This window comes from Lampris incognitus, chromosome 7 (genome assembly GCF_029633865.1).
Source record: "Lampris incognitus isolate fLamInc1 chromosome 7, fLamInc1.hap2, whole genome shotgun sequence".
Lineage (NCBI taxonomy): Eukaryota > Metazoa > Chordata > Actinopteri > Lampriformes > Lampridae > Lampris > Lampris incognitus.
The window spans coordinates 27,763,405-27,826,092 of NC_079217.1; the positions used below are offsets into that span (position 1 = coordinate 27,763,405).

At 42.9% G+C, this 62,688-nt stretch overlaps 4 protein-coding genes across 4 annotated transcripts in view; 2 read left to right on the top strand and 2 right to left on the bottom strand.

The window, feature by feature from the left end:
• Nucleotides 1–7,440, top strand: part of foxn1 (forkhead box N1) — a 23,959-nt gene extending 16,519 nt beyond the window's left edge. The window contains exons 6-10 of the mRNA XM_056282833.1: nucleotides 1,591–1,687; nucleotides 4,794–5,001; nucleotides 5,197–5,661; nucleotides 7,121–7,272; nucleotides 7,306–7,440. Of these exons, the coding sequence (XP_056138808.1) occupies nucleotides 1,591–1,687; nucleotides 4,794–5,001; nucleotides 5,197–5,661; nucleotides 7,121–7,272; nucleotides 7,306–7,440 (1,057 nt within the window). The remainder of the gene's footprint in view (nucleotides 1–1,590; nucleotides 1,688–4,793; nucleotides 5,002–5,196; nucleotides 5,662–7,120; nucleotides 7,273–7,305) is intronic.
• Nucleotides 7,441–11,071: 3,631 nt separating this feature from the next.
• On the bottom strand, nucleotides 11,072–49,478 carry unc119a (unc-119 homolog a (C. elegans)). Its single transcript, XM_056283982.1, has 5 exons — nucleotides 49,217–49,478; nucleotides 14,165–14,278; nucleotides 13,537–13,627; nucleotides 11,421–11,593; nucleotides 11,072–11,184 (listed from the first exon to the last, which is right to left on the bottom strand). Exons 1-5 carry the CDS (start codon nucleotides 49,338–49,340, stop codon nucleotides 11,072–11,074), a joined length of 615 nt encoding a protein of 204 aa, XP_056139957.1. The 5' UTR covers nucleotides 49,341–49,478.
• A 2,080-nt stretch (nucleotides 49,479–51,558) lies between these two features.
• On the bottom strand, nucleotides 51,559–53,312 carry crybb1l3 (crystallin, beta B1, like 3). Its single transcript, XM_056283310.1, has 5 exons — nucleotides 53,247–53,312; nucleotides 53,037–53,155; nucleotides 52,725–52,857; nucleotides 52,239–52,381; nucleotides 51,559–51,727 (listed from the first exon to the last, which is right to left on the bottom strand). Exons 1-5 carry the CDS (start codon nucleotides 53,310–53,312, stop codon nucleotides 51,559–51,561), a joined length of 630 nt encoding a protein of 209 aa, XP_056139285.1.
• A 5,099-nt stretch (nucleotides 53,313–58,411) lies between these two features.
• cryba1a (crystallin, beta A1a) lies at nucleotides 58,412–60,629 on the top strand. The gene is made up of 5 exons (XM_056283535.1): nucleotides 58,412–58,450; nucleotides 58,551–58,669; nucleotides 59,072–59,213; nucleotides 59,866–60,008; nucleotides 60,482–60,629. Exons 1-5 carry the CDS (start codon nucleotides 58,412–58,414, stop codon nucleotides 60,627–60,629), a joined length of 591 nt encoding a protein of 196 aa, XP_056139510.1.
• Nucleotides 60,630–62,688: the final 2,059 nt, after the last annotated feature.

The window sequence follows — 62,688 nt, forward strand, 5'->3', positions numbered from 1 at the left end:
TTCTCCTGCCCCATCTCCTCTTCCCTTTGCCCTTATTCCCCCTGGCAGGTGGAAGAAGTGGGCTCCTATTCTAACCTCAAATGTCAGTTTAAGGTTACCGGTATCCAACATGCCCAGGCCTGGCACCTTTTCTGTCCAGGGACGTTGGAAAACAAATCGATCCATAATTTACTACTAGTACTACTTTTGGCTGTTCCTGTTAGGAGTCGCCACAGCAGATCACCCGTTTCTATCGCTTCCTGTCCTCCTTCACCACATCCATAAACCTCCTCTTTGGCCTTCCTCTTGCCTGGCAGCTCCATATTCAGTATCCTTCTCCCAATATACCCAGCATCTCTTCTCCGCACATGTCCAAACCATCTCAGTCTTGCCTCTCTTGCTTTGTCTCCAAACCATCCAACCTGAGCTGTCCCTCGAATATACTTGTTCCTAATCCTGTCCTTCTTTGACACTCCCATCGAAAATCTTAGCATCTTCAACTCTGCCACTTCCAGCTTCACCTCCTGTCTTTTGGTCAGTACCACTGTCTCCATAACTATGGTTATTCAACAGAGCTGGTCTCACTACCATCTTTTAAACCTTCCCTTTAACTCTTGCTGGTACCCTTCTGTCGCAAATTACTCCTGACACTCTTCTCCACCCACTCCACACTGCCTGCACTCTCTTCTTCACCTCTCTTATGCACTCCCCATTACTTTGAACAATTGAACCCAAGTATTTAAACTCATCCACCTTCATCACATCTACTCCTTGCATCCTCACCATTCTGCTGTCCTCCCTCTCTTTCACGTGTATTCCGTCTTGCTCCTACTGACTTTCATTCCTCTTTTCTCCAGTGCATACCTCCATCTCTCCAGACTCTCCTCAACCTGCTCCCTACTCTCGCTACAGATCACAATGTCATCCACGAACATCATAGTCAACAAAGACTACTGCCTGATCTCATCCGTCAACCTGTCTATCACTATTGTAAACAAGAAAGGGCTTAGAGTCGATCCTTGATGATGTAATCCCACCTCCACCTTGAACCCATCCGTCACTTGTTCCGCACACCTCACCACTGTCACACTTCCCTCATACATATCCTGCACCACACTTACATACTTCTATGCCACTCCCGACTTCCTCATACAATACCACAACTCCTCTCTCGGCACCCTGTCATATGCTTTCTCTAAATCCACAAAGACACAATGTAACTCCTGGCCTTCTCTATACTGCTCCATCAACACTCTCAAAGCAAACGTCACATCTGTAGAGCTCGTTCAACGTTACAACTTCCGAATTTACTGAGTTAGATTTAACTTATTCAGGTAGTAATCTTAGTCTATAGAAAACAATGCATGTCGGCAACAGCTAGCATACTCGCAAGGTGTGCTCATGTGAGTGATGTAGTGATGTGATATGTGACGGAGTAAGGCTTCCCCACTGATCTCTGGACAGTGACAGCCTTACATTGAATACCAATGGGGATACTGAACTCATATCAGCGTACTGTGTCCCTGAAGCTGCCTATGTTCAAAAGACAACATTTGATTAAAGGAGTGTCAATATTTGTGTCTTTTCAATATTTATGAATCTTTTTTGTAGCATCCTGATCTTCATGGCTCTGAGGAACAGCAGGACAGGAAGTCTTCCAGTGAGTGAGATCTACCGCTTCATGACTGAACACTTCCCCTATTTCAAGGTATCATGAATCAATGGACTTGGTCGCTTGCAGTGATCATGGCCATAATTGATCTCATCTACACAAACAATGTAATTAAATGTGAGTTATCTGGAAGAATCTTAATTCACACAGCCTTTTTTTTTCTTCACAAGAAGAATTTAAGTACAAAATAAACAAAACAAACAGACAAAAAAAATAAATTTACCATACAGGTTGCTTGGATGTCTGACATATTAGAACTTTAAACTCTACAAATAAGCAATAACATATCATTAATCCCATTCAGCATTTCATGCTACTACTCAATTAGTCACTGTCTTCCAGCAGTTGCATGCCTCTTGAAAAGGCTTGGCCAATGTTGATCTTATACACACACTCTTGGCCACATCTTGTTTTTCTTACAAATGGAAAGAATGACTGTAGTAATCTGGCTACGGTGATTGATGACATGGTATAAATAGTTTCCAAAACAAAGTGGCACATCATCAGATGAAGTAGCAACAACTGGTTGGCTCAGGACCTACCAAGCTGGGTATCTGTTTAGACAGGTGTCTTGTGCATATTAACTCTGTAAGTAATGAGCCAATGAGGGAAGCTCCTGTGGCAATTAAAACGAAGCGACCCTTTTTTGCCATTCATACTTGTATATTATCATCATAATGGATGAAAGAAACAATGTGTGTGTGTGTGTGTGTGTGTGTGTGTGTTAATGTTTGTTTCAGTACTTGGGAAATTCAGTGTGATTGCTAAAAAACAAAATAGTGAACGGTTCATGTCAAGCTTGTTGTTCATTCATGCCAGCTGAGTAATATGGTTGTTTAAGACAGCTGCAGGTGGAAACCTCTCTTTGAACCCTGAAGACACAAATACTTATCTCCGGGATTCCAGGCATCTACATCAAATGAGTTCAGACCCCCTCTTGGAACCAGCTCAAAGACTTGCTGGAGTTTAAGAAGGCACCTTACACATGGCTGCCTTCCAGACAGCTGCCTGTAACCTTAAACATATAGGCTACAGGGCCAGAATATGCATGGAATAGATTGTGACAAATGATATGATAGATGATGAACAAAGTCAGGTTAGTCAGGTGTATATGCAAGTGTTGTAAAATCTAGGGGACAGAGGGTAAGGGTATTTTTGTTCACCGAGAACTTGATAAGGACACCTTCAAGAGTTTTTAAACACATCCATGGTATACTTTTAGACTTGGCCTCAGATTCTGATGCCGTAAAATTGGTTTCATGGAATATGTATTGAAACTAGATCAATTTGTCTCTAAACCCATCAACATATAAACCCATCAACCCTCTGGAAGACCAGAGGAGCCACTAGATTAATTTGTCTCTAAACCCATCAACATATAAACCCATCAACCCTCTGGAAGACCAGAGGAGCCAAAACAAAAATGCAGTCATTAAAGTTAAATACTTTATTAATAGTTACTGTCATCAGAATATGCCAGAGTAAACTGAAAATGTGTCAAATCATAAATCATTCAAATTTACTGTTCACAGCAGTGGTTAAACTGGGCTGGTATTTACAGGTACACAGCACTGAAACTTCTAGGCTTTGCTCTTAGGAGCACTTAGGTCCTGTGTTTAAACCCCAGGCCGTCCCAGGTCCTTTCTGTGTGGAGTTTGCATGTCCTTCCCCTGTCTTTGTGGGTTTACCCTGGTTGCTCCGGTTTCCTGCCAACATCAAAAGACATGCATGTTAGGTTAATACTCCTATCTGTGCCCCTGACTGAGGCATGGCAAGAAGAACTGGAGTTGGTCCCTGGGTGCTGCACAGTGGCTGCCCACTGCTCCTAGCTACATGGCTGACATGGCTGCCCACTGTTTCCAGTGTGTGTGTTTGGATGGGTTAAATGTGGAGGAGGAATTTTCCCACGGGGATTAATGAAGTACATCTTATCTTACCTTATCTTATCTCATCACTTGGACTCTTCCTTACATATCAGTGCTTCTCAGGCTGTTTTCGTACTTGGTCCGTTTTGCTGGTCCAAACTTGAATGCGTTTCTCCCCTCCCCCTGCCCCTGCTGGTCTCTTTTCATATTACATTGTTTGCCAGTTTTGGCCAATGACTACTGCCAGCCAAAGAAGCTGGTTCACCCTTTTCTGCCTGTTGCCCCTCTCTCTCTCTCCTCATCCTCTCTTCAATTTCTAGGAGCTCTTCATTCATATACTCTGGCTGAAATAAATACAAGTGGTCATCGAATTCAATTGCCTCATCCTCATTGTCAAAATCAGCTAAATATTCAGCCATGACTTTGGAAATAAATGATTGCTGGCAGTTCCTCTATGTCTCAGGCTATGCAACCTCAAATGAATGGTCAGCTCTGATAAGATTTGGCATGACTTCTTTTGTAAACATCTGAAACCATGCCTCCACACACAAATAGTAGTGGCTGTAAAGTGATATTAAAAAAGAGACCGGAAGAAGCGAAATGTAAAGAAAAGGCCTATCTCTGTAGGGATCCATTCCATAATGTTGTCAGACACTTATAGTAACAATCTGAGCCTGTCAGTGGCAAAAATCCTAATCCCGCCTAGGGCACCCAAATGGCTAGAGCTGTCTCTGGTCAGTCTATCCCATTTATTCCATTAAATAACAATGTTTAACTCCCTGATGACTTCCTCACACCCTCTTCACTCTCTCCTTTTTTTCTTCTCTTGAGTTGTTGTTTGGTTTTGGTTTGTTTGTGATGTTTCAGTTACAAAAATATGGTGATATGTGAATGATCATGTTGTACTTGTCCTGCTTTTACCAATAAAAAAGGTATAAAAGAAATGGAGTCCATTAAAAGGTTCATGAGTTGCTTCGTGTCTAGAAAATATTGGGAGCCACTGATTTAATATTGTCTAAAATTTCCAATAGTTCTGACAACGACTCCTAGAGGATAAATACTGAGTCTCATCACCAGCCAGTCAGACTAGCTTGGTCTAGTCAGAAAGGCACGAACTGAGGAAGCCTCTTGGATGAGAGGCGAAATGTCTTCACGGATATATACCAAGTCCAGTTGCACTTGATTCAACTCCTTTGGATAACCATGACCTGGATGAATGAGAACATTCACAGACAAAATTTCCACTGCTTCTTCCCCCTTCTGTTTTTTTTTTCCAGACAGCTCCTGATGGGTGGAAGAACTCAGTGCGTCACAACCTCTCTCTCAACAAGTGCTTTGAAAAGGTGGAGAATAAGAGTGGCAACTCATCTCGTAAAGGCTGTCTGTGGGCTCTCAACCCGGCCAAAGTGGAGAAGATGCAGGAAGAGTTGCACAAGTGGCGTCGAAAAGATCCTGTTTCTGTTCGCAAGAGCATGGCAAGACCAGGTGAATTAATCTACTCTGTTTGATGAATGGTGCAATTTACAAATGTAACTTTATAAAAGAAATATATCGGTATTAAAAGAAGTAAAAGAAATTAACATAATCGCCGAGTCTTTACCCAAGCCGACCTGTGAATCTGCCTGATTAAAACATTAGTTATTTTAGAATGTCTATTCTATTCCCTGCTAATTTCCACAGAAGACCTCGACCAGCTTCTGGGGGAGGGACCAGAGAAGCTAAGGTCTTTGCCAGTCAACCGCAACCCAGGCTCAGTTTCCAGGCTTGTCCGTCCCTGTAATACTGCCACTTTATCTTTCAATCCGACCCAGACCCAAGAATCCCCCCTCCCTATTCAGCATTCACACTATTCCCACATTGCAACACTGACACAGGAACCTTACTATCATCCCCCCACTGTTCATCATCCCAGCAACTCTTTTCCCTTCCACTTACCATGTAGACAACCACCATTATCTGATGTACCATCCACCATGGGAGACTTGAACTCCCCCATGGCCGAGAAAGCTCCACCAGCCTACAGGTCTGTTCAAGAGACAGAGTACAATGTTGGCCCCAAGAACATTCACGAGTTCCTGTTTGAAGGAGATGGCGGTTATGACGTTGACACTCTCAATCCTAGTCTGACGGATCTGCAGCTTCAAGGTATGTGTTGACAAGGGAGAAGTTCAAATCATAGTCATCTGTGGGGGCTTCGGTGTGGAAGTCTCAAGACAAATCGTGCTTTTTTGTACAAACACAAATGTAGCGAATTCAGGGGGCAGCTGGGAACCGCCGCAGCTGGGACACGAACCCAGGACTCCCGCACCACGGGCAACTACGTTAACCAATCGACTAAAGGGTCCAACCCATTAGCCAAGGGCTGACAAGTCTACTCATTCATTCTTGTTACACTACCCCCTCCTTTGGGAAGCGCGTCCCCGCGCTTCAGCATTCCAGCTCCCTCGTGCCTCTGGGCGCACGCGCTTCCGATGGCCTCACAGTCTCACCATCCCACTTCTGCCACCAAGGTAGCGAATTCGGGGGGCAGCCGGGACACGAATTCGGGTCTCCCGCACCACGGGCGACTACGTTAACCAGTCGACTAAAGGGTCCGACCCGTTAGCCAACTGGCCAGTGAGTCTACTCATTCATGATCATTACACTATCCCCCTCCTTCGGGAAGCGCTTTAGCATATCAGCTCCCTCACACCTCTAGGCACACGCGCTCCCGGTGGCCTCACGGTCTCACTATCCCACTTCTGACACCAATGTATCAAATTCGGGGGGCAGCCGGGAACTGCCGGAGCTGGGACACGAACGCGGGTCGCCCGTACCATGGGCAACTGCGCTAACCAGTCAACTAGTCGACTGATTAATGTAGTTGCCCGTGGTGTGGGAGACCTAGGTTCACATCCCAGCTGCGGCGGTTCTTGGCTGCCCCTTGAATTCACTACACAAAGATACTTAAGGGGCAGTCACAGCTATAGAAAAGTGTGCAGAGATTCGATTCACTATTCGATTTTGCAGTGATATAGGATGCAATGTCCTGTAGTTAGCGGTGGGGTGGCACCATTCTCAAAATTTAACAGCTCAGATATTGGTGAGGTGGAGAGACATGTTATCAATTAATACATAAATGTTACCAACAAGTCAATCAAGTCCTATTTTACTGCTGACAGAAAGCCAAGCCGCATCTGTTTTCATTTTGTTTCCATATCCAGGCAAAACCGTATTGTAGAGCTCTGGGTTGTGAAACTCAGACAAGATTAGGGACTCCTCCATTTTGAATTTTGTTGAAGTCATCCAAAAAGATTTCTATTAGTTTAGAGTGAATTCTTGGGTCAACGTTTACCATAATTGAACTTTGTACAAAGGCTACGGGGCAAAATTGCTTTGCAACCGGAAATAATGGGATTTCTTTACCTCACAGTTTTGAATTGCAGTGAATTGTAGGCAATGTGCCTCTTTACACTTTTTTTCCTGTAGATGTAAACTGATGAAATTGGATAAATCTAAAGAATATTTGAATGCTTTCTTTACTCTTATTTCCTGTTGTGCAATGGCAACACATGCTGTTTTAGAACTACCGTTTCAGTTTTACTTTTGTTTTATTTCACTTTAGGTAACTTGTGGGAGGAATTAAGAGAGGACAGCCTGGTGTCTGATTCATTAGCGGTTATCACCACCAACCCTTCCACCACCTCTCCTTTGTCCTCCCCACATATCCAGAGCAGCGGTCTGCAGGCCATGGCCTCATTCATTCAAACCTCAGAGGTGGTTGGCATTGGTTTGGGAAAAGGAGAGGAGGAAGGGGCCCAGAACATGTGCAGTGGAAGTCGCCCTGACCAGCGTCCAAATGGATTTTATCCCATGGTTTACTCAGGGGTGGAGAGCTTTGCTGGGTATTTAACTTCATGCACCACCACTGTTTCTTTACTTTGAAACCCTGTGAAAGTCTTTAAGCCTACTCTCCTGGATCCATCACAGATCTTTGTGCACCATATTGTCAGAATGGGGAAGAGTATGCTGCTCTGCTTCCATGCAGCTTGAAATTGTTGTTCATCCCCATGTACACCTAGACTGTTGTGTTTAATGAGAGGGCCACAAACAGCTGGAAGCTATCCCCTACTTAAGCACCTTACAAATGAATTGCTGCACCCTGAGATTACAGGTAAAATCTGTAATTTTGTTAAACGTCAGCCTCTAAGGTATTTTATGATGACCGCAAAAACATCTTTTGTCCTGTGGAACCATCAGGTGGCGCTCCCTCACAACAATGCTGTCCCCATCAGCAACTCTTCTAGCTATCGCAGCCAGGAGTTTGCAGAGGCAGAGATCTTCATGTTTGACAAGACAAGGGGAAAAATCAGGTTGTCACTTACTTGCACAGTAAAATTGCTGCAAATGCAACATCGCTTGGTTTTAACCTCTTAGTTTCAACGTATTTCCATTTCAGAAACGCGTATCCAACACTCGTACGATGACGAGAGAAGTCGTGAGTTCGTATGCTATCCAGGCAAGGACTCTTTCTTCTGTCTGCCATTGTGAAAAGTGTCCTGCAAGTTGCATAACCCCTCCCCTTATTGTCACTCAAACATACACCCCCTCAGACGCCAAACCAAAACCAGAACTTTTAAGCGGAGTGCAGTAACCGTCTCATTTGCCTGGAGGACGCTGTTTGACACTATTAGGTGCCGTTCACGTGTTGCGTCTAAAAACGCATGGAAAACGCCAGCGTTGCCGCGTTCAGTCTTTTATCGAAGGCGCTTAGGAGGTTGCGTTACTGTCGCGTCTGACGTTACTAAACTGCAACCAAAAGCTGCGCACTGCGATGACATAAATTATCACTACCCGAAATGCGACAACTGGTCCAAATTACAAGCGGTCTGCGGCAGTGTTGAGTTGGGCATTTCATGCGGAAAAGTTGCAGTAATTTAGCAGTAAGCCTCGCTGACTGAACTAACTTAACTAAGAAAATAGTCAAGACAAAGATAAATGTATTTCCAGCACCGGAAATTCCTCACAGTAGCTTTACTGCTAGTTGTGTCGTTGGACGGAAAGGGCGAAGCAAGTGCTTTGGGAGCTGATGGATTAATTCATGTTACATGGCGTTGCAGTGCGCTTGCTGCATTCGGAGATTCCCCATCTCGACGCGCTGCGGACGCGCCCGAGAAAACACGCACATCGCAGCGAATGCGCCCCGTGAGGGCGTCGCTGTCGCGTGCGTGAAAATGATGAATTTGCTCGCGGAAGACGCAGCATGTGAACGCCCCTTACGGAGTCTCCCTGTAGGGCTTGACTGGGATACCTTATTTTTATAAACTATAAATATTGAACTGAATGTTTTTGATGAGGCCAGCTTTCTTATCAGTTCTGTGGTGTATATAAAATGTGTATCACCTGTCAAATGAATAAGAGAGAATAGAAATTATTTAAAAACACCTTTTTCAATATTATTTATATTCACAAGTTATGGATATGAAACACTTATCCTTGGGATTTTTTATTGCATTGTGTTGACTTGTAAAAAGTATCATTGTCATCAAAGTTATTAACTTCTCATGTTGTGTGAGTTGGTTGATAATCTGTATTCTTCTAAATTCGTTGTTTACATTGATAACTATTATATCTCACACTCCCATTTGAGATGGATTGGGGAAAAACCGTATGTGCAAATGATTGTGTAGTGCAAACATTACCGGCAGCATAGATTACTAACAATTTACAGCTTTTGAAAATGGAGACAAATTAAACACACATTTATCCATAATTCTCATCTGATGATTACAAAAAGAGTCATTATCCACCTTGCTGCCGTTTTATGAATTAATATATGGCCCAAATGTTCCATAGTGATTGATTAATAGAGAAATATAACAGAGAAAAGAGATAATACAGACCATCATCATTCTCATTTGAAGCAAATGCAGGTCTACTTGTATTTATTGTGTTGAGTTGTTGAGTTATTGACCATATGATGACACGGGGCGAACCTATTTCTTAAGGCTAATCATTAAGTATGTGTTATTGCAGTATAACTCCCAATATATTTGGTTCCTTTCTTTTTCAATGTGTTGTTGTTTTATCTGTGAAAAAAAGACACAAAATGGTTTTCAGGACCTTCAAAAATTGCCATGTATTTATTGAATGATGAGTTGCAGCTGTCAAAACTTTACATATTTTTAATTTTTATTTAATATTTACCACATTTATTATAAATGATGTATACATATTGTATGTCTTCAGTACTAGCAGGGGTTCCCAAACTTGTTCATGCCGTGACCCAGTTCCGATACCTTCTGGCCCAGGACCCACCAGATATTTTATGCAGTATAAAAAGAGGAAAAATTCTTATTGCCTATCAAAAAGCGAGATAATTAAGCAAATTGCTCCTTATACTGTTCATCAGTGCAGTATTCCCCTTTTCTGGCTTCGGTCATGGCCTGCTAATGATCAAATGAAGCAGACAAGGCATGTCAACATTAAACATTATTTTAATGATATTTTGCAACACAATTAATCATTGCGTTGTTTGCATTGACTCAAAATGTGTGAGGTCACGACCCATAGTTTAAAAACCACTGCCATAGAGCATGTATTGGATATCAAAATGGGTTATTGGTCTTGTGTTTCAACTACAGGCTTTGACTGGTACAGTATTTCAAAATGGCTATTTAGAAAACACTCCTGATACAGTGCTGTGGACATGAAGACAGATATAAACGACACCTTCAAATTGACAAAAGTGACTATTTTTGTTTGGTTTGATAATTGTATTCGCATGACTGTCGGTGGTCATGTGAGCATGGCATAGCCATTAGGACTGCATCATTCAGATCTAAGGAGTACTAGAAATTCAATCAAGCAATTTGTGACTTATTTTAGGAATAAAAAAGAGAATGATATTTCTAGTATATCCATAAAAGCCTGAAAGTGCTGATTATTGGTCTATTATTTCAGGATAGTATTTTCACCATTTCTCTCATCCCCAATGGACTGGGTCTGCCTGGCCGCTTGTGGAGGTAGAGAAAAACAGCATTGCTATCTTATCCCACTACGCTTTCTGTCTTCACATTTATGGCCAACAACTAAACTAAAACTGCTGGAACTCACCACTAATCAAGTCAAACTTAAAAAGAGGGCATGGGGATTTGACATCAACAGAATATATAGGTACTGTTTCATGTGTACATGAGAATGCTTACTCTCAAAAACGCACACACACACACACACACACACACACACACACACACACACACACACACACACACACACACACACACACACACACACACACACACACACACACACCACACAATGTTAATTCAAACTCATGACACCCTGAAGATTCACAGACTTGCTTGGATGTTATGACAAAGATTGACAGGTAGAGGGAGAAGTTTGATTGGCCAAACATCTCAACAGGCAGGATATAACCAATAAAAGTGAGATACACTGTTTAGTGTATGTGACCTGTCGATCAACATATCTGTTTCTGGTTCCTTGGAGGATTTATAAATGATTTAAGGGTTTCTAAAAGAGAGGAGGGGAGGATTAAAGGGTGCAGGTGTTCCTATGGCCCCCCACTGTAGGAGTAGTCTGCCTTGTTGTGCATCACCAGCTTGTTGTCTACAAAGTAGAAGCTGTCGGACTGCGTCTCATAAGGATGTAGGATCATCTCACGCACTGAGGGGAGATACACAACAATCAGTGTTCGGGGACATGACCTCCTGTTGCATCTAATCATCTATTATGGTTACATGTGTCAATCAATGTATGCATCCACATGTGCTTTCACATGCTTCCAGTGTTAGCATATACATACTAATGTAGTATATTTGTACAATTGTACAATGATTCATGAATCTGTGGGTGTATTGAATGTGTACTTGCACATATATGTGCATGCTTGTGAAACTCACTGATTTCTTCAGACAGTGCAGGGAACTCGTAGATGTGCTCGCATGTGTTCTTGCTGCTGGGCATGCAGAAGCCAAATTCAAAGTCAAAGCTCTTCAGCAATTGTTCACGGAAATAGTGCCTCTCAATCATGCGGAAGTTGTTGATGGGTGTGTCTCCCACTGTGAACTCCACTCTGTCATGAGGAGAAAAGAGGTGATCAAACTGGAATTAACAAAAAAAGACACCAGTTTGGTAGCATTCTAAGTCTAGATTCAAACCTCAACCTTAAATGCCATGTGACACTTGCACAGTAAACATCTAGACTCAGATGCTCTGTGTTGAATGAACGTCAGTTTGAAAATGACCACAAAGGGCTGATGAAAGAGGACATGAGCACGATCACATTCTTAAGCATGACACGCTGGTGGATGTGGATGTTTCTAATAAACACTTTTGGTAACTAGAGACCTAAGTGCAACCCTGATGCAACGTGGCACAGTTGAAAAAGGGGTTGGGTTGGGATGAATACATAAGAAACAGGTAGTGCTTTGACTTGGCCAATCAGATCTGCTCCTCGCGTACCATTCAGTTGTGTTTTGGCTCTGCATGTTATCATCTTCATGATAGATGAAGAGGAAACCCATTAGAGTGGCTCCACCAGAGAAGTTTTATGCAGGAAGAAACTGATTTGCTTGTCCTGGGGGTGCAGAGTCACTACGATCGCGTCTGTGGTACAGCAAGTAGACCTCCAAGAGCTGATGATGCAAAGTTGGCTTGGGAAGAAGTAGCCCATATTATAAATGGAATGAAGGGAAAATAGTACGAATGAATCTGGCAAGTCTTCCGCTGGTCTTCTGAGAGCTATTTTACAGTGTAGGAACTGGTTCAATGATGTGAAGTGAAGTCGCTGGTAACTGAAGGCGAGCCATCTACATTTCAATCCCTCAAACCAGCAGAGGATGTAGACGCCTCTCCACTCCCTGCAGAGAGCATGGAGGGCTTTGCCAATCAGCATGCATTTGCACTTCTGTCGGCCATGCGCCAGCACAGAAATAGTGCCAATATTGTTATTTGTTTATATCTGAGATAAAAGATGATTGTAGCGTATTGTTTTGTGTGCTGTTTTTTTGTGTTTGGTGTGAAAGCCATATTTGATTAGATTTAGAGTTTGGATCTATACTGAGTTATACCTAATGGCTAATTTATAACTAATGTCTAATTCATAACTGATGTCTCTATAATGACCAGTATTATCTTTGTGGGTCATTTTAACTAATGCATTTTTGACCCTTGCTAAAGCAGTGAATAGCTGATAAAAGCAATGACCCCGATTAAATCAATTTTGATACAATCAGGTCTCTAATCTGCTGAGTGGCCCATTTGTACACAACAGTCTGCCATTTGGTGTTGAAACCAGTAGATAGGCATGCAATTGTGGGATGCCAATATGTTTGTTATAATAGTCCAATGTTCTCAATGGAGCCACAGCCAAGGTAGTACATTGGGTCAGGAAATGGGATTGTAAATGCATTTGTTATCTGGGTCAAGTTTCTTTCTGAATCATGGGGCATGGTACATTAATTGCTCTCAGCAAACCTCCTCTATCAGTGCTCACGCACAATGCATGCAGGCACTTAAACCAGTCTCTGAGAGTATCTTTCATACTGCCTGCTCTTCTGTTTTGTGCCAGAACAGCAAGAGTCAATGGACACCACCTCTGTAGTTTTATCATGGCTTCAAGATATTATAACTCCTGTCTCTACCCCTCCCGCCTCTCTGTTTGCAATTCTTTTTTGTTTCTTTTCACTTTCATCCCTCATCTACCAGTCTTCCCTTCTTCCACTTTTTATACTTTTTATACTTCAATACTTTTTATGGCTCCATATACCTATCAATCTGTCTCACCCTTCATCCATCCATCCATCCATCCATCCATCCATCCATCCATCCATCCATCCATCCATCCATCCATCCATCCATCCAACTGTTTTCTCTCAACACATTGAGTCAACCATGTCTATGCCACTAATCACAAGGGGCCATACCGACAACATCATCATCATCATCATTATGCAGACACATTTTCAGTGAGAGTGGTATTCTTTCAATCCTACTGGTAGTTTGATTTTGACTTACGTGGCTCCAACTTGTCTCAGTTGCAGGAAGGCTGGGCTGAACTGATATCTGACAAAACGGCCAGCATTGGGGTCACAGTCCTTTCTGCCACCTGCTACAAAAAAGAAGGGGGGAGGGGGGAATCACTGTTAGAGAAACCTTGCTAAAAGTATTGGCCTCAGCCTGGCAGCCTATCATAACCTCCTCCAGTCATCAGTCAACAATTACAATGCAGATATTTCTGAATCTGTTATTTTTAATCATCAGGCATTTGTGCCCACGTGAGAAAAGGGCTTTTGTGCTTTTTAAGGTACCTGAAAAACAGCATGCTGGCATTGTTTCAATGGATAGCATTAGCTGCTGGAGCATAGACTGTAAAGCTTTTTTCCCATACAATGAAACAAGTGCCTAAGAGTGAAAAATGTCAAATGATGAAATGGAACATATTAAGCATCTTTTTCTTTTTAAAGAACACGTTTTGGAAAGTGAGATGGAAAGCAAAAAGACAAGAGGCTTGCATATAACAAAATTAATCAGGAACTCAATGAAAAAATCCCTTGAAGCCTTTAGGTCTGAGTGAATTACATATCACAAGTCATAAAAACAAGATGCAACAGCTAAGATGGTCTTTTGTGTCTGTAGGACTGACCTGGTGCTGGAGGTTTAGTGATCTCAAATAGGACTGTGCCCGTCTCCATGTCCCGAATCTTGAACCTGGTGAAGTCGATCATGTGAACGTTTTGCTCTGGAGAACATAGGTAATCTGAAAAAGGCAGAAACAAAAGACCTGTCATTCTGCAGGTCAGTGTGTTTCAGTCTCTTGAGCTGAGGCAGGCATCATGTCTCTTATTCATAATGCCACATTGTGAAGCTGTTATTTCAGAAAAACAAAAAATACTAAGTGGAAGAGGATGTGATGCATTAATGATTGCTTATTGCTTACGCGACCAACCTATTAAACAAAACAATTTGCCTTAATTTACATGAATTCACATAAACACAGCACTTGAACTGCCTCAGCTGTCACCGACTCAGTAACAGTTGTTCTGAACTGTCCTGAGAGGTATTTACTTCAGCTCAGTATTGGTTAACACAATTAGAAATATTCTCCTGAGGCCTTTTTTTTTCAGCTCCACCAGTGTGACATGACAATGAGGCCAACAAAGCTATTTTTACATGTTCAAATGCTCTCCTTGCCAAGACGTGACACTGACAATAGCCACCCGCTCTTCAGACACCATGACCAGTTTGGTGAAGGATCAGGCGGCACTCGGGCAGCAGTCAAACTGGCCAAGTGTGGAAGGGCCCGACACCAATCAGGCTCACACTGTCAGTGAATAAGGTGTGGCAGAGCAGTGATGATGGGAAATACAGAAGAAGAGAACAAGTAGTTAGCGTCTGCTCTCTGCTCCCGGTTTCTATCGCGATAGAAACTGAATCGAAAATATTTCTGCTTGATAAGAGTTTGCATGTTCCTAACAAAAGAGAAATGTTAATGCTATGTCTCATTCCATCAGTGAGGCAATACGTGGTGAGATTCGGTCTGTCTGTGTTTTAAGAAACCCTCTCCAGACATTATTATAAGGGGGATTTAAAGGATGGGGGGGTATAAGGGATAATGGAGAGAAGACTACATTTTTACTATGACAGTTATAGTTTCTGTGGAATAGTTTCTCATTTTCATGGACAACCAAATTGCCATTCAGACCAATGGGATGGAGCAGGCACGACCCCAGCATCCCACGTGCCATAAGCAAGGCGGAAAGGGTTTGGTGGCAATTACTGTATGTGTGTGTGTGTGTGTGTGTGTGTGTGTGTGTGTGTGTGTGTGTGTGTGTGCGCGCGCGCGCGCGCGCGTGTGTGTGTGTGTGTGTGTGTGTGTGTGTGTGTGTGTGTGTGTGTGTATGCATGTGTTCTGGCACTTCCCTCCCTTTGGGACTGGATTAGACCTAAGAGGCTTATATTGTTTTACCATCACGTGGACTGACATACACATACACACATGAACGCGTGTACCCATGCGCACACACACACACACACATTCAGATGATATTACCTTGCTGGGGTTATTACAGATGGTGGTCAGTCAGTGTCTAAGGATCTCTTTCACACTAGAAGCCTGCATGCAACACAATTATAATGGCAACAGGAATCGAGGGGCAGAGGGGATAAAGTGAATAATATGAGTGGGTCAAAACTCATAAACAAATACTCATGCTGGCACACACACACACACACACACACACACACACACACACACACACACACACACACACACACACACACACACACACACACACACACACACACACACACACACACATATTCTCTCTACCTTCCAGAGGGTTAGGAAGCAGATGGGCCAAACAGGCTTTAGCCAATTGCCAGGAGATATTTTTAGACTTCCAGCCATACGTTGAAGCGTTTGTGTCAAGATTTTGGTCTAAAAAAGGCTTGTGTCTGACAGTGATGGTGATGTGACTCCATAAGGTTGTGGAAGTGGTATGTAAAAGCTAAAGAATAATACAGCCTCTCTGCTTTGATAATCCAACCGACTTTGTTCTCCGTTGCTCTGACCTTGAGGTTTACTGCGACTACTGGCAGGAAATGATAGGGACAAACAAATTCAAATTATCCAGCATATATATACATATTTGTTGGCTGAGATTTACACCGCAAAGCTTAGTTAGCTAATACCACGTTGTTTAATACAACCACATGCAATCATATCTGTGCCCTGGCGTAAACCCAGCAGAGTATTCTCATTTACCATGATTTGTGAGGTAGACTTACATAGATAATTTTGATTCAGTCGATCCCTTTCATATCATCACAATTAAAAGTAGAAAACATCAATGGTAGATGCTGAATTTCCCAGGATCGACAACTTTGGTAATCCTGCTAGGGGCAATTTGTTTGGAGCAGCTTGTTGTAAACAATAACATGCAAACAAACAAACAACACAAGCAATAAATAATAACACCCCAGGGAGCTACATGTGGAATAAAATCCATAAGATCTTTAAGTAATTAGTAATATTGATGGGCTAGATAAACTTGGTTAACACAATAAAATGATCAGATAAAAAAAACAAACCACTACAGAGCATTCAGTGGTGGGGTTGCAGGGGGAATGGATGATTTAGAATAACGGTTAGTTTTACAAGCCGGTAAAACATTACAACCCCCTGATAGCAGCAGAACATTCCCTTGCAAGAACACGTGCAGAAGAAGCCAGAATGCTTGCTGCTTTCTGGAGGATTTGTCGGTTGTAAAACGAGTTTGGATCTCTCTCTTTCCCTCCGTGATCTTAGAACAGATTTTAACGATGCTGTTCGGGCTGTTTCTGTCTTTCATCGTGAGGCTGTGAAACCAGCAGATAAAAGAAAATCTTGGGAGACTCTCAATAAAAGATTGATAAAAGCAGCAGAGGATGACGGGACTGGCAGAAGAGGAATTTAGTTTTCAGAGAAAGGTGGATTCTCTCACACTTTCATTATGTATGATGCACTCTTTGGCTGCATATCTGTTACATCTAAAATCAACAATCAGTTCCTTGATTTTAAGAGGTTGTTACCACACCAAGAAATAAAATCAGTTCCTGTGGACTGATTGTGAACCTCGGAGAAGTGTCAGCAATGCAGTGTCATCAGAAAATTTGATCAAATTGCTTCCCTCCTGAGTGCTCCTGCACCCACCAGGGTACACAATAAAAAGTAAGGGTGAAAGGACGCATCCTTGTGGTGAACCTGTGGATATAGTAGCTACAGAGTCTGAGAGACAGCCATTTACAGACAGACACTTTCTGCTCTCTCCGTCAGTCAAGAAGTCCAAGATCCATAACACAAGCTGGTGAGGCAAATTAAAATCACACAGCAGCCTGTCTATTAGAAGATGCAGCTGCATCGTATTAAATGCCGATGAAAAGTCAGCAAACAAAAGACTAACATGGGCATGCAGCTTTTCTAAGTGCTTATATTGAGTATAAAACGCTTTGCATCCTCCACACCTCTCACTGCAAATTGCAGTGGATCAAGTTTTCCACCCACAGTTAACAAAACAAGGTTTTTAACAATTTCCTCAAAGATCTTCATCATTAATGATGTTAGCGTGACTGGTTTAAAATCATTAAGTTGCTTAGGATTAGTGTGCTTTGGGATAGGTATCAATGAGATCCGGTCAGGAGCACGTGTTCCCTCTGTGTTACTAACATCATGCTGACATATCTCCACCAGCATCGCTAAACTTCCCAGCATTAAATTTTTGTAAATACTTTGAATCATGAAAATATCAAGGTTTGTTCATTATTAACTTACAGGGTTCACATCAATTACAAATTATTTTGTGATATTATTTTTGCATTACTCTTGCTTTTCATCAATACTGAACTTAATTTGACTTCACATGCAGAAAACTCTTTCCTCTTTCCTTCGGATATTCTTTAATCAGTGCTCAGACTTCAATATATTTGACCCGACTATTTGACCCGACTAGATTGATTACTGCTCCCAGCGTGTGTCTGTGTGTCTTGACTAAGCACTTATGTAGTAAGTACAGAGACATAAATGATTCATTGGTGATAATGAAATGGCAGTTAGCTGTCTGAATGATGGGAGAGAGACAAAAAGGGTGTTGTGTGCTTACACAAAAGGTCAGTGTGCGTGTGTGTGTATGCATATGTGTGTATCCATATGTACACCATCATATGTACTTGTATGCAATATGTGCAAATATTAAGATTCCATGCATGCGGTTGCGGTATTTATGTGTTTATATGTATATCTATGGATGGTTGAAATCTTGTTTTCTGCATGAAAGAACCGGGTGTGAACTGGGCCTGTCTTTGATTGAGGTTAACCAGCTGAGATCAAGCAGATGTAGCGGTGAGTGGGGTTGTTCCCCTGCCAATGAGCCCTCTCTCCAGCTACATAACATGCTCAGTGGCTCGCCTGTCAACAGATTTCCATGTAAGCTTCTCTGGCTCTCAAGCACCGGCTCTCGGTATTGCCTTCCAAACTAAGAGGGTTAGAGAGTTGGAGTTTGATGCAGAGACTTCGAGCGCTGATTCATTTGATGTTTGGGGTTTATCTGCTCAGAAAATGTTACCGTAAGGTACAGTCTGACACTGAACTACACAGTGGTTTCTCTCAGGCATCAGCAAAACTAGAATGCCACCCAGAAGCCATTGCAACACAGTAGGGGAAAAAAATACCTATAGTTCTGTTTATGACAACAAAAAATGCTGTGCGGGGGCAAATAACGATGGCTTCAGCCATCATTGGTAAGGTTGGCAAAACTCAAGTCATTTATATAAATTTGACTCATAGTTGGCTGTTTTCGGGGCGGCATGGGGGCAAAGTGGTTAGTGCAGTCGCCTCACAGCAAGAAGGTCCTGGGTTTGAGCCCCAGGGTAGTAAAATCTTTGGGGTTGTCCCAGGTCACCTCTGTGAGGAGTTTGCATGTTCTCCTCGTGTCTGCAAGGATTTCCTCTGGGTGCTCCGGTTTCTTCCCACAGTCCAAAGACATGTGGGTCAGGTGAATCTGCCATACTAAATTGTCCCTAGTTGTGTGTGCGTGTGTGTGTGGGCCCTGTGATGGCCTGGCGGCCTGTCCAGGGTGTCTCCCCACCTGCCGCCAATGACTGCTGGGATAGGCTCCAGCATCCCCGCGACCCTGAGAGCAGGATAAGCAGTTTGGATAATGGATGGATGGATGAATGAGTTGGCTGTTTATCTTAAAGTGGATCAAATACTGTATTGCTCAATGTTAAGCAGAATGTGTATGACATTTTAGAAAAATGCGACCACTGCCACCACCCATACTAAACAAATATGCACCCATAACATGGAATGATGCTTAGCTTAAACCATGTCTACCAAAACTTATCAGTACATGTTGTGTTCTTATTCACAACTGCAATAAGAGAAACTACTGAGGACTGGTGTGAAGGTGCAGTGCACACATGCTGTGAGAGAATGAATGTGTCTGTGTCTGTGTATAATATGTCTGTGTACATCTTATGTGGCTACTAACAATCCAGAAATTTTTGAGCGTGTATGCCCATTAGATTCACTCTGTGAATCTGTCCCAGCCCTTTGCCAAGTTTGCTTAAAAGGCAGATGGATCAATTCCATCAGATATTACAACCAGTGGAGCCAATTTCACCCAGTTCAGTGCAAGATTCGACATGGACACACATAGTCATATAACACCTGCTGTCAAATCTAAGCTAGACAGCATTACCATCCATCCATCCATCCATCCATCCATTATCCAGACTGCTCATCCTGCTCTCAGGGTCGCGGGGATGCTGGAGCCTGTCCCAGCAGTCATTGGGCAGCAGGCGGGGAGACACCCTGGACAGGCCGCCAGACCATCACAGGGCTAATTAGGGTTAAACCATGGGGACAAATCAAAACAACAAGAAACGAGATATAGCCCCATAAATCTTTCTTGCTATTTTGTTAGAATACATTCTTTTAAGAGATGAGAAAAATAATTTCAAATCATTTATAAACCAAACAAATTCTATTTCTCCATTTACTACAATGAATATGATGATCTGAGCTGTGTGTGTGTGTGTGTGTGTGTGTGTGTGTGTGTGTGTGTGTGTGTGTGTGTGTGTGTGTGTGTGTGTGTGTGTGTGTGTGTGTGTGTGTGAACAACCTTACCAATCCTCTGATATTTGTCTATATGATATCATACATTTTGCACATGGAGCTTGAGAACAGCCTGCCGGAAAATGAATGAAAAAGTGCATTGGATAACAGAGATGTACAAAAATGGTAATGGAAATCCAACTGAGCATTTCAGGTGAGAATTGTGCAGTGGTGCAGCCAGACAAGGGCCATGATCACAGCAAAATGTGAGGTGAGTCATTTACAACACGCCAAGAAGAAAGAGGGGGGGAGAATGAGTTGAACATTTAGATGAATTTAGACGTCAAATGAAAAGGGGCTAGTTTTACAAACTGTGGTACAGTGAGTGGTACACAGCTGGCACACAAAACATTCACTGTGCAATTTGATTTACACTTTTATATGGCCCACCAGGGGCCAGTTATGAATACGATGCAAGCGGCAACTGGATATTTGGAGAGAGAGATAGCCCCAATATGATCTGAAAGCGAGTGAGAGATAAACCCTGCTGGTTTTTCTTTGTCAAGAGTCTTTGAGAGCAAACACTGGGATTTAGATACACAGAGGGAGATGTCATAATAGACAAATTATCTCTGCTGCTGTTGCATAAGCAAAACCCAGCCACTGAGGACGCACAAGCCAGTGCATTCTTAGTGCCGGTCCCAAGCCCAGATAAATGAGGAGGGTTGCATCAGGAGGGGCATCTGGCTTAAAACTTTTGCCAAATCAAATATGCAGATCATTAATCAGATTTCCATACTGGATCGGTCGAGGCCGGATTACCAATGACCGTCACCGTACTGTTGGCCAGCAGGGTGCCGGTGGAAACTATGCTACTGTTGGATGAAGGAGAAGGGGGGGGGGCATGTGCAGAGGCAACGGGAGAGGAGGATTGATGTGGTGAGGGAGGACATGCAGGTGGCTGACGTGACAGAGGAATATGCCGAGGACAGGAAGAGATGGAAACGGATGATCCTAGCAGTAGCAGCTGAAAGTAGTAGTAAGCTGTTGCATAAGCAAAGAGGCATAGTTTCTGTATTGGACTGTTTTTTCTTGGGGTTTTTTTTTATACTATTTTTGCACTGCAATACTAACTTGTTAGAAAATGACAAATATGTAAGCAACTACCCCAAAAGTTATATGTGAAGTCAACAATAACAAAAGAAATGCATGTAAGCTCTCCTGTTTTTTCTTATTTATTGTTATAAATCTTTGTTGGAGGCCTATTGATGGAACAACACAAAATTAGCATATGAGGAAAGTGTGATCACAAATCAAAGATGGCACCAGAACTTCCCTTTAAAGGCAGAAAATGAGCAGACAATACTGTAGAGATGTAGTTGTTTGGTGGAGCAACGTCACAGTGACACTTCAAAGGGAGGCAGCAAGACAGTGTAAGCCTGATCTCTACACTTACACATCACAAACACATTTTCCAGACCGTATTACTTTTGAGGAGGGGTCAATTTTTCTCCAACGCCATTTGGATAATGTGATGATGCAGATGGAGTCACAATTCCTCTTGTTTTCGCGTGCAACCATGAATGAATGCCACCTCCCCGAGATGAATTTGAAAATGGTAATCCTTCAAACACAAATGGTTACCCCTGGAGCAAGGATCGGCATGCTCATTTGAAAACCAGCTGATTGAGAAGCATTTTGTGAGGGGCTCCTTACAACTTCGAGGAGAATAAGCTGCTTGATGGAGGTAGGTGTTAAAACAAAGACACACAGACACACTTGGAAACACAAGTGCGCAAATGCACACAATCATATGAAGGGCTCCACTTCACTTCCTCCACTGTCACCTAGCAACGCTTCCTCTGATAGCGTGCCAGCTAGGTTAGCATGTACCCCCTCCGACCCCCAGCCACTTTGTATAATCAAGGTGCAGCAGCAAATTAAAGGAGAGATTGGGTTCAGGGGTACACTAATGAACACTTCATGACCAGGTGATACAGTACACGAACAATACATGAGCGATACATGAGGCCTGAGGGCTATGACAGGCCTTCTTCTTCTTCTTCTTTTATTTTTCTCCCTTTTTCTCCCCAATTGTATCCGGCTAATTATCCCACTCGTCCGAGCCGTCCTGGTCGCTGCTCCACCCCCCCCGCTGATCCAGGGAGGGTTGCAGACTACCACATGCCTCCTCCGATACATGTGGAGTTGCTGGCCGCTTCTTTTCACCTGACAGTGAGGAGTTTCACCAGGGGGAAGTAGCGTGTGGGAGGATCAGGCTACCCCCTCGAACAGGTGCCTGACCGACCAGATGAGGCACTAGTGCAGCGACCAGGACCCATACCCACTTCTGGTTCCCACCCGCAGACATGGCCAACTGTGTCTGTAGGGACGCCCAACCAAGCCGGAGGTAACACGGGGATTCGAACCGGTGATCCCCGTGTTGGCAGGCAACGGAATAGACTGCTCTGCTACCCAGATGCCCCACGGGCCTTTTTCTTACTCGACTTACTAAAAGACCTGGGAAGGACCACGATATTTGGAGGGGTGGAAATTAATGTGCTACTCTCTTCACAACATACTGTGATATGTCACAGAGGGTTAAAGACCAACACAATGTCAAAGACCGTGGGACCGAAAACCAACTAGTCTCCAGAATGTCCCTTTTGGCAGCCACTGGGATGTAGAAAATGTAGTCTTGAGTCATGCTGTTTCTGTAGAGAGGAAGCATCTGACGCAAGATGGCCCCAAGCAGCATTCAGAGAGAGCAAGCAGACTGCCATTTATAGCCCCTTAATACCCGAGATTAGCCTGGAGCTTGTGACTTTTCAGCCATGGGGCTTGTCTTCACAAGCCTTGTTGTTTTGTGGCAGCTCTCCATGGCTACCAGGCAATGTAGAGACTAAGAAAAGGGAGGCTAAAAACTTTTTTGCTCATGTTTAACTCAAACCAAACCACATTGCTCAAAGGTCTAAAGACATCAGTGTTAATCTTGAACTGATATGCAATGAGGTAACAGTCCATCTGTAAATGAGAAATAAGTGGTTACATGTCTCTCAGTTTATGATGCCTGTAAGTGACTGGCATGCTTGGAGGTTTCTAAAAAGGTTCTGTTTCAAGTAGCTGAATGCAGACAAGTTTCCCCACTGCTATATTTCTAAGGTCTGTGTCAAAGGGTGGAAAACAATGTTCCATTCCTTACAGAAAGGGATCAGAAAGGGGTTTTCATTTTTGAGGGCATGTAATTGAACTTCCCCTAGACAGGCTGGATCCACGCAGGGCTGCAGAGTTATCCAGTGTCAAAAACATTTTCTAAAATGGTCGAATATTTCCCACCAATATGCTGGAAGCAATAACATGGTTATTTATGCAGTCACCAGAAGGTTAGATATGTAACCCAAAAGACACATATATAGTCCATGGGCCAGACGATATTTCGGTACACTCAAGGTGGCAAAACTTACTTATAATTTTTGAAAGGATCCATGTCTGTAGATGATATTTTGGTATGATAACCATTCCTGAGTGGCAGCTGTATCACAGTTATCAGCTCATGAAGTTAACCACCCGCTAAACTAAATTGCATTTTAGACGCTGGTGCATATCCTGGTTTAGCCTCATGGTCAGGACATTTTTCAATGTTCTATAATATTGTCTTTGGTATCATTTTAAAGGGGACCTTCTTAGCTTTCATTCAAGCCCTGTTGTGGATATTTCTCACAAATATAGAGGTCACTTGAGCTCTTCAACCCGTCAATAACACACATCTTTCTGCAATTTTCGCCTAAACTATATACTTTCTTTTAGCCCTGTGGCATCTAGGAATATCAGGGACACAAAACACAAAAACTGGAATACTCACAGGACTGTAAAGATTCAGAAAATGTATAATATACCCATACTATTTCATTGTGTGAGGTGATTGTGAGCCTTAAATGAGAACTAGACCAAAGGCAGTTAGGTCACAAACTGGTCTCTATACATTTGTTTAAATACACAATCAAAATACATGATAAAAAGGAATACCATAGTGAGGTAATGAACTATTTTAATATTTTAAACAACATTGACATTTACATATACTTAGTCAATGACACATGTAATCCCATATCATTAGTGGGTATATGTAATGGTAATGGGTAGGGTAATGGGTATATGTGAATATGGTTACATTATTGTTATCAAGCTCTGGGTAACCAAGTCCAGAATCAACATCCTGTACATCAATAGACTACTACCACAGTACTACCATCAGAATCATCACACTGTCATTCATCAAACTGCTCGTTTCTCTCATCATCTGACTCCCCAAGTTCAAAGTCCAGTTCTGGACCATCCTGCTGTTTTTGGTTACTGCAGGTCTGTAACCTGCACATGTCTGTGCATGGAAGTCCATTTGACAGGCACATGCAGCTTGGCATTTTGCATGAATGCACACACTTGCATGTTAGCATTTCCAAGACCACATCTGGTGCAGGTGGGGAGCGCATCCAGTAAATGGCCAGCTTGCCTTCATCGTCTGTCCATCCATACTCAGTAGGGCTTGGCACCACAGGGTTAGCCTGCAGACAGCACTTCCATATTGCTGCCTGATAGTTGGCTCGTTGAACATGCATAAAGAGACAGTCTCTACATGGTGGCAGCTGGCTGGACTCAACCTCTCCCCTTTTGGTGCAGAAGAGCTGGTAACGCAGTTTGTTCACCTCAGCAGTGCTGCTATTAGCAACATACATCCGACAGGTGAACTGCTCAATTTTCTGGAACAGCTCATCACTCACATTCCATGTCTGTCCCAGTTGACTAAAAGTCTCTTGGCAGGAAGTGTGCTTTCTCACTATCTTCAGGGCATTCAGCTTCCCTCGACCAGCGAATGCACTGACAGTGTCGCAGCCTGTGAAGGCATGTAAGCCAATTAGGCTGTCACAGATGCTGTCTCCAAGTGAACTTGCCAGTTTGGTGATGTCGACAAACCGTGTGCGGTTCTGAGTCCCACACTTCTGGTAGATGGGACAGGTGATGTCCTTCTGGAAGCCAAGACAAAGCACCATGACATCAGTGTCCTCAGCTGTGATGATAACTGACTTTGAGCCCGCATTTGCTGCATGCAATGCATGCAGGAGCAGACGGGTGTCAGCTTCTTCATGTGTGGAGTGCAGTTCTGCTGCTTCCTCACACCCATCTTCTGTCAACTTGTAGCAGGTTTCCTCACAGGTCATGTACAACACCTTGCCATGCAGCATAGCTCTGTATCGTGGGAGTTTCCACTCTTCCACCAGAAACTTGATGAGACTGGTCTTGTTGGAGGAACTGCACAGAAATTTTTTCACTGCTGGACGTGGTGTCCCCCTGCAAGATTCTTGTACTGGAGAGTGATGTCTCCACCCCGGTTCAGTCGTTCAGCATCTTTGATCGAAGTCTGGTGATAGACATCAAAAACAACATCAATCCTCCCACTCTGTGCTCCCTCATGGAGGACCTGGGTCAAGGCTGACTCTGCCACCTGTGCAAAGGTTTTGTTGTTGCCATTCATTTTTTGGACCAGGCTCATCCCATCAATGATGGAAGTAGATGGGATTGGGATGTCTTCTGCAGGAGATACATTCTTTTCAAGCTCACTGGCAAGTGCAGCCTTGCTTGTTTTTCGTAAGGACCCATCAGCATTTGCCAGTGCCCATGGTAGTGGGCCCAATGGGTAGGCAAGGACATCCTTCAGATTCACCTTCCTGCTTTCAGCCACCAGGATCATGTGACTGAAAAGGTTTCTATCTGCCTTCAGAACCACATCCTGTGCTTTCTTTCCATGAGCTTGTTTTGTGCTGACATTGGAGAATGTTTTCAGACTTTGCTTGGTCATCTTGTCGTGGAATTTCACAGGTGGTGGGTCTGCATCTAACCTTGTTTGCTGGAATGCTTGGTAGGCCTCTTCTCCTTTCTCAAGAGCTCTCAAGAGATTTATGGTCACATCAGGTGGAGCCATGTTGCCAGTGGAGAGGCTAACCAAATCAATCTCATCAGGGGACATAGGATTGAGCCAGTTATTCTCCATAAGGTCCATGAGAGACTGGACATCTGCTTCATCTCTCTTGATCCTTGGACTCTGTAGATCTGGATGAGACCATTTGCACCTGTCTTGACCTGTCAGGTCTCTCAGCTGTCTGAGGTACATGCTTCTATACTCAGCTGTGAGATAATATTTGGTCACAGCGCCTGGCTTCAAGCTGAATCCCTTTGTCCCTCCAGCTGTTTGGGTGTCTTTGTTCACCGTTTCTTCTATAGCTTGGTCAACAGGGATTCGGCCAAAGGGATTGGTGGAGCCCAGTTGGACTGAGAAGCCTCCTTCCATGAATTCTGTGTACACATCTGGGTGTGTGATGGGCAGCTCAGACATCTGGGCGTAGTAGTAGGGGAGGTAGCGTGCATAATTCATCCTGTCATAAGCAAAGCACCATGGGATCATTGCTCGAATGCTAGCCAAGTGTAGCATCCAGTCTCCCTCTCTGGATGCTCGGATGAGCCCCAACAAGATTTCAACCATGTCCAAATAGGACATCCAGAAGTTCGAGAGGCTGCCGTTTCCACCTCTAAGGAACTCACGGTAGACTTCAAATAGATCCATGATGCGTGTACAAGAGCTGTTCTCGAGGACCTCCTTCAAAGCATGTTGTGACACTTCTTTCCCAAGGCTGTCAATGGTCTTCAGTGTCTCATTCAGGTGAACCATGTCATTCCTGTGAGTTTCTTCCAACCAGGACAGGAAACCATTCAAGGTCAGTCGCATGAGAGCCTCATACAGGAGCTTGTGTAGTCGCACTGCCCTGTTGTACTTGCGGCCATCCATAACACCAGCAATTGAGCCTTCTGCAATCATGCCAGACTCAATGCAGAGGTCTTTGAGTCCAGCATCTTGGAAACGCTTTCCTATTATTGCCAGCAGTGTGCAGATGGTGTGGAATACCCCAAGCCTAACGATGATATCATGGAATTTGCCATGGTGTTTCCATGTGATCTCGACAGCCTTCGCATACAGGGCTTGGTCAAAGACACAGACAATCTTCCTCAGGCCTAAGCACTGCATGATGCTCAGTGACTGGTTAAGCACCTCGTTGACAGTAGACATTTGTGTCGCTGGAGCATTGATGGTAGGCAGATAGCCTATATTGTCGGGGATGACCGTCATCTCTCCTCGAGTCAGGATGTTGAAGCCTGTCCAGCTGCTGACTGACTGTTCTTCTTGTTGTGACATGCGTGCTAGGACCCAAAGAACTCTGGCAAGCTTAGTATTGGCTGCAGTATCGGCATCTGACTTTTTGCTTTGTGGTGGCCCTACCCGTTGTCCAGCATTGTAAGTTGGTAACATTGGTGGGGGTCCATCAATGCTTCTCTTCTTTGTTTTGGGAACAGTGGGCATGGGTTGGACAGGAAGTGGGTTGACTGGCTTTGCTTGCACAGCAATCCCATTGACTCTGTGAGATGTTCCCTCACCACTGACAGTTTCTTCAAGACGGTCGATATTGTCCCAGGCTAAAGTTGTGAATATGCCAGGACGGATGTTAGCTGGAAGGGCAATGCCACTCCCTGATGATGAGAGTTTCTGGAGACACAGGGCAGTGTTGATCTCTTCCATCTGTGAATAGGACACACTGTGACCAAGTCGGTTGAGGATGTGTATCAACTCTACATTTCCTGTCAACGATTTGACACTGAATGGCAGAACAATGTGCTTGGAAGGCTTGGTATTTCCACATGTCACTGCATATACTATATGTCATGGCCAAATGACTGCAGAAGGCACTGCACTCTCTGGGATGCATGATCAGGATCATTTGAGCCTGTGAGTAGAGAGTACAGGAAGATAATGAGCGACTCTGGAATGGTAGGACATTCTGCTTCTGGTTTGACTTCAGGCGGCCAGGTTTGAGGAACATCTTGACTTTTAATGTCTGCTCTCAATTTGATGGCTGCTTTGGCTATAACATCTTGTGCACTGACACTTTTCAGGGTCTGCAGCTCCGTTTTGAGAGACTGATTTTCTTTGGCAAGTTCCCTCATGGACAAGTTATCGGGATAGAGGAGGAATTTTCCTTTCTCATCAGGGAATATCTGCAAGGCTCCAGCAAACTCACTCTCCAGGTTTCGCCTTATGTGCTTCTTGGTTGATTCCTTGACTTGGGCAATGCCTTGGGAGTTCATTGAAGCTACCAGTCTAGAAGAGAGATCAGTCATTGTCATCACTTGAGGATTGCCAAAAAGCTCCATCCTGATGAAGAGGAACAGCTCATTGTATGCCTTATTCACAGCAGCTTCATACTGGGCTGCAGCATCATCATCTTCATTGCTGGCAACCTCTCCTTTGGAAACCTCTTCTTTGGTGTAAAGTCTATAGCATGACCTGTGGTAGTGCCCTTCAGCTGCTACAAGGTCTCTACTCACAATGGCAAGGATTCTGCTGTCCCTTTTCTTTGTGGCTGCACTCCTGATCTTTGCATCAGCTTGCAGTTCTCGACACTGCACCAGTACTTCTCTCGTATTCTGTCTCTTGGAATATTTGCTGTTTTTCTGACAAAATATGCACTCTGCATCATAAGTCCTAGATGTACTTGGAGCATGTCGAGCTACTCTCTTAGATTGTTTCTCTTCAGCAGAGACACAACTTTTCTTTTCTTTTGCAAGGAGGCCATCAAGAATTTGCTTCATAGTGAAGATACTGCGACACTTTCTGTGGTAGTAGATTGCTGGAATCTGTCCCTCAGGAATGTCTTTTGCCAGTTTCAAAACTGGTGCATGATTTCGTATCTGAGCTGCCCTGAGCAGAGTTCTCCATGAGTCGACACTTTGTAGTGAAACCAGCTTATCTGTATCATCAGAACAGTGGATAATGCACTCCACCCGTGGGCGCTTTGGTATTGGGTAAAAACTTGCTTGTTCACCAGTGGCCATATTCAGTCAGTTTTCACCTGCCACATACAAACAAATACATGTAACTTAGGTGTATGAACACTACTAAAACAAAGTTTACTTTGCTTCACCAGCGTCATATTACCATTATTTATCTTACATAGCCACAAATAGATACATTACCTAGTTGCTATGCAACAGCTGTACTTTGTCCACATGAGGCCGCTAAAATCAACACAAGATGAAAGTTCCTCGTAGCCACTTTAACTAATCATATTAACATATACATTAAAAGAACATGCTAACATTATGGGAAATTAGCTTACAATCTTCTCCAGAGTGAGACAAGAAGATAGATACCAGTTTCCTCTATATGTGTTTAGTAGAAAGCTATCTGGCTGCACGTTAGCCTAGCTTAGCACAATGAATGGAAGTACACAGTACTGGTTATCCTTGGTTGTTGGCCAACAAAGAACTGTCCCAGAGTTTAAGCTAGGCTAATCAGTACCAGGGGTGTTGAAATGCTATATTTGTAAAAATCTGGGCAAATACACAATCGTGAGAGGCACAGAAACAGGTTTCCTGAAAGAAAAATGAAATAGCTGCTCATTTGGAAAGGTTATCATGTATTATTTTACTTCTGTTAGTGTACCAAATAAAATGGCACCAGTGAAGTTGTGTCACCTTGGGTGATATCGATATCTGGTCTGACCCATGGACTAACTGGCTTTGGTCTAGTTAGTTTCTTAGTAATAATGCCCTTCTAATTTAAGGTTCACAATCACCTCACACAATGAAATGGTATGGGTATATTATACATTTTCTGAATCTTTACAGTCCTGTGAGTATTCCAGTTTTTGTGTTTTGTGTCCCTGATATTCCTAGATGCCACAGGGCTAAAAGAAAGTATATAGTTTAGGCGAACATTGCAGAAAGATGTGTGCTATTGACGGGTTGAAGAGCTCAAGTGACCTCTATATTTGTGAGAAATATCCACAACAGGGCTTGAATGAAAGCTAAGAAGGTCCCCTTTAAAATGATACCAAAGACAATATTATAGAACATTGAAAATGTCCTGACCATGAGGCTAAACCAGGATATGCACCAGCGTCTAAAATGCAATTTACTTTAGGGGGTGGTTAACTTCATGAGCTGATAACTGTGATACAGCTGCCACTCAGGAATGGTTATCATACCAAAATATCATCTACAGACATGGATCCTTTCAAAAATTATAAGTAAGTTTTGCCACCTTGAGTGTACCGAAATAGGAAATTTTGGGCTCTGGCCCATGGACTAATAGGGCTACTAATAGTCATTGATTTAGAGGTGTAGTGACATGCCGCTCCTTAAGGGGCGCACTATACAACTCAGTAGGCTAGAGACTGCTACACGCAATCGTGTTTTTTTTCTTTTCTTTTTGTGAACGTCCTGGAAATTGTGCTCTTGAACCGACGACTGAATTTTATTATACATAGCCTCAGAAAGTTAGAGTATTGACATTTTTGATTCTGAAAAGTGTTATGTATAATCAGAATCTCATCTGTGAGCTTACGAGACGAAGGTCTTTCGAGTTTTAAGTATTTGGAACTCCGGTGAGTAAAGCACGTTTTTGTGCTAGCTTATTGCTAACCACTGAAGGGAAAAGATAACGCTGGATTAGATAGCTGTTAAGATACTCTTCATAAAACCAGTCGGGGCTATAAGAATGTCTAATGTTTGAATAGCCCGTACTTTGGTACGTATTGTATCATTGTGTTGTGTTGAATGTTTTAGAAGAAAGCGCACGCCAATAGTCAGCTAGTGCTAAGCGCTAGCTTAGTCAGTGAAGCATTGGGGAATTGTGTAGCATTAAAGATGCGTGGCACCTATCCTGTTGACGTTAAATCCATTCGGTTTAAGGGGTTAGCGCACTTAAATGGTTGGTATTGAGGCTACACTGTGACTGCACTGATTTTGTGTAACAGAATTATATATATATATATATATATATATATATATATATATATATATATATATATGTGTAATGATTAAGTAATGATATTGCAATTCATATACATGTTAATGGATAGCATATTGTAAGATGTTCTGAATGAAAATAAATTAATGAGATCTCATGTTACAAACAGATATAGAATGAAATACTTACTATTCTGCACTATTTGTGTAGATTGGTTTTTTTTAACTACCAGATAGAATTTGGAAGATTGTGATGGCGAGCCCAGCCCAGTGAGACTGTGGACGATCATAGAAGCGGTGGCCTACCGTAGGATCTGCCCCAGGAAACGTCTGACAAGCCTGAATCATTCATCCAGACACCAGATAAGAACCCATACACACTAGCCTATTTCCTCTACCAGTGTAGAAATAGTAATCTTTGAAGTATATTCAATACACTCACGGGATCAGGAGCTGAACTCTTGGACCAACACATACACTCAAGGACAAGGAACTGAATTTTTCTTTCATCTCAAACTGCTAACACTTATTGAGGGTTGTGATTTGAACTAGGTTTTCTTTGGTTTATTATTTTATTTGCTTTAAAGAGCTCTGTTTTGTTTAAATGTCAATTCTTTTATGTAAAAGTCAGCGTTGTGTATATTTTGCTGTTGTGAGGCAATAAAATTGTCAACTGTTCAACTACACATCAACTTCTCTTGTGTGTTAGTCAAGGCAAACCCCTCACCGAACCTAGGTAGATGTCAGCGCCTTTACTGCTACCCCTAGTTTGTACTGGAGGCGCTACAGATATATCTTATGAACAGAATTCACCCTTACTGTATGACTGCTGAACACACGGGTTCACATATGTGTGTACAAAAAAAAAAGACTAGCACTATATTATGGCAATAAAATACCAAGAGAAGCTGTATTAAAACATGTGATAAATATTTCTTACCCAGCGTACTCTACCCTATGTCCAATGCAGCGCTCTTCCCCCGCGGACACACACACACACACACACACACACACACACACACGCACAGATACTCACACACACAGTCTAACAAATTCTGCAGGTTTGAGGTCAGGCTGTGACAAGGACCTCTGGATGAAGAGGCACACTAATTATCTCTCTAACATATTCTCTCTTCCTCTCCTGTCTTCTTTATGAGCAGGATCAGAAAGGAGCAGCAACTGTTTGATATCTAGTCTGACACTTTTTGCAACCAGTATCTTTGCGGGAGAATCAATGTTCAGTGCAACATTTATCTTGAAGAAAATGTAATACAGCGTTTTAAAAAAATAATAAATCTTTGGTTGCAAAATTGTAACATTTTGTATATTTCAAGATACCGAGCAATAGTTTTCAATTGTTGCATTGTTTGAGAATTAAACCTTGTTTGCAGAGATTCTGTGCAAGATTAAGCCTACAAGTAATATCAATATCAAAGGTATTATTGACAGCCAAAATCAATCAATCAATCAATCAATCAAGTTGCATTCCACTCGTTCGTCAAAAGTTTTCATTTCTAGATTTATACTTACATAGATTCACACAGAAAGTAATGACATTGTAACGGTCAAACAAAAATAATGATTTTATTATAAACAGATTCCTATTTCTATATTTGGATACTGTGGAAAATTAGTTCAGCACTTCAAATGTCCATAGTGAGCAGACTCCTGGCATTTAATATTTTGCTGGCTGGAATTCAAATACAACCATCACTATTTCATACCTTGACTACAGGGTGATTACGAGACTTGCATCATAGTTTGCATGGGTACACACTTTCTTTGCATGATGTGGGGACTCACAAGTGACCGAACCAGATGCACACTCTCCCCTCTGCTGGTTACTGTGGCCTTTAAGACGGACACTACAGTAAGTGATGGGGTCCTGTGAGCTGAATAATGATCACCATTTCTAGCTTTATGCACTTCAATCATGAGACTTAACCACCTGGACAATGATAAATATACAGCAATAACAACAAGGACCCCTCTATATAAGTGACAAACACATGCACACAGATCACAGCATCCTCTCTATGCTATAGCAACTGTACCAAACTGCAAAGAAGGTCTCATTTACTTTTCTGACTTTAAGGAGCTGACTAATGTGTAACAATAGTATTTGTCGAATAATGCCATTGTGCTGCATATTGTTTTACTATTGCAAAAGCTTTCATTTTACTGATTGGTCAAAATTTAATCAATCATTGTTTGGAAATATCATCATGTAATATATATATTTAACCACATTAACAGTTTAACCACATTGGCAGCTGATGAGTGCATGACACACAAAACAAGCTTGTCCTGCAATGTATTGACGTTTTTTTTCCCGACATCTATCTTAATATTCTGCTCTTCATTTGTTGAGCACTTATCAACACCATTGATGGTTTCCGGGATCCCCCCCCCCCCTGCTATATATATATAGAGTGGGGAAAATAATTATTTGACCCCTTGCTGATTTTGTAAGTTTGCCCACTTACAATGAGTGCAACAGTCTATAATTTTAAGCGTAGGTTCATTTTAACAGTGAGGGACAGAATATGACCCAAAAAAGTGGAATAAGACGTTGTATGAATTTTATGAATGTATTCGCATATTTTTGGTCCAAAATAAATATTTGAACCCCTGGACAAACATTATGTTAATATTTAGTAGAAAAGCCATTATTGGCCAGCACAGATGTCAAACGGTTTTTATAGTTTCTGACAAGGTTTGTGCACATTTCGGCAGGGATGTTGGCCCACTCCTCCCTGCGGACAGCCTCCAAATTGTTCTGGTTTTAGCCAGCTAGCCAGATGAAACCAAATGGTCAGTTCTGTGAAATTAGTGAATCTGCACTTTGCCCAAACCACAGTGTTGGACAGGATGTTGTGTTGCTGCAAAACCCGCTTGAGGTGAAATTGTGTTGTATATTTCTAATGGAGTTGTAGGCAGTACACACCGCTATCACAATATCAGAAACAAAGGGGCAGAGTTTATGCCAGTTTATGCAGAAACAAAGGGGCAGAGTTTATGCCTTATTTATTAAGCACTATATATACACTGCTCAAAAAAATAAAGGGAACACATCAGCAATGCGATGTAGCTCCAAGTCAATCACACTTTTGAGATATCAACCTGTCCAGTTAGGAAGCAACACTGATTTGTGACTCAATTTCACCTGTTGGTAAATTGTCTAATTTCCACCAGGTTTAAATTAGACAATTTGCAAGACAACCCCTATAAAAGGAATGGATTTGCAGGTGGTGGCCACAGACCATTTGCCTGTCCTCATCTTTTCTGGCCGATCTTTGGTTAGTTTTTCATTTTGCTAGTGCCCTCACCACTAGAGGTGGCATGAGGTGGTATCTGCAACCTACAGAAGTTGCTCAGGTAGTGCAGCTCATCCAGCATGGCACATCAATGCGTGCTGTGGCAAGAAGATTTGATGTGTCTCCCAGCACAGTGTCCAGAGCATGGAGGAGGTACCAGGAGACAGGCTAGTACACCAGGAGACGTGGAGGGGGCCGCAGGAGGACAACAACCCCGCAGCAGGACCGCTATCTGGTCCTTTGTGCAAGGAGGAACAGGAGGAGCACTGCCGGAGCCCTACAAAACGACCTTCAACAGGCCACTAATGTGCAGGTTTCTGCTCAAACAGTGAGAAACAGAATGCATGAGGATGGTATGAGGGCCCGACGTCCACAATTGGGGCCTGTGCTCACAGCCCAACACCGTGCAGCCCGATTGACCTTTGCCAGAGAACATCTTGGTTGGCAGATTCGCCATTGGCGCCCTGTGCTCTTCACAGATGAGAGCAGGTTCACACTGAACACATGTGACAGACGTGAGAGAGTCTGGAGACGCTGTGGAGAACGTTCTGCTGCCTGCAACATCCTCCAGCATGACCGGTTTGGCGGTGGGTCAGTGATGGTCTGGGGAGGCATATCCTTGGAGGGCCGCACAGACCTCTACGTGCTAGCCAGAGGTACCATGACTGCCATTAGGTACCGGGATGAGATCCTCAGACCCATTGTCAGACCATATGCTGGTGCAGTGGGCCCTGGGTTCCTGCTCATGCATGACAATGCTCGTCCTCATGTGGCCAGAGTGTGTCAGCAGTTCCTGTATGTCGAGGGCATTGATGCTATGGACTGGCCTGCACGTTCCCCAGACCTGAATCCAATCGAGCACCTCTGGGACATCATGTCTCGTACCATCCGCCAACGCGATGTCGCACCACAGACTGTCCAGGAGTTGACCGATGCCCTGATCCAGGTCTGGGAGGAGATCCCTCAGGAAACCATCTCTCGTCTCATCAGGAGCATGCCCAGACGTTGTAGGGAGTGCATACAGGCACGTGGAGGCCACACACACTACTGAGCCTCATTTTGAATCGTCTTGAAGAATTTCCACAGAAGTTGGATCAGCCTATGTTCTCATTTTCCACTTTGATTTTGAGTATGATTCTGAATCCAGACCTTAATGGGCTAATGATTTTGATTTCCATTGATCATTCTTAGGTTATTTTGCTCTAAACACATTCCTCTGTCTAATAAATAAAGATTTTCAGCTGAAATATTTCATTCATCGAGGTCTATATTGTGTTTTTTAGGTGTTCCCTTTATTTTTTTGAGCAGTATATATATATATATATATAGTGCTTAATAAATAAGGAGCAAAATAATCCAGTTTATACTGGATTATATATAGTCCATATGCAATAAGGTTTGCATTTCATCACAGAGGGCTCTTTCACAATAGATTAAGTCTGCAGAGAAGTGTTGTAGGGAAGCTGCTGAAGGGTCAGCACAGGACTGGCAAATGACCTTTACAGCATCCCTACCATGTGTCAAATCAAATCTATGTTATTCATGATTAAAAATATGCTCAGCATAGAAATACTGATAATTTTATATCCACAGCCAAGCTCAAATATAAGCATATGTATTTCACTACATACTTTTCACTCCCTCTTTCTTTTTAGCAATGGGTACACACATCTCTGCAGGAAAACTAGAGAAAGAAGTGATGTGTATCTTGTTCCAGATCATCCCTGATTAATCTGATGTGTAACTTTAATTAATCCATCTCATTGGGGACAAGTGGAGCCACCACTGCTTGAGCCAATTGAGCATACTCATGTACAAACAGGATATGCTAAGAACAGAAACAAACAAACAAACAACCCATCACACATCTACTCAGTTCAGGGAGAGTGACTCTAGTGTGTAGTGCCTCCTTCAGCGAGGGCAAATGAAGTGGTAATCTCTGCACGAGAAATTAAACACTCAAATGCCGTTCAATCTTTTTTCCCTGAAATAGTCGGATGTGATCATAATTATTTGATTAATAAAGAGGTAATGGAATTTATTTTAGTACATTGTGAGCATGTTGTTCAAACCACTGTGAGGCCACTTGTGTCTTGTTGACTGGGGCACCAGGATATGACACAGTAGTAGTAGAGAGCTACCACAATTTCCTACCGTGGTCAAAACCCGGCATTCACCAATTACAAATTTTGGCCTGTGTGTGGACCTTAACAAGGTCACAGTGTGACAGAGCAGCCATTCAAGACCATTCATCCTATCCTAAAAGGATTTTACTGGTCTCTTGTTGTACACGACACCCAACATTAAGGTGGTTGTACATGGTCAACCTTAACATGTGTTAGAATAAGATCTAAGAAAACACAGCTAGATAGCGCTTGCTTCTTCTATTTATCAAGATTAAAACTTCAGCTTTTGTGTTTGGTGGATTCCAAGCCGATACTTTAATGGACAGCGGAATATCTTTAATCTATTGTCATACAATACAATACAATACAATACAATGCAATGCAATGCAATGCAATGCAATACAATGCAATGCAATACAATAAAAGCTGTTTTACTTCTTTCTTCCATGGTTATCGTTTATGTACACTGACTCACACATGAGCTCTGAGCAGTGACACACACACACCCACCCACATACACACACACACACACACACACACACACACACACACACACACACACACACACACACACACACACACACACACACACACACACTGTGGCCGTGTGTTGTAGCATTGTGCGTCATTCCAATGCCAGCAGTGTGCATTCACAGTGTAGGCCAGTTCACATTCACAGCATAGGCCAAACTTGGCACAATTACCACAATATGACGAATTCAGCGCTAATCAGATGCAATTTCAAGTTGACACAAAGGCAACTAATCACAGACAGAGGCAATTGGACAGATACTGTCGATAGGTGACTAGAATAAACGTCGCCTGCTTGCCCTCCCCCAGCACTCCCTATACAAAAGTAACCTTGTGACAGCTGCTCAGACTGGATTTAAAACAGGACACACCAATCAATTTTAATTAAGGCTGTATCCATTGTGGTGGATCACAGATTTGAAATACCATCTGCTGCTGTGTCTCCCTGGTTTATAAAGGCCAGGTATTTGATGGTTTCAGAGTATAAAATGATCTGAGCTGTTACAAGTAAATCGGCCTAATGAGGTATAATCACTCAACAATAAGGTCCCTTTGGTTTTGTATCCCAAATTCAATAGAAATACCTCTAGTGATATAGAGATTTAACCTCAGTAGAGCCCTATGATTGAGAAGGAGCAATCTAACCTTGAGAAGGTGGGATCTAGAAAGGGAACAAAGGAGCAAATTCAACCTACAATAAATCCTCACACACTGTCACATTTCAGACCTGCTTCGGTTCTACTTGTCCGGCACAGTGTGAGAGGAGAGCCACATTTATTTGTCCAGAATGCATCGATACGACTGAGAGTGTGTTAAATTTCCAAGCAATGACTTCAGTGATGATGCTCACGTTTTTTTTTTTTTTTTTTGTGACACCCCCCCACCCCACCCATTTTGGATGTTTTCAGGCATGACTCCTTTTGAAATTCTCTCTTGGAGACCAATAAACACTTTGAGGCAGCGGTGGGCAGAGGTAATGGAAATATACCCAGAGAAAACAGCTCTGGAATAAACTAGCTATGCTTGTTATTAGCATTGTTTGAAAAGAAAAAATCGCATTGATGATTGGTTTCATGGGTTACATTCAAAACCAATCCCACAGGGCAAATTAAAATCCCGTGGAGTGAGAGGGATATAAAAACAAGGGAATCAGGGAGAGAGCATTTAGTAACTCGTATTATAAAACCAGTTTAGAAATGCAATTGGACTATATACCAAATTTCATACAAATGGGATGTGTGTTATCATAAAATAATGATATGTTAATATATGCTAATTATTATTATTATTAAGAAAATTGAAAATTAATAGACAGCAATGGTTCAACTAGCCATTAGCTCAAATCAGCTGAGAATTATATATATTTATTCGACACAATACGGTACATGGTTGGGCGAAATTTCATCACCAACTGCCAACATTATGATAATTAAAAAAGTGGATTTTACAATTTGATTGATTTGACTATATAATAATTTCATATGTGTGTGTGTGTGTGTGTGTGTGTGTGTGTGTGTGTGTGTGTGTGTGTGTGTGTGTGTGTGTGTGTGTGTGTGTGTGTGTGTGTGTGTGAGCCCTGTGATGGACTGGCGGCCTGTCCAGGGTGTCTCCCTGCCTGCTGCCCAATGATTTCTGCGATAGGCTCCAGCATCCCCACGAAACTGACAGCAGGATAAGTGGTTTGGGTATGGATGTTATTGTTGTAAGATGAAGGTAAGATGAGGTCATCCTCACTGTTTTCTTGCTGCTTGTTAATATAATCAGCCTCCAACCACAACGAGATGAATTTAGCATAGAGACGCTAGGAATATTTTCAGCCTAGTTTGTGCTCGCTAACATGTACTGACACAAAGAAGATGAAAGGGTGCATAATGGAGGCTGCGTATAACAACGACTTGCCTTTCCCTATGAAGCAACAGGCTGAGATTCCCGTCAGATCAATATCATTTCCAATAACAAATACTGAACTCTGCAGAATAGGTACTCTCCATTAACATGTGTGTCTACTATTATCACAGTAACCATAACTTGCATACCAAATGTCCATTGCACTCAGTAACCATGTTGTTTATTACTTTGTTTGGTAACTATGACACTAATATTTGAATATATGTTCCCAAATCTGCCTGCACATTATTATGCATCTATGTTTTTAATAAGCTGGTAAAGTGATATTTCTCGTCTCGCATGAATGCCTCCTCACTACTAGCTAGATTATTTTTTTTCTTCTCTTGGCCTGTTCACCTCCTTTATCAGCACTGAGCCACTGTGTCAGGCTTGGGTTGGGTGCCAGAAATGCCAAAATGATGCCATTTATCTCCCAGAGCAAAAGAGAGAGGCTCATTTATGTTGTGGGGTTAGCCATTCCCTGCCCTTTTCTATCCTGATAGTGATTTGCCTTGTAACTCAGCAAATGTTAGCATGCACAATGGCACACTTTTCTTATCTCTGTGGTATGGCTCTTTTGAAATTGACAGAGTCATTTGACATGATTTCAAAATGCTGCACAATGTGCATTTGTAAATGAAAGCAGACAGATTTGAAGTCAATCCTCTTGCTGTATGCTGTTGTAAATATGGTTCACGTGTGATATGATACATCATATCATTGATAAAAAGGACAAAGCTTGTGAAATTCTTATCTCGATTGCTGTTTAATGTTTCACTAGGCTTGACATCAAACTCTCCAGAAAAACCCTTCACAAAAAAAATTAACTCATAAACAAATTATACAGTTCTGAATTTCTAATCTGAAATGATAATCCCCAAACAAACAAATGTACAAGGGTTTCCGCTTACGTTCTGGGATCATTAGTTAATCAAAGTGTATGGGGTCAGTGCAGAAGACCTCGTTTCAAGGCCTGATATGACACGGCCAGACATAATCCAGATGACATGTCAGCAGAGAGCGGGCATCACTGCACCATCATGGATGATTCATGTATTATCTCACCCACTCAGCTCTCGTGCCGCTCTTCCACTGAGATGGCTGCCAGACAAAAATGGACCCAGCGGTTCAAGGGGAGGAGAACATTGGGTTTTGGGGCAGCCATTCATGGTTTGGGCCTCTTTACTTTTTTTTGAGAAAAAAAAACATTTTTTTTTCTTTTTGGATTTTTTCTCCCATTTTTCTCCCCAGTTGTATTTGGCCAATTACCCCACTCTTCTGAGCCATCCCGGCCACTGTTCCATCCCCTCTGCCGATCCAGGGAGGGCTGCAGATTACCACATGCCTCCTCTGATACATGTGGAGTCACCAGCCGCTTCTTTTCACCTGACAGTGAGGAGTTTCACCAGGGGGACGTAGCGTGTGGGAGGATCATGCTATTTCCCCCAGCCCCAAACAGATTCCCCGACTGACCAGAGGAGGTGCTTGTGCAGCAACCAGGCACATACCCCCATCCGGCTTCCCACTCGCAGAAACAGCCAATTGTGTCTGTAGGGGTGCCTGTCCAAGCCCGAGGTAACATGGGGATTTGAACCGCCAATCCCCATGTTGGTAGGCAACGGAATAGACCGCCACGCCACCCAGACACCCGTTTTTGAGAAATTTTACTCTATTTTGACACTTTACTGGGGGGGGGGGGTTCATCACCCCCTATGTGAAAGAGTCCACCAACAAAACATTAGCACGCTAGCATTAGCTACACTGTGACACCTAATTGACCATGGAAGCTACGATGGATTAGGAAAATTAAAACCTTTTAACCTTCATTTTGCCAAGAGCCTAAGTGGCCATGGTTAGTGCCATCCATATAAAAACCCAGGCCCCAACCAGTACTATGCAATGATGGATAAGGTACACAACCCTCCTGGTTTGGCAATATCAACATCTCTTTGGCATCAGGGAGTTTATTTTTTGTTGTAAGGTCATGAATGCTGACTGGGGAGAGTGGAAGTGAAAAACCTGCATCTATGGTTTTTGGTGAACCTGCTGTCAAATTTGGGTTATTACTATAAGTTACAGCCTTTTGTGTAAACTACACACTGATGGCAGTTTGCATAAGGGATAAAGGCTCCTTTCGTAAACTGATATCTGTACAACTCTATACAACTTTTTCCTCGGCGCACAGTGTGAAAGGAATTAGAAATTTAGGACTTGGAGCAACTATCAGCCGGTGACCACTTCACATTTTTATCGCTGATAACTATGAGTGATGGGACTCTTTATTTTTGGCATGCACAGTTAGAAAAAGGCACCATACTCTTAAATCAAGCCATCAATGATCTTAATAACAACATAACTGAGCTGCTGGGGTTGATGCTGTCATTATCTGTTTTCATGACATTGGTAAAATGTTTTGAAAGGGCCAAATTTATTTGTTAATGTGCCACATATTGAGCCATACTTGGTGGTATCACTGAAACAATCATACACAACACAGGCTTTTGGCCAATTAGTCGATTGTGTTATGTAGAAATAGACTGCACGGATGAACTAAACCTGGGATCCTCTCACACTCTCTAACTACTCAGACAATGACTGACACATTAAAAACGTATGTAATTAGGGCATCCGGGTAGCATAATGGTCTATTCTGTTGTCTACAAACACGGGGGTCACCGGTTCAAATCCCTGTGTTACCTCCGGCTTAGTCAAGCGTCACTACAGACACAATTGGCCGTGTCTGCGGGTGGGAAGCAGGCTGTGGGTATGTGTCCTGGTCGCTGCACTAGTGTCTCCTCTGGTCGGTCGGGGCACCTGTTCGGGGAGGAGGGGGAACTGGGGGGAATAGCGTGATCCTCCCACATGCTACAGCCCCCTGGCGAAACTCCTCACTATCAGGTGAAAAGAAGCAGCTGGCGACTCCCCATGTATCGGAGGAGGCATGTGGTAGTCTGCAGCCCTCCCCGGATCGGTAGAGGGGGTGGAGCAGCGACTGGGACGGCTTGGAAGAGTGGGATAATTAGCCATATACAAGTGGGAAGAAAGGGGGGGGGTCGAAAAAAAAACGTATATGATTTTAATCAGTCCAGCAAATTGAACATATGATAAAAAGCCCAAAGATTGTTTTCTTTTTTTCTTTTTTTTACCTTGCATCCTATCAATGTGTTTTCCTGTCACATTGTAGACGTTAAGTTGAAGAGCCTATGGGATGCAGCTCACAGTGAATGGACAGGTTGTGATTAAGGGTGTTTCTCAAGATCATGCATGGCTGCTGATGGAGACTGTGGTGTCTGTTATGGGATCATACTGGTGACCTTCATGTATCTCACCCCAAGGCTGCCCCTCCCGTTTCCTTCTCTTGACTGCAATTGCTAGATGAAATGTCAAACATGTCATGACCCACACTGTAGTACCTTCATGATGTGTATTGGAAAATCTAGCTTATTGTTTATTTTAAGTGGTAGATATTGTGAGGTGAGAGACACTTGCATGAAAATCAATCAAGCAAGGATTCAGATAGTAAAAAAAAAAGGCCTCATCGTAAGGCAAGGATGTTTAAGGACCGTCAGAGGCCCTTTGATTTTCCTGACAGACTGTGCTAGAGATATCAGCATATAGAGATATACTAGGCATGCAAGAGGCCGCCGTCGCTCTCCTTTGCAAGCTTGTAAAATCTTGTTTTTCTCGTGCGACTTGTTGCAGCCATGCGTGCCATAACTGTGCCTTAATGATGTAGTGTTAACACACATTTGAACCAACTCAACACAATTTTCCTCAGTCAGTCTTCGCTCATCTATCTGACAGTGGGTTTCTTTTGCTGTTATAATGTTTCAGGTTTTATCACAATATTCCTGTAATGCTTTACATTACAGGTCATCCATTATGCAGAAGTAACCATATGAGTAAAATGGATGTAATTGAACTAAGAGGACCAGTAATTATTCAGTAATATACAAGAAGAATACTAGTTTTTCTATATCCATTGTTTGCTCGCTTGTCATTATAATGTGCAATTAAATATAATCTACACAAAACACTGTATGTATGGGTTAAATTCAGCAGATTGACGGAGAGAGGCAATGACAGCAAGTGTAAGATAATGATACCTTGACTATGTTGGATGTCCTTTGTGAGCAACAGCCCAGGAATATCAATTATATGCTAAAGGCACACTTCAGCTGATCCCTTTGCTTGAAATGGTGTGCTGAGCAGCTCAGAAACATAATTAATTATATCAGCAAACAACACTCTTATTACACCAGGAGTTGAGGAAAGCCTTTGCCATCCTGTGGTACATGCTCCTATCTTCCATACTACCATACTGTTAACTGAATCTGCTGTGCACTTATAATAATAATAATAATAATCCGGAAAAAAAAACACCTCAGTGAAAGTCACAGAGAAGCTGACCAAGTACAAAGGCCTGGCGATTGAAATCAACAGGATGTGGAGTATGAAGACCGACACAACACCAGTGGTCATCGGAGCTCTAGGACCCATGAAGAAGGGAATGGAAAAGTTCACCAACCATATCCCAGGCAACATCAAAATCCATGCAGTCCAGAAGATCGCCCTACTCGGAACAGCCCACATATTACGACGAGTACTGTCAATCAAATGACATCTGCCTTATAGTGCCTCAGGTCCCTAGTTTGGACCCTATCTACAGGATGTAAAACAGGAAACACGAAAGAAAATAATAATAATGATAATGATGATGTGTTCTTTGCTTGCTTGTCATTATAATGAGCGATTAAATATAATCTACACAAAACATTCTACGTTTGGGTAAATTCAGGTGATGACAGCAAGTGTAAGATAATGATACTGTTGTGTTACGGTAGTTTAGTGAATGACGTTTTTCTAAGTCATTTCAATTGCTTTCTGCGACAGGTAGTGGTTCCTTTAAGAAACACAGGAAGTTAGCCTCCCATGTGACTTTAGTCAGGAAGTGAAGACGCATTGCACAAAGAACGGCTATTTTTTTAGGACAACTTTTTCCATCAGCAAACATCTGCACACATCGTACGCCGTTCGTAGCATCGTTGGTATGTAATGTTAGCTGTTATCATTATCTACAATTTCTGCTACTCATACTACTACTGCTACTACTACTACTACTACCTCTACTTTTGGCTGCTCCTGTTAGGGGTCGCCACAGCGGATCATCCATTTCCATTTCTTCCTGTCTTCTGCATCTTCTTCTGTCACACCAGCCACCTGCATGTCTTCCCTCACCACATCCATAAACCTCCTCTTTGGTCTTCCTCTTCTCCTCTTCCCTGGCAGCTCCATATTCAGCATCCTTCTCCAATATACCCAACATCTCACCTCCACACATGTCCAAGCCATCTCAATCTTGCCTCTCTTGCTTTGACTCCAAACCGTCCAATTTGAGCGGTCCCTCTAATATAATAGTTCCTAATCCTGTCCTTCTTCGTTACTCCCAATGAAAATCTTAGCATCTTCAGCTTTGCCACCTCCAGCTCTGCCTCCTGTCTTTTCGTCAGTGCCACTGTCTCCAAACCATATAACATAGCTGGTCTCACAACCATCTTGTAAACCTTAACTTTAACTCTTGCTGGTACCCTTCTCTCGCAAATCACTCCTGGCACACTTCTCCACCCACTCCACCCTGCCTGCACTCGCTTCTTCACCTCTCTCCTGCACTCCCCGTTACTTTGGACAGTTGACCCCAAGTATTTAAACTCATATGCCTTCGTCACCTCCACTCCTTGCATCCTGACCATTCAATTGTCCTCCCTCTCATTCATGCATAGGTATTCCGTCTTGCTCCGACTGACTTTCATTCCTCTTCTCTCCAGTGCATACCTCCACCTCTCCAGGCTCTCCTCAACCTGCACCCTACTCTCACTACAGATCACAATGTCATCTGCGAACATCATCATCCATGGAGACTCCTGCCTGAGCTTGTCTGTCAACCTGTCCATCACCATTGCAAACAAGAAAGGAATCAGAGCCGATCCTTGATGTAATCCCATCTCCACCTTGAACCCATCTGTCATTCCAACCACACACCTCACCATTGTCACACTTCCCTCATACATATCCTGCACCACTCCTACATACTTCTCTGCAACTCCCAACTTCCTCATACAATACAACACCTCCTCTCTCGGCAACCTGTCGTATGCTTTCTCTAAATCTACAAAGACACAATGTAACTCCTTCTGGCCTTATCTATACTTTTCGACCAACGTTCTCAAAGCAAACATCACATCTGTGGTGCTCTTTCGTAGCATGAACCCATACTGCTGCTCGCTAATCGTCACCTCTCCTCTTAACCTAGCTTCTATTACTCTTTCCCATATCTTCATGCTGTGGCTGATCAACTTTATACCGCTGTAGTTGTTACAGTTCTGCACATCGCCCTTGTTCTTGACAATCTGTACCAGTATGCTTCATCTCCAATCCTCAGGCATCATCTCACTTTCCAAGATTGTGTTAAACAATCTAGTTAATACCCCACTGCCATCTCTCCTAAACATCTCCATGCCTCCACAGGTATGTCCTCAGGACCAACTGCCCTTTCACTCGTCATCCTCTTCATAGCTGCCCTCACTTCCTCCTTGCTAATCCACTGCACTTCCTGATTCACTATCCCTACATCATCCAACTCTCTCTCTCTCTCATTTTCTTCGTTCATCAGCCCCTCAAAATACTCCTTCCATCTTCTCAGCACACTCTCCTCGCTTGTCAGCACATTTCCATCTCTATCCTTGATCACCCTAACTTGTTGCCCATCCTTTGTAGCTCGGTCTCTCTGTCTAGCCAATCGGTACAAGTCCTTTTCTCCTTCCTTAGTGTCTAACCTGTCATACAACTCACCATACGCCTTTTCCTTTGCCTTTGCCAGCTCTCTCTTTTATCATTATCTACAATTGTAATTCATTATTTGGTATAAAATAAACGTTTTGTGTATTTGATGTAAAAAGGCTACCAAGCTATTTTCGGTCGATTCCATGTACAACCAATGCTATGTTTATAGTCACTAGGAGTTATAGTAAAACACAATGATTGACACCGTATTAAAATAAGACTGTTATGGCTTATTTGATTGATAATTTGTTAAATATGCAATATAAACATGCAAGAGTGGAAAAGGGGTCATTTAAGTGTGTTTGCAGTGTATTTATTGGGTATTTACAGTAAGCATAGTTTTGTTTTGCTTTTGTTTTGTTTTATCTGTTCTCAGTTTCACCCTTTTGTAAATCAATAAAACTGCAGACAACGGATTCTGTCTCCAGAGTTTTGATGAACGGGATGAACGGAAGGTGTTTAACTTACTGCCAAGTTTCAGTACACAACAAGGGCGGCATAGTGAAACAACTGCTTCAGCGCAGAAGATAACGCAGTATATGCTAGACAGATGATGGAAAAGAAAGAGCCCACACTAAATACTAGATCCTGTGCTTCATTTTCTTCTAAATGCTCAAGGTTCTACTACTGGGGCTGCTGCCGCCATGGCTCATGCTAAAGCAGAGGCAGCCAAGGCCTGCCTACCTTATGCAAAGAAGGAAATGGCGCTGAAAGTAGAAAAAGTACAATTAGAGGCAACAATGGATATGTTGGCGTTAGAGAGAGAAACGGCTGTAGCTGTGGCTGAAGCAGAAGCCTTAGAGGCAGCCGTTGAAGGCAGTGATCGAAGTAACTGCCAGCTTCAACTTGAAGCAACCCCCCCTTGACTCTGTAGAGCGTACCGGAGAATATGTCGCGGAACAGGCCAAGAGCAAAATAAAATACAGTCAGTACCAGCACTACATCTGCCCTCTCAAGATGAGATCAGGCGGCTACACACAGAGCCAGTGTCACCATTCTCTACCCAAAACCCACAACTCGAGGCAGAGAGTAGCCAAGTTGACGCTGAACTTTGCTTTACAGCACCAAACAGAGTAACAGCTCAGCAGCCGCAGCTTGCTGCAGATATGACTCTCTACTCCAGAAACATGCAGGATTATCATTGCACATACAGAGCAAGGTCCAGAGACCACAGTCTCCCACGTTCTTCTGTACCCAGTTACACACCTCACTACCCTCATCATGACCAATCTAGTATGACTGACTTCGTCAGATATTTCGCTCGCCGTGAGCTGGTCACCACATGTTTGATCCATTTCAATGACCAACCACATAGCTACAGAGCCTGGAAACGGTCCTTTCGGAATGTGGTCAGTGGCCTTGATTTGACATCCACTGAAGAGATGGATTTGCTTTCAAGTGGCTGGGGAAAGAGCCAGGTGAGCACACCAAATGGATCAGGGCAGTCCATGTTAACTTCCCAGATAGAGGACTCAGGATGATATGGGATAGACTAGACGCATGTTACGAGGCCCCCGAAGTAATTGAAGATGCCCTTTTCTGATGTCGATAGCGTCCCAAAAATCTCCAACAGAGATTATTCGAAACTCCACAAGTTAAGTGATCTCCGCATGGAACTGGAGGCAGCTAAGGCAGATGGAGACCTTCCAGGCCTTCAATATCTCGATACATCATGGGGAATAAATCCTTTAATCCAAAAGTTGCCCTTCAGCCTACAAGAGAAGTGGCTGTATCACGGATCCAGCTACAAATAACAGCACCATGTCTCATTCCCTCCCCCATTTGAAGTTTTTGTTGACTCCATCAGAGAACAGGCTAAAATAAAGAACGATCCAATCTTTAACTTCACTGGCCAAGCGGATGCTCCTCCAAAAGCAGACAAGACTCCATGGAGTCTAAGCAGACAGAAGGAAATCTCAGTCCACAAAACAGATGTACTTCCTACAGCTCCTCTTGCCTCAGACAGAGATGATCTTAAAGCAGAGGATACCAATAGACAGTGCCCCCTCCATAAAAAGCCCCATCTACTCAGTAAGTGCCGGGCTTTCCGTGAGAAGCCTTTAGAGGAACGCAAAGCATTCCTGAAGGAGAACGGAATTTGCTTTAAATGTTGCACTTCTACACAACACATGGCTAAGAACTGCAAGTCCACAATAACATGTCTTGAGTGTGGGAGTGAGAAGCATATCTCTGCCTTCCACCCCAGACCAGCACCATGGACCCAGGAGCCATGCCTCTCTACAGAGCATGGTGGGGAGCAAGACCTTACACCATCTTTAGAAGTCACAACTCGCTGCACCGAAGTGAAGGTCTACGCAATCCTCGACGAGCATAGCAATAGATCTTTGGCTCGTTCTGAGTTCTTTGATGCCTTCAATGTCCAAGGCTCCACCTCTCCATATTCTCTCTGAACCTGCTCTGGAGTAACAAAGACCATGGGGAGAAGAGCCTTAAGCTACCAAATTGAATCAGGTTTAGGGACCTGGCTTAGGGAGCTGGTAGCTGGCTTAGGGAGCTGGTTAAGGGAGCTGGCTTTTAGGGAACTGGTTTAGCGAGCTGGTTCAGGGAGCTGGCTTAGAGAGCTGGTTTAGCTTCCTCCCCCCACTGAATTGTCTCCCTGCATCCCACACAGCAATCACTATCTAACATGGAACAACTGTATGTTTGATTTCTGTTTGTTCCGTTTGACTGCAAATCTTCCCAGAGTGAAAATCAGTGGGACAGCAGATTGCTGGCAACCTGTTACCTCAGAAGCACAGGAGTACGGGAACATATTTAGAGCCAGACATATTTTTTTCATCTGCAGCAGGCAGAGAAAACTAGGAAATACAAGTGCCATAATTACCTTTGTAGGCTTCCAAAGAGATTTGATAGACGCCTGTCTGTCTGTCTGTCTGTCTGTCTGTCTGTCTGTCTGTCTATCTATCTATCTAGAGGGCAGCACACATGCTTCCCCCTCCTCTCTCTCTTACTTGTCTTTAACACAACACACACACACACACACACACACACACACACACACACACGCACACACACACACACACACACACACACACACACACACACACACACACACACACACACACACACACACACACACACACACACACACACAAAGCCTAGCGATTAGACGTTATATCTCCTTGAGCTGAGGAAGCTGACAGGAAGCATGTGGCAGTATCTTTTTTTAACATTACACTTGAGGAAGGCAAACTGTCTCTAGCTGATCGAGTGTAATTTGTGATTTTGGGCTATACAAATAAAATGGACTTGTGCCCCCCGACATCCAAGGCGGCAGCGACAACCGACACAGTGCTATGAAGACAGGACTTGCGTCGCTGTCCATGGTATCTAAGACGCAAAGTGCCCAAGTGATATTTCGAGACCATCTAATGAAAGCATGCCTCTAAAATTAGCTTTGACTGACGCGAATCACGTAGCCATGGTCAAGGCAACACGAGTGAGCGGACCGGACTCATCCTCTCGCCAGACCATTTTAAAACACCGAGACTTTACGCTCGTCTGTCTTGACAAGTCACCTCACTTACTTTCGGTGATCTTCTGCAAGCCGAGCACATCGTCGGGCGTTATGGCGGTGTGTCTGAGCAGCTCTTCCTCTGTTGTGACGGGGACCGCCGTGTCTGGCGAGTGGCAGCCTTGTTTGACTTTCATGTCTCCGGGCGCTCCGGCTGGTTTGCTGTGTGCGGGACAGGGACCGTTCGACTCCCGGTCAGTTGTGTCGTTAGTTTATACGCCGGCACTACGCACGGCTCGTCTGCACACACAGGGATGGCTCGATATGCTGCCTCCTCCACCCTCCCCACCCGGGAAAAGATAAAAATCAACTCGTCGCTCACTCAAGGCTCAGCGGCTCTCTAACTAGATCTTTACTTTAAACCCTCTGGTCCTGCGCGCACGCGCCGTCCTTCACTCTGTGTGTGTGTGTGTGTGCGCGCGCGCGCGCGCAGGGGCGTTTCTAGTAATAGGCAACCTAGATATTCGCCTAGGGCCCCCGGCCACCCTCATATTTTGGGGGCAATTCAATCTATATATAGTTTTGATGATTATAAAGTCAAATGAGTAACACACGTATTAAGACGTATTTATTTGTAATGAGTGAGATGATGAGAGCGCTGCACCTGTTGTTAAATACTTGATTGCACATTAGTAAATATTTTGTGTTTTTAATTTTTATTTATTTATTTTCATGTTTTCTTAATTATTTTATAACTGCACACATTATGTTGCTTCCTTTTTCGTTTACCTTTTTTTGCACACCTACTGTTGCATTTTTATTAATTTCATGTTTAAAATAGTAAAATTAAAAATAAGGATATAATTATTAACCTGAAGATGGCGCTTTTTTTGGTGGGGGGGGGGGCGTAGGAGCTTGACTAGGGCACCAGAATGACCAGAAACTCCACTGTGTGTGTGTGTGTGTGTGTGTGTGTGTGTGTGTGTGTGTGTGTGTGTGTGTGTGTGTGTGTGTGGTAGTTTCCTCGGTACACGCAAAACGGGTGGCTTTATTTTAATCATCATCAGCCCATAGCATATGATTTACATCATTTTCATCCCCATCAAACCATTCAGTGACCCCTCGTGACCTGTGGATGGGGGCATTGTCATCCTGGAAGAGACCACTCCCATCAGTTTAGAAATGTCTCATCATAGGATAAAGGTGATCACTCAGAATAACTTCGTATTGATTTGCAGTGACCCTTTGCTCTAAGGGGACAAGTGGACCCAAACCATGCTCCCCCACAGCATAATAGAGCCCCCGGACCCCCTCACCGTAGGAGGTCAACCATTCAGGTTTTTCCTTTAATTTGTCAGTGTGAGAACACACAGCCACCACACACTGATACCATGAACAGCCAAAGAAAAAAAAAAGATCATATTTTTTGTACATCAGGATATTTTATTTCTTTTTTTTTTTTCATTGGAAAATTGCTTTCCAGATGCCAGCATCCCTGAGAAAGTGTAAAATACAAATCTTCTGAGCCGCCCCGTCAATGAGATGGATGGGGTTCGACCAAAAGATCGGCACATCTGCAAAACACTACCCTGCACAGCCCGCCTCCTCCTTCCTGAATCAGAGCATCACCCTTCCCCTCTCTGAAAGAAGTTGCAGTTACCTTGCCTCACTGAAGTCTTCGTGAATCTTTTAGGACAACATCACTGAGCTGATCTCTGAGGTTCTGTAGTTGTGATGACCACAACATAACATTGGGAGACAGTGCCTCCCTCTGCATGACTAGCCTACTACAGCACATGAGCAGGGCAAAGAGCTGTCCATGGTAGTATTTTTTAGTTTTTTGTTTAGTTTTTTGTTTTTTTGTTTTTTTGAGGAGTGATGGTTATATGTGAGATAGATGAGTGTCTATCCCTTACTCGCTAAAATCTGCAGATCCCAGGAGAGGCAGAGTGATATGTTGAACAGGCTTATCGGCACCAATTTGTTTAGCTAGAAACACATAGCAAGTTGATGTATAAAATCAAAGGGTCGCAGGGATGGAACTGAAACAAACTAATCAACACAAACTGAAGTCTATATTTCATCTACTGATCTCCCATAATCCCCCTTTCATTAATATAATAAATCGTGCTATAATTTCATGAGGTTTTAAAGGCAGAGAGCTATGGTATTGCTTTCAACAAATGTTACTCGGTTATTCTGGAAGTCAGCGACTGTCAGAACCCGTCACCCCTTCAGAGTCATTCAAGATGCCACCTACCCCAGTTTTATGAGCAAAAAGCAATAGGAATACTCTGAAGTCTTCTTCTCACAGGGATAAGTGGGTATTGACGAATCTCCGAGGGATGGTTAGCACCATTGTAAGCCTGACCGTCGCTATTCTCCCTCTTAACCCACAGCTTGCTGCACTGCTCTCTATGCGGTCATCTCGAAGCAGCCCCTGCGATGCGTCTGCATGTCCCTCACCCTGCGGATGGACTGAATCTGGGGGTGGTGAGCTCCCCATTCATTCCAGTGCTTGTATGGGCCCATCTCAAACACATACTGGTAACCACGGTAGCCGGGGTACTGGTACCCCACCCAGCTGTGTAGAAGAGATATGCAGAGAAAGGGTCGTCAACCACGGAGAAAAAGTCCACACTTTACAATTATCAAGACGTCAAATATATTCATAAAGCTTATTCAAAAACATCCAATGCTGACCAATATGCTGAACAACATCAGTATTTACCAAACAAACAAACAAACAAACAAACAAAGATAATTGCAGATAGAAGGAACAATACAAATAATTAGAACAAACCCCAAACATAAATTCATAAGAAAATAACAACACAGGAACAACTGGAAGTCAGGGAGTGGTTATGGGTTTTAGGAGGGATTTAAAAGAATCAGTAGTTGGGGCAGATCTAATACACAGATGGGGTCTATTCCACAGCCTATGGGCAGCAATGGCAAACACATGGTCACCTTTCAGCTTTAACCAAGACTATGGAATAGACAACAGCAACTAGTTGGAGCATCACACGTGCACACACGTGTGCACAAACACACACACACACACACACACGAAAACACAACTAGTGGTGACTTACGTTCCACCGGTGACCTGGATGCTAGCCACACGGTCCTGGAAGCCGTAAGACCACAGGCTGGGAATGTCCTCATCACACACCTCCATCTTACGGCCCTCAAAGTTCATACACTCATAGAGGCAAATCTTGTGGTCCTGGGGGTCCTGCAGCACAATATTCTTTCAGGTTAATTCTTAGGTAGCTGGGTTTTTTTGAACTGGTAGTTGATGAGATTTGTATTTTGGCTCTAGCTTGTGAGTCATTCTCACAGCCCAGATTTTCCATGAAAATGAATGGCAATAGGAAATCAGTTGAGTAGATAGTAGGATGGCTGTGATACTTGGTGGCATGAATGGGTGGAGAGACAGACGGATTTGTTGTAAATGGAGTTAGATAGCATGGCTAGAATGATGACAAAAAAAAAAAATCAACTCTGGTAGGTAAAATAAACATGAAATGTCACAAAAATACTGAGGACAGGTGGAAAAGCCACTTAAATAAACCTACCATGCGGACGGGCCTGACGGACATCATGCGGTCAGACCTGTAGCTGTTGGACCAGGTATCCCAACGAGGGAACTCTCCCTTCTCCAGAATGAACATCTCACCCGTCAAGTTCTGCTGCTCAAAACCCACCCAGCTGCAGAGAAACAGACAGACAGAGAGACAGCGGGCGAGCAAGAGAGAGAGAGAGAGAGAGAGAGAGAAATTGCATCAGCATGCAAGAGATAGCAGTAAATCTTGTAACTAATACTTACAATTGCTGTGATCTGCCAATGTTTTATTGGTTGGGTGGTAGATGTTGTGTTGGTGACTTACGGTCCACTCTCTATTCTGATGGAGCCAATCTTGTCAAAACCCTTCTCACACAGGTTACGGCACTCCGCAGTCAGTTCCATCTTACGGCCCTGGAAGTTCTCGTATTCGTAGAGGTGCATCTGGGGAGCAAATATTTTTCCAGTTAGACATCACTGGCTGCTAATAATCACGTGACGTTTGCAGTCTACCAGCTGAGCAAAGCGGGCCTACCTTGTGAGAGCGCAGTCCTATGGCAGAGTGGCTGCCAATGCTGCCCTGAGCACCTGAGTGAGACATAATCAAATCTACAAGGACAGAGGTGGAGAGAAAGAGAGACACAGACATTTAGCTCATCATTTAAGTTAACCTTTTAAGCAAGACGGGCTGGCAAGGCATTTCATTACCTACCTTGATGGTCAATGTAGAGCACGGTAAAGTACTTTTAAGGGAAATTACAGCACAGTAAATATAGCGGCTGACCAGAGTATGCTGAGTTGTGTGCAAGCGGCAGATGCATCACAGACTGAGTTTACAAGACACCTCTTGACAAGCACTGTGATTGTGAGAAGACCTCACTTGGTCGAGTCAGATTGAATCAATGGTGCATAACTTTATATTTCTAGGGCAGCAGTCTATCACAGGTAGTCATTTGTTGGCAGGGGAGGGGGGCTGAATTATACATTGAGACTTTGCTCAGATGTAAAGACAAAGAAATACTTGTCTCATCAAAAGAAGAATCAGCCTTGATACCTTTACCTCTTAAGGCTAGCGCACTTTGCTTTATGACTGATAGGTTTTCGTTTGTCCTCTGAGATAATTGTGCCTTTGGTCCACATTTTGGACTGGTGGTCTATACTATTTGTACAGTTTGAAAAGCGTGACTGAAAGAAGAATCTATCAGTCATATTCATATCTTGATATGAAGCAGCATTGTTGTCTAAGCACAATTTGTGTTTGCATTTAGACTACAATTTAATGTTTTCTCCTCTGACTTGCTGATTAAATCCACTCCATCCACCATTAAAATCACCATTTATCTATCTATTTATTTATTTTTTCACATTTTGCTTTGCTAAATTCTGTCAGCAACCATTCTTTAAATGTCACCGCCTTGTTGGATTCCATTCTCCAAGTTGTATTTCCTCATTAAGTTTCCAAAAACAGCTTTCGAGTATTTGCAAAAAGCCACATGAGCAACTTAAATACTGAGAAGACACGAAGTGCTTGGCCATCCGAACCCGCGAATTATTTCACCCGTCCTCCCCTTTTCTCATTTCTCTTAGCCATCGTACTAAATACGAAACAAAGCACTGAATGCAAAAATAACTTTTTCTCTTTAGTTCAAATCAAATTCACACTTAATTGAAGTGTAATTCAAAATCACATTTACTAAATCCAGATTTTAGTGTTAAGCAAAGAGGCAATCCTTTCTTTCCATTGTCAGCCTCAGGTGTCAGTAATAAGGTAAACCACAGTATTTCCCCTATCGATCCATGTCTCTAAAAACTTTCAAAATATGAGTTAAAAAAATAAATCCTAAAATGTCACAAAAAAAAAAACCAAAACCCTAATAGATCAACAACTTACAGAGCAGTGCAGGCTGAAACAGAACGACCTTTGGGAAAAGTGATGGAGGCAGGCCCCGAGAGTGGGGATATATATACATTTACATCCAACCCAGCACCACAGGGCCGTGAATCTCTCCGCTCATTGGCTGAGAGCACGTTAGGATGTGGGGCGGGGTCAAGGGTCATGATGGTTATCTGTGGACTTGTCCTGCTGATTCAGCTGGCCGTTTTGTTGTCCAGCACGGTTGTGGGTAAGTGGGTACAGGCACTGTGATCAGCAGAAAAGTCACTCTCTTTCTCACACACACACACACACACACGCGCGCGCACTAAAATCCATTGACTTTTTTTTTTTCCAGTCACCATTCTCACTGTCTACAGTTGTCTAATATAACAGATTATGTTTTTTGGGTTTTTCTATGACTTCATTTCCTCTTTTCCTTTCCCATTTCTCCATGGTTGGCAATCCTCCTATCTCTCTGTGGTTAATATTTTTCCTAACTCTTCATGGTTAGTATTCCATCTTTCCGTGGTTTGTATTTCTCTCTTTCTCTTCGCCCCCTAATCTCTTTCTGTCTCTCAATCCGGGCCCAAGCCTTTGAGCCCCGAGTGTGCAATGTGCTGACCTAAGGGGCCAACCACCACCTCTCTATTGTGCAGATAAGCGAGTGGCCGTGGTCCCGGCATTTTTTTTTTTTTTATCTATTGTGCTGCTGGACTAACTGACGATGTCTCATACCTACGTACACACACACATGCACTCACCGCCCACATACAACTTGTACATTCACAAATACTCATGTTGATATATGCATACGCAGAAACACGAACATACTCACGCATACTCACACATATGCATGCATGCAGTTACACACTCAAACACACACACACACACACACACATCTGTACTGCATGTGCACATACGCACACACGTGTGCGTGCACACACACACACACACACACACACACAGAATTTTCCAACCAAAATTAGTTTCTTATTCCTCAGAAAATTGAGAGGATGAGGCTAATAAGTAAAAAAAAAAAAACTATGAGGGAACCAGTATGGACTCCCATTGCATGCTCACTACTTCAGTATGGCATATGTCACAAGGGGAACATTTTGAAGATTAATCATAAGCTTAGTGAATGTACAGCATGTAATGATGCCTACCTGCAAAATGTATTGCATTGTAAAGTTGTTTTATGATGCCTTGAGACTTGATGACCTGATGCTGTGACCTGAGGTCAAACTGAGGTCATAATGCACACATGTGTATTGTGTGGTTAATTCAAAGAAATGCAAGAGGGAAATATACTTAAAAAGTAATTTTCAGTCTTCTTGGTCATTGCCAATAAAAGACATGCAGTAACCCTTTCTATGAAGCTTGCATCTATAATGCCCTATAAGCATCTATAGCGCCCTATAAACATCTATAACACCCTATAAGCATCTATAATGCCCTATAAGCATCTATTGCATGTATGTATAACACCTATACTTTCCTATAATGTGTATTATAATGACTGAGGGCTATGGCTGAAGACTGTGAAATAGCACTGAAGTCTCATTATGCATCTCTACAAAACTTCAGCAAAACAAGTTGGCTATGATGCATTATGACATTTGACAGATAAACAGGCTAATGATGACATATTTATATGCATAAATACGTTTTAAATTGACATAATGTATCATAAAGGTGGTTATGAGGTGTTGTGAGGACAAATACATGGTTATAATGAATCTTACAATGACTTATAGCTACACTTATAGGGCATTATAGATGCTTATAGGGCATTATAGATGCAAGCTTCATAGAAAGTGTTACCAGAAATGCTATTAAAATGAATCAGTAATTGCAATAAAACATGGCATCTTGTCTCTGCCTTTCAAATTAAGGAAGACCTTGGAAGGTGAGGGACAGAGCAATGATGTACCACCTATATTTTCAAGTGGGCTGAAGCCAGATACTGGAGCCTATAAACAGGTACAACTTGCAGGGTATCCTTCAGTGGCAGCTGGTGCTAACAATTTTGGGGGGGCACAATTTCTCTTGGCGCAGCACACCTGACAGCTGCTTTAATGTCCACACAGTCACAGAGTTATTAAGAAGGACAATGTAGCCTATAGATTTTATCAGGGCTCGTACCGCTGATAAAACCTATAGGCTACATTGTCCTTCTTAGTAACTCTGTGACTGTGAGGATATTAAAGCAGCTGTCAGGTGTGCTACGCCAAGGTAAATTGTGCCCGCCCCACAAAAAAAATTGTTAGCACCAGCCGCCACTGGTATCCTTGCTGCTTTTATCAGAAGAACTCTGTTTTGCATTTACTCTCTTCAAACAAACTCTTAATGGCACTGAAAATGTAAACATGCATCTGAATTATTTCAGTTTGTTTTTATGGGTGTGAGTGCAAATGTGTGCATTTAGGTAGCACATATGTCTTTTTTTTTACATATTTGTGTGCAACAACCGCATAAATCCTTAGTGCATGAACGGCTGTATATTACCTCTGTGAGTGTCTGCGTGTGAGGGCTCATGTGTGATTCTCTATGTGTGTGTCTGTGTGCATGACTGAGCATGTGTGTGCATGCAGTATAGGTGAGCAAAAAAGTGGTTGGGGCAAAGAAGTGAGGTCAGTTGAAGTTGGGATGATGCTCAGTTCAGAGAAGCGAGCACTGAGAGTTGTTGAAGGAGTTCAGTAAATGCTAAACGACTAAGAAATGTATCAGTTGCTTCATTCATCACTTCATATTTTTACTGATAGTTTGAATCTTGGAAAGAATCCATGATAACTTTGAAGTATTAGAAGATGGTGCCAGAGTAAATCCGTTGAAGGTAGGTCACAGGAGAGAAAATGTATGCTTCCTCTAGTTCGTGTATTTTTTCTACTTGAACAGAAAGCATTGGCCAGCATGATCCACGGCTGGGCTATGCTGAGATGAGCTGTTTCCCAGACTATGCCGGGCCCGGCTGGGGCCTGGGAGTTGCCCACTGGTTTGAGGGCATTTGGAGCTTGTGCTAATCGGCACTGGGCACTGTGCCCTCCGTCCACTTCTACAGCGGCGACCTAAAGCCCTGTGGCTCAGTTCTGAACAATGGGTGTCCCAGCAATGTGCTGACTCTTTCCCCGGCCCACAGGCCCAGTAGCCTTTCAGCACCAGCATGTATAAATAGGCCCATTTACCCAGGGGTCAGGATATCGTTTTTGTGGAGCCTCTGTGAGCACTGCATATCTATTCTTTGGGGTTGGTCAGGTAAGCCCGCCATCATAATTCATTTAGCCTATAGCCTTGTGTAGACTATTGTCAGTTTACATTTTTGTCACTTGTCACCCATCTTTGTTGTTTCTGCCGAGCCATGGAAATGTATAGAACAGGGCTGCATAGGCACATGTGCAGACACATTGACATCAGTGGACAGAGAAAAGGTATCACGGTATTCCCGTTTGATATCTTTCTTGATGAACAGGATAAAAAAATTGACCGCATCTATAAGTAAACTAGCAAATCTAAACACGTGATACACATAGCTAAATTCTCAGAAATGCTACTAAGATTTAATACTGTAGCACAGAAGATGACATCTCTTCGTTTGGGTGTTGTCCACAGTCCAGCACGGTAGCCTAATTACGATATGAATGTGTTGGAACATAATCCAGTGACAACAAACCAACACCTGTGTGAGGTGGGGATAGACAACAGGATCTGGCTGAAGTCGGCGATGTCTGCTTCAATTTCCTTTTTAGTCTTCTAAATATAGGCAAAAACATCATTCTCTCTTCTCTCTACCCCACAGGTGAATCAGTAATAAGATATACAGTAGAATGGCTTCGACTACTCCCAACCCAATGGGACCATGGAAGGTGTGTATGATGCTACATGATGTTCCGATAACTTTGAACAGATGTTATTACGCCAATGATGTGCATATCCTTACTTTACTTACAATTGTATATTCTACAGATCACAGTCTATGACCAGGAGAATTTTCAGGGGAAGCGCATGGAGTTCACTGCATCATGCCAGAACATCATGGACTGTGGCATGGAAAACGTCCGCTCCCTGAAGGTGGAATGTGGAGCGTAAGTCAAACTAAGACATTTACAGACTACCACAAACAGTATTACATCAGATAAATACCGAACATCCCTTTATTGACATCTACAGATATTAGTTGTGAGTCATAGATGTTGAATAGCTCAATCTTATGGTACACTGTATAGATAACATTTCAGCCAGGGAATTTTCACTGCCTGAACATTCTTCGTATCTAGTCTGCCACCTGTTGTTCACATGTGTTTTAGGTACATCTGGCAGAAGGGCTGACTGAACGCTACCAACAACTTGAATGATTTCATGTTCAGACCTGCAACAAGCAAAAATATGTTGGCCTGATGACCAAAGCGTGTTTTAAAGTTGATGCTAGCCCACTGACATTCTGTGTGTGTATCTTCTTTATGTCTGTCTATTCACTTTGGATAAAGATGGGCCGGATATGAGCACTCCAGCTTCTGTGGACAGCAGTTTGTGCTGGAGAGGGGAGATTACCCTCGCTGGGAGTCATGGAGTGGCAGCAACGCCTACCACATTGAGAGGATGATGTCTTTCCGCCCCATCTGCTCTGCCGTGAGTCTCAGCCCTGCACCATGCACCCCTGCACCCCTATTCCTGCATTTCTGGCTCTCACAATTTCTGAAAAAGAAAGATTAGGTTACACAAAAAAGACCCACAAAGAAATTAAGGAAAACCTTATGAACCTAAGCTTCACTTTATGTCATCCCACACAAATTTAGATGAACATTATTCTTGTACTTTTTATTCTCAGGATGAGATGTTGAGGCTTTTTTTGAACATATTGGGGCTTACTTTTTCTTTTTAGCACCAAAAACACTGTTCTGTACAAATTGGAAAATAAGTAGAAAACCTGGATTTTGGGCGCTTGTGTAGAAAGACTCAATAATTACAACCTAACTGGAATTCAACCATGTGTTCACGGTCTGTGATTCTGGCATATTGACAGAAATGTGAAGAGAGTTTCATGACTGCTTTCAAAGCCCAATTTACAGATCTAGTAACAGTACAAAGACATTTGCTACAAGGAGGTTTGGCTTCATCCAATTCAAATAAAACTACAACATGCAACAGTGTAAAAATGTAAAGATGCCAAATGTACCCCATTTACTGGGTGTAGCATGTTACAGACAGTAGCATTTTATCGCATGTTAATAACAAGAACAATTGTGACTGGACACTTATTTCCTTGCCTCTGTCAATGCAGAACCATAAGGAGTCCAAGATCGTGGTGTTTGAGAGGGAGAACTTCATCGGGCGCCAGTGGGAGATGAACGATGACTACCCCTCTCTTCAGGCCATGGGCTGGGGAAACAATGAGATTGGCTCCATGCAGGTCCAGAGTGGAGCGTGAGTTTCAGCCTTACCTTCTATTATTTTAAGTGACGGGCTGTGTGTTTCTGCCAAGTCAATGCATAAAAAAAGTTAAGAATTTGTCCATTCACCATATGTCAGTATGCATTACAACACAGTGGAAAAGGCAGCAAAACCAAAAAGGAGCTATGACTGGGGACTAGTTTCTTTTAGATGTGAAATAATTTGCCAATTATATTTTCATATGATAACAATCCCAATACATATAGATGATGGGTTGCAGAGAGACAATTCTCTGGCAGCAATGCCGGCTCCAGTCCACCCACATACCTCTTTCCACCAACTTCACAGTGCTCTTGATATCAGGACATCCACAATGCTACTTTTTTCACATAGCCTAATAGTCACTTGGATTGTTTTTGATCACAAAGGCATTTTCTGCACACCATATATTTTTATTCATCAATCGTTTCCTCTCCTCCTCTACCCATACCTTGCCCATCTCCCAGCTGGGTGTGCTACCAGTTCCCAGGTTACCGTGGCTACCAGTACATAATGGAGTGTGATCGCCATGGCGGCGAATACAAACACTACAGGGAGTGGGGCTCTCACGCTCAGACCTTCCAGGTGCAGTCACTGCGCAGAATCCAGCAATGAGACCCACAGCCACCTCTCCCACCCTCTCTCTCTTCACCTCCTCCAACCCCTCCTCCTTACATACACCTAGAAAGCCTCCTTCCCACTTATGTCAGACCTTAAAAATCCATGGCTGACACGTCTGGTGCTCCACCATAAATATGTTTACATCACTTTAATTTGTTTTGTTGCCAAAATAAGACCAAGAGAAAATAAGCGAGAGAGAGAAAGAAAAGCAAGACAATGAACAACGCCCCATGGAGGAAAGAAAAGTAAGGAGAAGAAGGGCCTCTGGTGGTGGCGATGGAGCATTGATGGGACTCAGGCTTGGCCATGATCTGTAACTGTGAACAATCAAATGTTGAAAAAATACCAATACAAGTGTCTCCTATTAAATTACTTTGCAGTCAAGTCTTTTTTCCTAGAGCAATTTCTTCTTTCACAATTTCTGAACACTTCATGTTGCACTTACATTTGATCATGTCGATATATTTCATATGATCAGTTGTGTCTCAGTTTAAGGCATAATAACAGTTATGTCCTCGTTAAGATTGCTATTATTACCAGGTTACACCTTAGAGGCTTACCATTGCAAACTGGCATTACTCTGGACATTCTGGCATTACTCTGGACTGTCTGGATATTCACATTTAGGGAGGTTCAAATCAAGAGAATGCATTAGCAGGTCAAATAAAGTCTTAAGTGAGGAAGAAAAGAAATGGAAAATCAATAGCAATAAAGCAAAGGAGACGGTAAAGATTATGCACAAAAGAAATCTGTAAAATAGGATAAAAAAATTAATGAAGAAGCCTTATGAATCAATCGGTATATTTGTATAGCCCAATATCACAAACTACAATTTGTCTCAGTAGGCTTTACAGCAACACAACATCCTGTCCTAAGACAGGCATTGTAAATCTATCTATCTTTTTTCTTTACCCAATTACTCTATTCCGATCATGAAGGGATAGTGCCTCTTGGCTGAAAGCTAAGTTAACGCCTCAAAAAGACAATCAGCCCATTGCCATCTACAGCATGTGCATGTAGGGGCAAACGGTTAAACCTATTAAAATATCCCTTGATTTCTGAGCATATGGCTAAAATCTACTACTACTTTCGGCGGCTCCCATTAGGGATCACCACAGCAGATCATCCGTTTCCATTTCTTCCTGTCCTCTGCATCTTCCTCTGTCACACCAGCATCTGCATGTCCTCTCTCACCACATCCATAAACCTCCTCTTTGGCCTTCCTCTTTTCCTTTTCCCTGGCAGCTCCATATTCAGCATCCTTCTCCCAATATACCCAGCATCTCTCCTCCACGCATGTCCAAGCCATCTCAATCTTGCCTCTCTTACTTTGTCTCCAAACCGTCCAACCTGAGCTGCCCCTCTAATATACTCCTTCCTAATCCTGTCCTTCTTCATCACTCCCAATGAAAATCTTAGCAAGCCTATGGCTAAAATGACATACCTAAACAAAAAAGGCTGCAGCTCCTGAACACTTTTTTAACATGTGAGTATAGACATAATGATGGTCTGTCCAGAGAGGAACTCTTTGTGGTTTGGTCCTGATGTGTCAGATTCAAGCTAAGCATTACTGAAATGGAAGTGCAAAAGCTCAAAACACAGTGTAAAATTAATTTTATCTTTGCCTCAAACAGAAATCATTATTTGAGCAAATCTTCAAAATGCCCATTTGGAATGTCCAAATGGGCATTTTGTGCCAAATGATGTTATGGGCCTTTTGGAGTCTGCAGCACAACATATTTTTATACCTTTCATCTAGACTGCCCCATGGGGAACTTTTGCATGTCAGAAGTTTAATTTAACAGTTTTCTAAACTGGCGTAGAACTAAAATGTACTTGGTTTAGTCTCAACTGTAAACATGTTTTCTGACTTGAATGTGATTTTCTTGTACATATGTGAACAGTTTAAACTTTGAGGTACTTTAAGTCAGTTATTTGTTGTTTTTTTTGTATTCTCAGATCATTTATGGAGTTTGTCTGAGGAAGTTTTAACATTAGTGAAAACAAATCTTGTGTTAAAATCATTACACTTAATAGGCATACATGCTGAGTG

What these genes read in the sequence shown, in the direction of transcription:
- unc119a (XM_056283982.1), bottom strand. Translation starts at nt 49,340, where the DNA reads ATGAAAGTCAAACAAGGCTGCCACTCGCCAGACACGGCGGTCCCCGTC. An exon ending in CACTAAACCTCCAGCACCAG is followed by an intron (nt 13,628 to 14,164) that starts GTCAGTCCTACA and finishes TTTTTGTAGCAG; the next exon opens with GTGGCAGAAAGGACTGTGAC. An exon ending in TGCACTGTCTGAAGAAATCA is followed by an intron (nt 11,185 to 11,420) that starts GTGAGTTTCACA and finishes ATCTCCCCTCAG; the next exon opens with TGCGTGAGATGATCCTACAT.
- crybb1l3 (XM_056283310.1), bottom strand. Translation starts at nt 53,312, where the DNA reads ATGTCTCACTCAGGTGCTCAGGGCAGCATTGGCAGCCACTCTGCCATA. An exon ending in TAGGACTGCGCTCTCACAAG is followed by an intron (nt 53,156 to 53,246) that starts GTAGGCCCGCTT and finishes TTTGCTCCCCAG; the next exon opens with ATGCACCTCTACGAATACGA. An exon ending in ATCCAGGTCACCGGTGGAAC is followed by an intron (nt 51,728 to 52,238) that starts GTAAGTCACCAC and finishes TCTTCTACACAG; the next exon opens with CTGGGTGGGGTACCAGTACC.
- cryba1a (XM_056283535.1), top strand. Translation starts at nt 58,412, where the DNA reads ATGGCTTCGACTACTCCCAACCCAATGGGACCATGGAAG. An exon ending in CTGAAGGTGGAATGTGGAGC is followed by an intron (nt 58,670 to 59,071) that starts GTAAGTCAAACT and finishes CTTTGGATAAAG; the next exon opens with ATGGGCCGGATATGAGCACT. An exon ending in ATGCAGGTCCAGAGTGGAGC is followed by an intron (nt 60,009 to 60,481) that starts GTGAGTTTCAGC and finishes CCCATCTCCCAG; the next exon opens with CTGGGTGTGCTACCAGTTCC.